The 71,405-nt window shown below is 41.2% G+C and overlaps 4 protein-coding genes across 4 annotated transcripts; 3 read left to right on the top strand and 1 right to left on the bottom strand.

The window, feature by feature from the left end:
• The first annotated feature begins 11,959 nt into the window (after positions 1-11,959).
• LOC121931332 (MIEF1 upstream open reading frame protein-like) lies at positions 11,960-14,196 on the top strand. The gene is made up of 2 exons (XM_042468977.1): positions 11,960-12,096; positions 13,959-14,196. Exon 2 carries the CDS (start codon positions 13,984-13,986, stop codon positions 14,194-14,196), a length of 213 nt encoding a protein of 70 aa, XP_042324911.1. The 5' UTR covers positions 11,960-12,096; positions 13,959-13,983.
• A 43-nt stretch (positions 14,197-14,239) lies between these two features.
• Positions 14,240-22,747, top strand: LOC121931331 (mitochondrial dynamics protein MID51). Its single transcript, XM_042468976.1, has 5 exons — positions 14,240-14,377; positions 15,738-15,886; positions 16,004-16,184; positions 17,457-17,719; positions 18,822-22,747. Exons 2-5 carry the CDS (start codon positions 15,743-15,745, stop codon positions 19,626-19,628), a joined length of 1,395 nt encoding a protein of 464 aa, XP_042324910.1. The 5' UTR covers positions 14,240-14,377; positions 15,738-15,742; the 3' UTR covers positions 19,629-22,747.
• Positions 22,748-39,231: 16,484 nt separating this feature from the next.
• On the top strand, positions 39,232-42,922 carry ATF4 (activating transcription factor 4). Its single transcript, XM_042470097.1, has 3 exons — positions 39,232-39,418; positions 41,408-41,722; positions 41,982-42,922. The coding sequence occupies exons 2-3, from the start codon at positions 41,506-41,508 to the stop codon at positions 42,827-42,829; spliced, it is 1,065 nt and encodes a 354-aa protein (XP_042326031.1). The 5' UTR covers positions 39,232-39,418; positions 41,408-41,505; the 3' UTR covers positions 42,830-42,922.
• Positions 42,923-45,656: 2,734 nt separating this feature from the next.
• RPS19BP1 (ribosomal protein S19 binding protein 1) lies at positions 45,657-50,832 on the bottom strand. The gene is made up of 4 exons (XM_042470807.1): positions 50,697-50,832; positions 50,157-50,300; positions 47,892-47,989; positions 45,657-46,565 (listed from the first exon to the last, which is right to left on the bottom strand). Exons 1-4 carry the CDS (start codon positions 50,746-50,748, stop codon positions 46,425-46,427), a joined length of 435 nt encoding a protein of 144 aa, XP_042326741.1. The 5' UTR covers positions 50,749-50,832; the 3' UTR covers positions 45,657-46,424.
• Between the last annotated feature and the right edge of the window lie 20,573 nt (positions 50,833-71,405).

Genomic DNA, 71,405 nt, shown 5'->3' on the forward strand with positions numbered 1-71,405 from the left:
CCAATAAGAAAGCATTGTATAGCTGATCCATATCCCCCTATTTAACAAATTATCATCTACACGTACTTTTAAAAAGTTGGAGATCAGTAGAGAACATTGAAAGGTTATGTATAGAGTATGATGGTTTCTGAACTGCCTGTAACATTCTGTTTTGTTCACTGGGATATGACTACAATTTTGCCAGTTTAGAATTCATTCTAGGGAGAGGGATTATGGAGAACATAAAATCCTGTGGGATCAGACCTGTTGGCCCAGCATTCTGTCTCATGAGTGGCCAACCAGTTGCTTATGAGAAGTCCACCAGCAAGATGTGAGTCCACCTGCAGCCTCCTTCTCACATGCTCTAGTAACTGATAGAAAAAGGATATGACTTCTGGTACAGGAGGGACTATGTATTCATAGTGACTAGAATTTATTGATTGCGTTGTCCTGCATGAAGTGGAGGAAACACCCAAAAGGTATGCAAAGAAAATAGCCTCTGATTATAAAAACTCTACTGAGCTCCACTATATCTAAGAAGCAGAAAGAAGAAACCACCTCACCCCTAAAGCCTCTTCCAGGAGGAGTGGCAGCACTGTGTCCTGCTGAGCTTCCCAATAGTCTATCATGTGTAACTCAAAGGGGAAAAGTACTCCTAGGCAAAAATAACCAACTGACATGGGCATCTAGAGCTACTGTCTGCTATTTTAGAGTAAACATTGATGTGCCCACCTGCATTAAACTTGCTGAACCAGCTAGTGCAACTAACTTGTTCCTCCACATTCGCTGGGGTTAGGGGCATAGGACTCCCGTGAATGTGGAAGAAACACATAACAAAAACACTATGTTTTAAACCTGAGAGAACAGCTCTCTAAGTCTTCCAGTGCAACTCTGTGGTCAACATCTGCCAGACAGCGACCGCAGAATTGTGCTGGAGGAGCTGCAAATGCCTAGTGGAGTGTTCTCTCTAGGTCTGTCAGTGCAACTTTTGGTTAAAGTTGACCACAGAGTTGTGCTGGAGAACCTAGATATTCCTAGAGAGAACATATTAATAAAATCTGTGTATAATCAAAGCCACAAAAGCCAAAGCTGCAAATGTGGAGGGACAAATGTATAGACATATAGTCTTATGATTTGCAGGCATCTGCTGTGCAGAGTTAATCCATCTGAGTCTCACAAATATCTACCAGGAGGTATTCGTACTGTTTAGTTAAAAAAATAAACCAGTAGGCATGTTTCGCCCATACAAAAATTAGAAAACCATGTTGAGATAGATCTTTTATACATCTAAAACCAAAAGGCACAAAAACCTGTCCCAGCTTTCAAAATCATTAGACTTTTTTTTTGGTCAGGCAGGATGTTTCAAGAATGAGGAAGGGTGAAAGGGAAATTAGAAGGGTGTGAAGACGTTAAGAGGTCATGTTGGCTCTGAATGGATCAAGAAAGAAAAGAATCTGACACTGGGCTCATTAGACAAGGTGTTGTTATTTAGTGTCTCTTAGAGTGGCGTTACTTAAAAGTGGTGGCCCTGAGCCATTGGCTGCCAGGCCCAAGCAAGTTTCTGGAGGGAAAGAAACAAATGTACCCAGTGGACACAAATGTAGTGCTGGCCCCTGGTAGACTAGGAAAAATTATCAGTGCTCCATAAAAGACAGCCTAAGAAGCGCTGCTCTAGAGCAGCCACTAAGCTTGATGAAGACAAGAAAACAGAGTCGTCCCCCCCTCACTCCAAAAAGAATTCTCCATTTTGAAAACATGAATTCCCTCTAAACTCTCTCTAATAAGTCTGAATTTAGATGATTATGACCTGTATCCCAGGCTTCTATTTATTCAAACCTTTTTGGAAATGAACAGTTTCAGATGTTTATCAGAAGGGTTCCACTTCCGCAGACAAAGCCTGCAGTCTGGAAGTACCATTAGTATGTGCACAAATTTCCAACACCATACACAAAAAGAAATTGGAGAGCCGATGAGAGAAAGAACTTGCTCCCTCCTTCTGGATTCCAAATAATCAGAGGGAGTCTGGTTTTCATCTGGCTGGTTACTAAAAGCTCTTACCATATCCCACCACATACATTCTGCCAAAAATTGGGCTAATATTATATGTGCTATTGATGAGATGTGTTCAGATAGAACTAAACACCATAAAAATAACCCAGCACTTTTGCTAAAAAATACTTTGTAATTCTGCAAGCCGAAAGAGAATCTTGTAAAGATACACAAAGCAGTATTAAGATTCACCTCTGAGCCAGTCAATAAAGTGCAAAATGAAAACAAACCCACACACTGGCATGCTTAAGGATTTTGTAGCCCAGTAATAGGATCACTCAAGTGCTTCAAGTTAAGCACATGCCCAAAAAGCTTTGCTGAATTTGGGCTGTACGCACTGTCGGGAACATTATGATCTACAGCACTAAATATAACTTTATGTAGGAATGTAGAGAGCTGGAAAGATTGTGTCAATAAGGAAAAGACCTCCACATTTATGGGATTTCCATGTTCTTAGTAAAATCCTGGGTCATGAAATTATGTTTAGGCGTTCCACCCATCCCCTTCCATTAACAGCAACAACTACTTAAAAATTTAAAACCCAGCAAAAGAATTCAAGATTGGACTACTGGTGAAAGCAATTTTCCAATTGTTTATTTTACTTAACCACTATATTTTTGTGTAAGCAATTCACTCTAAGAAATGAAACCACAGCTCATCAGTAACAGGTGGTTCTTGAACTAGTCTTAAGTGTTGATCCCAGATGGTTGAGACACAATCACAGATGAAATCATATGCACACATAGTAGGAATGAAATGTCATGAGACTGCCAAATAGGACAGCATGGTATGTGATATAATTAAGAGCACATATGTATTAGGGGCATTTTAGCTCTTTTGTCTTCCACTTCCCTCTTTTAGCCATGCAAGAAGGAGATAGTAATTTTGGCTAGTGAAGAAAAAGAAAGGTGGTCTGTCTGACTAGTGAAAGGAGACACAGCAGCAGCTCAGGGGAAAGATTGTTGGGGCAGGATAAAGGGATGAATTATATATGCTCGAATTGCTGGGGGATGGAACAGTAGTGGCAATACAGGGCCTTTTGCAGAAGTGAGGAGGAGAAAGCAGCCTGGAAATGAGTCTTGCCATTCTTAATTCTCAATGTTGCAAAGCATGTTGTCACCCCTTTCCATTCATCAATACACAAAGAGCAATGTGCAATCAGGAGTCAAACTGAACGTAAGCCAAGGATGAGAAACACTTCTGTTTTGCCTTGAGATAGAACAAAATCCTCTGAGTATTCCTGGCCTAAAAAAACCCTATGAAATTCATGGGATAACCATAAAGTCAGCAGGTGACTTAAAGTCACATACACACACAATGATATGGCTGCTGTAGAAAAAAAAAAGCGAAGAGGGGGAGAAGACACCCTTATTGGGGGGCATAGTGGATGGAGAATTCAGGGAGTCTTTTCAACGAGAGCACAATCCCACTCCTATGAAGGGAAAACAAAACTGAAGTTAAATTATAGGACATTTTGGTTATTGCCCTACTTATAGAAACTTTTATTGCTATTGTTCATATATTGCCATATTTGCTGGAGTTGAGTCAGAAGTGGTGCAAGCAACATTCCAAAGTAGTGCATGTTGGCCTATTCCATTCTCTAGAACAGAAAGTTTGTGCTTGGTACAGTTGTGTGCTTGTACATGGGAGCGAGTGCCTGCTGCTAGGATTTTCAAAACCAAAATATATGTGAGGAAATGATGATAAACATCCATCCATGCATGACTATACAGCCACACAAGGCTCGTAATGATGTTGACCTGGAAGCCAAACAAGAACAAAAGAGGTTATTTGATTCCATCTTGTGCCCCCCCCCCCAACATCCAAAAAAGCAGGCTTTATATTAGGAAAGGAAGTATTTTATTATAATTTTGCGTAACATCATAGAAAGAAAAAATAATATCCTGAGCAGATTCATACTATAACTACTGAAATCAGTGGGACATTTCTTCAGTTAAAGCTGCTTTGGATCACTTTGGAGATATGCTGTTTAAATGATGCATGCGCCCTAAGAGGCCAGAAGCCACGCCAAAGCCACACTCTAGTCCTAGACTGGGGCGCAGCTTTGGTGCAGCTTCTGGCCTCTTAAGATGTGTGTGTCATTTAAACAGCTTGCCTCCAAAGTGACCCGAAGCAGCTTTATTTTGGCCTGTCTGTTCAGGCCCTAAGTAACCCCTTTTAAAAATGTTATGTGCCTTAAAGTTGACTCCAACTTATGGCAATCTTATCATGGGTTTTTCTTGACAAAATTTATTCAGAGGTTTGCCATTGCCCTCCTCTAAGGCTGGGAGAGTGTAGCTCGCCCAAGGTCACCTAGCAGGTTTCCATGGCTGAGTGGAAATTCAAACCTGGATATCCAAGAGTCCAACACTCAAGCCACTATGCCATGCTTCCTCTCTCAAGTAGTATACATTCTCTTTAATTCTGTGTTTAACTTATTTCTATGTTCTGTAAAAATCTACAACTGAAAATCCATCTTCAGACTCAGAATTTATAATGATTCCTGAAAATGAATTCACAGACATAGCCATATTGGTCTGGATCAGTATGCAAAGGGATATTGTAGTGACTTTGAGACTAACTGAGATAAAGAAAGATGTTTATAGCATAAACTTTCATAGACTTAAGTTGACTTCCTCAGATCCCGAAAATGTAGTAAAACTTTTTGACTTTATTCATTCAGTTAGCAGTCCATGTTCAGTAACACAGGCTGCTTTTGAAGCTGCCTTATTCCCAAACTGGCCACTTGGCATAGGAGTTCTCTTTTGGGGGAGAAAGCATCAATCGACCTTGAATTCTCTCATCCCATTCAGTCTACTATTTCATCTTTATCTCATCTTTTCTATCTTCGCCAGTGGTCTCTCTGAATAGGCATAAAGGATGCTCCCAGACAAGGCTTTTATTATGCAACTTCTTCACTTTAGCCACACACCATGATGGGGAACCCAGATGACAGGGTAACCTTCAGCTTCCTTCATCTTTTTTTCTAAAGGACAGACTAGCTTCACAGTGCCTTTTGTTTGGGAGCAGTAGGATCTGTCTTTTCAGAAGCACTCATTCTGCAGCACTTTCCAGATTACTGAAAACTTGGAGGAAGTCAGTCTACTTTAACAATTGATGTGGCCCTTTCCATTCTCCCGAAGCAAGCTTGAGTGGCAACAATGAGTAGCTGCAATGCAATTAGCTGAAGGAAAGTTTCATATATATGTGTGTGTGTGTGTGTGTGTGTAAATTCCCAAACTGTATGCTCAGATCAGTAGGAGGCAGTAAACATGACACCTTGCCATTTGTCAGGTCATCTTTCAAACAGCAATTGAGCAGCCAAGGCATACAAATCAAAACAAATCTTCAATAGAAACCTTAAGCTCCCAGTACAGCAAGCAAATGTTATGAGCACATTAAAACCACTTCCAACAGAAGCTGAAAAACAGAGTTAGTACATTTTTGTCTCCTAATCAACATACCAAAAGAGAACTCAGGCACCCAAACCAAAGGAGCAAACACCCTTTTAACTTCATAGCTGCTAGAAGAACTGCTTCAGTCAAAAACCCTGGTTGGCACTAATCCACAGAACTAGTCTGTAAATCCAAATGTAAACATAACCCATCCCAGCATGTCATCGCACCCAAGGCTTTAATAACATTACTGCCAGCCAAAGGAGCAGACAGACAAACCAGCCCCAATGATACAAAAATACCATACTAAATTCTAAAAATGATCTATGACTCACAGGAACGTGTGATGAAGAAAATCCATCTTATTGCTGAGTATAGACCTTGGTATTGAGGTAACTCAGTGTCTTGTTTGTGCAAATACCTAAGGAAAAGAATGCCAAGAGCAAAATGTTGCTACTTTATGTAATTAAGAGGCATTTAATTCCCAAAGCTATGACAATGACAGGAAGTCATTTTTAAAATGTTTTAACGTTTAAGTTTTCAGTCTTTAGATTTTTTTTAAGATGGTCTGTTTTCAAGGGAGGTGTATACATGTGTGGATGTAAGCCTGTGTGTTATGAACAAGATAAATGCTGAGTCTCATACAACTATAAAAATGGAGGGGGGGGGAATGCTATCATGCAGTACTGTATATAAGTAAAAAGTCATTTATTGTGTAATACCTTTATTAGGAGTACTAAAAAAGTTTTAAAAGTGGCAGCTAGGTGACCTGGGCAAGTCACACTCTCAGCCTCAGAGGAAGGCAGTGACAAACCCACTTTGATAAAAAAAAATCTTGCCAAGAAAACCCTGTGATAGGTTTGCCTTCGCTGCTGTCTCACCTTCACTTAGCAGTATCTGGCTTGAACTACTAAATTACAGAAGTCAGTGGTGATCAGACACTACTTCTGATCCCCCCCTAAATTCTATAATTCAGTAGGTCAGGCCAGTTACTGATAATTGAAGGAGAGAGAGCAATCTGATGTGAAAAAAGTTTAAATCTACTATTTTCAGATCAAGCAACCAAATAACTTTGTTGTGTATTTGCATACCTTCAAATTCGCCTTGAATCCCCTTGTGGAGAAAGTTGGGATATAAATCCTGGAAATAAATAAATAAATAATAAAATAGGTAACGCTAATGTGTCAGGTTCTGCTGTTCCTTGGGACATCTGGCTTGGCCACAGTGACACATACCATCTGATGGTGATGCTTTGATTGTGTATTCCTGCATGGCAGGGGGTTGGTCTGGATGGCCCTTGTGGTCTCTTCCAATTCTATGACTCTACGCTTTAGTTACATCTCAACTTGATTACTGTAATGCATTATACTTGTGCTACCTTTAAAGAATGTTTGGAATCTTCAACAGGTCCAAAGAGGTGCAGCCAGATTGCTAACGGGTGCTGGTTACAGGGAGCATGCAACTCCCTTGTTTCCATTGCCCCAATGGCTACTGGTCTCTTTCTAGACACAACTCAAAGTGCTGGTCATGCCCTATTAAGACATATACAGCTCACGGCCTGGTTATCTGAAGGACTGTATCTTCCTATAAGGGCCTGCGTAAGTTTTAATATCTGTACTTCTTTTTATTCTACTAGCCCAATAGTCACAGCTGGTTGGAACACTGGAGAAGACTTTCTCTGTGGCTACTCTTAAACTTTGGAACTGCTTCCTTAGGAACTAGGGTGATTCCTTTGTTGGCCTTTCAGTGGCAGATCCTTTTCCATTAAGCCATTGAAAACTGATGTTTAACTGGAAAAGGGCTTTTTATGGTGCTGTACAGTTTTTAATCTTTGTTTTTAAAGGAAGGCTTTAAATGGTTTTAACTCTGTTGTTATTTAATACTGTTTTAACCTTAATTTTAATTTTAACTACATGTGTTTTATTATCATTTCTGCCTTTTGAACACTGTCTTCAGGAGAAAGGCAGGATGTAAATAAAGGGATGGATGAATGGGCGGCTGGGAGAACATGGGAAGTCAACACATTTCAGTCCCATTTCTAACAAAAGAGCAGTCTACTTTCCTATTTGTTTTCAAATGGTGTTTCATAGAACGCAAGTGTTTGGGAAACCATTATAAATTGTTTATTAAAAGATAAGCTTCTACCAACCGGCAAAAATGACTCTGCCATTGCCCTCTGTGGAGTTGAGTCGACCACAGAACACATGCCAGAATTCTTATAAGGCAGGCATTCCCAGTTGGGGATGATGGTATTTATAATCTAATTCATCTGGAGGGCACCCACTTGGGGAAGGCTGATACAAAGTTTTCCTTGCAAATGAATCCATATAGAAAAAGATTAGAAACATTGCAATTATCTTAGCAAATTCAGAAATAACGTTAAGGGTTTGATGCCTCAATCCTAAACAGACTAATTAGAAAAAACTCATAAAAAATGCTTCCCAGGTGGGCACGATATGAGGGTGGTATGTGTTTAAACAAACAGACAACATTGTTATTTTTGCAGAAGTGCATTCAGCAGTGTCTGTACACCCTCTGCATACAATAACACATTCCCTATTTTTCCCCCCAGTGATATTATGCTATCTCAGGTTCTCCTTGTGGAACTTACAGATGTGACAGGTGATTCCAGATATTTCCACAGGACTATTCTATAGAGAGAAAGTAATCATTCCCTCTAGTGCAGAAAATCATCCTGGACTGGGCCATGCACTGAAGAAATTCATAAGAACAAAGAAGAAGGAGAAGAAAAAGAAAAAGAAAGAAAGAATGTGGAATAGGATGGGAAATAAATTCCTCTTAACATAGTGAAATCCATGAATCTCGTTTTGTCTGCATTTTGGTCCCAATTAGAGCTTGCCAAGGAAGCCCCGTGATAGGTTCACTTTAGGGTCGACTTGAAGGCACACAACAACAACAACAACAACAACCCAAATGAAGTATAACAGATTAGAATCAAAGCATGCTAAAATTATTACAGAAGAGGTAGGAATTATGTGGCCCTTTAGAAGCTGTTGGACAGCAACTCCAAATGAAGTCCATCATTGGCTATATTCACTGGGACTGATGGGAGTTGCAGTCCAAGAAAATCTGAAGAGCCCCATAACTTCCCCCTGCTCTACAAACCCACTAACTGAGCAGTTGTCCTGTATGTCCAGGAATTGTTTGGTACTGAATTCCAGATTATCTCTAATAATCACCATCTCTTTAATCTGAAGCAACGTAACAGCCAATGAAAGCTGAAAGGGAGAAACTGGCATTTCAGAAGGTGAAGATTCCAGCTTTTGGCTCATTTTAATTACTCTGGTTGTGAATTTCTCCTCAGCATCTTCTGCTTTCCTGTAACAGGAAAGTTTCTGCTAAATCTAAATTCTCTAAATATTTATTAGGAAAGAGGTTATTGATGGGTACTTAAAAGTCCCCTCCATGTAGCTTATTCCCAGGTAAGTATGCATAGGATAAATCGCATGCAGCTGCTATTATTCCTGGGAAGGTTCAATGAAAATCGCTGTCTTAGTATTAGTCCTTGATTTGTACACATGTGATTGATATTTCTAGAGGAGGTTCAACTAATAGGAGACTTGGTGGCCCAATTTTGTGAGCGCCCCCAGCCTAGTCAGAAGGACTCAAGCCCCTCTGCCTTCCTCCCATTCTCGGATCTATGGGTAATTTTGCTAGCCTGTTGCAGGAAGCACAAGAAGTCATGAAGCACCTTCAAATACTGAAATTTAATATGCCCTATGTTTTTGTGGACTATAGCTTGCTTCCTCATATGCATGAAGTGTTATCCTGAGACAGAGGTCCAAAACAGACTGTAGAAATAATCCAGTTTGAGACCGCTTTAACTGCCCTGGCTCAATACTAAGGAATGTTGGGCCCTGTAATTTTGTGAGACATTTAGCCTTCTCTGTTAGAGAGGTTGGGTGCCACAATACAACTACAATTCCCAGGATTCCTCAGCACTGAGCTAGGGCAGTTAATAAAGTCCTGGATTATTTCTGCAGCAAGTTTTGGACCAGAGATATAGAGGAATTTTTTGGGAGGGGGTTAGGACTATTTATTGATCTCAGTTGTACCCTAGAGGCCCCAGATCCTGTCTGATCTTGAAAGCTAGTCCTGGCTAGTTCATGGAGAGGGAAACCACCAAATACCAAGTGCTGTAAGCTATATTTTAGAAGAAGGAACTTGAAAAACTACCTGCAAGTATCCCTTGCTTAAGAGAGGAAGGAACTTGCTAAACTACCTCCGAGTATTTCTTGACTAAGAAAAACCTATTACATTCATGAGGCTGCAGTAAGTCAACAGGTGACATTAAGGTGCACACTCCCAAACATTGTCCCTCTGCCTTTCCTACAATTTCAGTTCAGAAAGCTAATAATGTGGCAATTGTAAGCTTTCCATAAATTATCCACTAGAGGGTGCCCTTGATATAACTCAAAAGCAAGCATGATCAGTTATTGCTAAGGAGGGCATGAAGCTCCTTTGTACTGTGTACCAGAAGACCTCCCAGTGGCTTTTTAGCCTGTACTTTCCTATCTCTATGCTCACAGAGCTGTCCTCTAAAGATGATGGAGGTTCTCTACGTTGAAACAATGGTTTGCTTCACTTGCTGCTAGACAGTCCTCGAAATCTGGAGCACAACCAGTGAAAAGACATAAGGTATAAAAGAAAATTAGAGGCTCTCTTCCGTTGATGCTTCAAAATAATTATGCTTACAAAATAAACTATTTAAGAATGACTATTTTCCTTCAAAACATGTTGGGGTAACCGTGTTGGCCATTTAACAAATACAAACAAAAATCCATTAGTGATACCTTTATTGGCCAACCGAAGTGCACAATATACTTGTTACAAGGTTTCGAAACTCCATGGGCTTCTTCACCAGGCAAGGTGTTACAATCCAAACAGGAGGAAAATTTAAAGTCCATTTGCATCTCAACAGGGACCCCTATTTTGCAATCCCCCCCATCTCTCTCTCTCTCTCTCTCTCTCTCTCTATATATATATATATATATATTGGATTGCAAGATATCCTAGTGTGGCACTATTACTTCCCTTGAGCTCTAGACACTATACTTCTGTTGATGCAACCTAAAATCGCATTGGCCTTTTTAGCTGCCGAATCGCACTGTTGACTCATGTTCAACTTGTGGTCTACTTGGACTCCTAGATCCCTTTCACACGTAGTTTCGTTCAGCCAGGTGTCCCCCACCCTATAGCTGTGCATTTCATTTTTTCACCCTAAGAGGAGTGCCTTACATTTCTCCGTGTTGAAGTTCATTTTGTTAGCTTTGGCCCAGCTTTCTAATCTATCCAGGTCATTTTGAATTTTGATCCTGTCCTCTGGGGTATTAGCTGCTCCTCCTAATTTGGTGTCATCTGCAAATCTGCATGTCCTTAATCCTTCATTCAAGTCATTGATAAAGATGTTGAATAGCACTTGTCATATGTGTAGGTGAGGGAATTTTCACAGAATCACAGAATTCTACAGTTGAAAGAAATCTCAAGGGCCACCATTTAGAGTGTTACTATTCCTTCCCTCGATCTAGACGGGATGCACTAAAACAAATGACAGTACTTGCCCATAGGGAAAACCATACTTGCCCATAGGGAAACATAGGGGACTACAGTCGCCCCTTGGAACACGAGGGGGATCTGTTCTGGACCACCACCCCATGTGAGTTCCCACTCTTGTGCATATTCAAGCCCCATAGGTTTGAATGGGGCATGTAGATGCGGGGAGCATGCCATGGCTGTGTGCCCCATTAAGGTTAATGGCAGCCTGTTACCCCCGCCTTGGATTTGCAAATCTGCAGATTTCAAGTCCATGGACTGTACGTGCCTATGGGGAAATACTTGCTTATAAGGAAAGACTAGAGGATAATTGCCATAGGGAAACATAGGGGGATTATTGCCCACATGGAATCATTGGGGGACGCTTGTCCATAGGGAAACACAGGAGAATACTTTCTCATGGGGAAAGATTGGGGGACAATTGCCCAAAGGGAAACATAGAGGAATACTTGCCCATAGGGAAATATAGGGGACTACCTACCTATAGTGAAACATAGGAGAATACTTGCCCATAGGGAAACATACTGGAAAACTTGCCTATAGGGAAACATTGGGGAATGCCTGTCCATAGGCAAATATTCCCTATGTTTCCCTATTGGCAAGTGCTGTCATTTGTCTTAGTACGTCCAATCTAGACGCTATACCTCTATCGATGCAGCCTAGAATCGCCTTGGTCCTTTTAGCTGCAGCACCACACTATGGGCTCATGTTCCACTTGGGGTCTTCTAGGACTCCTGGGTCCCTTTCCCTTCTTAGACGAAGCCCCCGTCTCTTCTCTCCAGTCCTCCCTCCGACCGCGCAGCTCCTTCTTCGCCGGACAGAAGTAAGGACACAGCAAGTAAGAACTCCCGCTTAAAAACCAGGCAGGGAGGGAGGGAGGGAGGGGCTTCCAACCGGAGCGCTCCGTTAGCCCCGCCCCCTCTCCCCTCCCTCGGGGCTCGCGGGTGGGCGGGGCCGGAAGTGAGGCGGCGTTTCCATAGCGAGAGAAGTCATGCTCCGGAAGTGGAGCGGCCATGTTCCTGAGTGACCCCGGGCGGGAAGAGGCGGCTAGGAGCCCCTGAAGGCGACGGAGGCGCGGTTTCCTCCTCGTTCCTTGAAGGTAGGGAAGCGGCCGCCGGGCTTCCCTTCCGCCCTGGAGCCGCAGTCCTCCCCAGGGATCCCTCCTTCCTTGCCTTCTGTCCAGGAGGGATCCCCAAATGCCCTCCATGTCTCCAAGTCCGCCCCAAGACACAGCTGGTAACTAGACCAGATAGTTAAATGTCAACTGAGAGCAGTGTTTGCATCAGGATTCAGATCTCTTGACCAGCAGCAGCAGAGAGCCGGTGGGGAGATATGGTTGACCCTTGGACTGCGACTCTGGAGACCAGGGTTTGATTCCCCTTTTAGCCATGAAACCCACTGGCTGCCTTTGGGCAAGAAGTCACACTCTCTCAGCCTCAGGGGAAGGCAATGGCAAACCTCCTCTGAGCAGATCTTGCCACGAAATTCCCAGGATAGGGTTGAATGACTTGAAGACACACAGCAACAACAACAATGTCAGTTTCTCCCCTCTGTAGTTCCAATAGGTAGACTTTTTGAGCCCATAGCTGTGAGTTGGTTCTACATGGTGTTGTGGGCATTGTAACAAAATAGCTACCTTGAGTTGGGAGGTGAGGTGGAAAAGAAAGAGCCTGGAGAGGTACGGGGGCAACCCCAGCATGTGCCGCTGTATCAGCACACGCATTGGGCAGAAAAGCAGGCTGGTGGTTGGAGAAGAGGAGTACGAAGGGCCTGGAAACCGTGCCTTATGGGGAAAGACTTAGGGAGCTGGGGATGTTTAGCCTGGTGAAGAGAAGGTTAAGAGGTGATATGATAGCCTTGTTTAAATATTTGAAGGGATGTCATATTGAGGAGGGAAGAAGCTTGTTTTCTGCTACTCCAGAGAACAGGACCCAGAACAATGGATTTAAGCTCCAGGAAAAGAGATTCCACCTCAACATTAGGAAGACCTTCCTGACAGTTAGGGCTGTCCGACAGTGGAACACACTTCCTAGGAGTGTCATGGAGTCTCCTTCCTTGTAGGTCTTCAAACGGAGGCTGGATAGCCATCTGTCAGGGAAGCTTTGATTGTGATTTCCTACATGGCAGAATGGGGTTGGAGTGAATGGCCCTTGTGGTCTTTTCCAGCTCTGTGAGTCTGTGCTGCATTGAACCCCAGTGTTATACTCCAAAAACACCCCTTTCACAGAAATGCAAGCCAGTTTCTCCAGATTAATTTTAAATTTGTTGTTGTTGTTGTTGTAAAGTCCATTCAGCCATGCTTCCTTCTCTAGGTTGCTAAAATGGATACCCAGCTTGTTGAGGGCAATTAGCTTACACATTGTAAACCACTTAGGGATTGCTTAAGTGCACTGATAAGCAGTATAGAAATGTACTTGGTATTGCTGTTGTTGTGTGCCTTCAAGTTGTTTCCAATTTATGGCAACCCTAAATGAATGTATCGTGGGGTTTTCTTTGCAAGATTTGTTCACAGAAGATTTGCCATTGCCTTCCTTTGGGGCTGAGAGAGTGTGACATGGCTGGCAAGGGATTTGAAACCTGGTCTCCAGAGTCCTAGTCCAACACTCAAACCACTCTATGTATGTCCATCTTTTTTAAAAAAATCTCAAAATGCCTCTCCTCCAGTTAGTAAGACCGCTACCTCCCCCAAGGCACTCGTCATCTCCACTGTCCGCACATCTGTGCATAACTATACAGTGCCAGCATGCACATGTAGACATACACACCACAGACACATGCACCTGGTTCATTCACTGTACAAAGTATGCACATAAACTCTTGTCCCACCAACTCACTCGTCTAGTAATTTGCTAATTTCTACTCATTCTTCCTCCATCAATCCTTATTAGTGGTAAGCCAGAATCTGGCTAAGAAAATCAATTCTTTATCTGGAAATTGTTTGATGTTTCTGTGTACCTTCAGACTACCACCCAGTTATTCGTCCTCCATGGCAAAGTGGACCCGCGAAGCAGTGTTGGCCCTTTATCGTGCTCTGCTGCGTCAGGGACGTGGCCTGCGTTACACCGACCGCGATTTTTACTTCAACTCAATCCGACAAGAGTTCCGCAAGAACCAGAAGCTTGACCGTCTTGAAGATAAGGAGAGACAACTGGAGAAAGGCCAGGCTTTCTTGCAAAGCAAACTTGGGGGGTTGGTGTAGAGACCTCTTTCTTTTCCCCTTTCAGTTTTCTGACTTTTTCTTTTCCTCAAACCTTCTGGCCATCTGAACTAGATGGTTAATTTTGCCAGACTGATACAAACCTGAAAACAATCCTGAAAGTGTCTTACCTAGATCCTTGGGAGTATTCCCCTTCCTTCTTCACAGATGCATTAAGTAGCAGGTAGGTTATTTACAATTGTGTGTTATTCTTTTTACTATTCAGTTGTTCTTATGACTCCTTGGAAATCATCTCACCTACATGAATTTGTGCCAATAAAAATGTCAGTTATTTTTGCCTTTAGTGTTTTTAAATATGTATATATTAATAGTTTTCAGAATACATACATATACTGTACTATGACATAAATGTAAACAAAGAAGAAAACTGTTAACCCCAATGTCATATACTACATCTACATCTCCTCCCCCATGTAAAAATGACTTAACTCTTTTGTCTAACTACCACTTAACCATATAGTTTAGTTTCTCCTTCCTTCATTATCTTGTCATTATCTACTCTACTAATTATCATATATCATTCCTAAATCTCATAATTTTAACTTTACTCCCTAAACACCAAATTTCACAATAGTAATGTCCCTCACCTTGTAAAAGTTTTCTGTCTTTCTAAAAAGACATCAGCAGTTTCTTCTTATATAATTACATAATTTATCCAGTTCTGCCAAATCCATTACCTTCTCTATCCATCCCATATAATTTGGTTTTTTCTTAACTTTCCAATATCTTGTATAGACTAATCTAGCTGCAGTAACCATATAACATATTAAATCTGTATGCGCACTCTTTTATCCTTTAAATTTATCATATTTAATAGATATAACTCTGGTCTCAGTGCTAATTTGCATCCCCAAATTTTAGTCATCTATTTACTTCTTTTAAGCCAATATCTCTTTGCCATTTTGCATTTCCAACATATATGATAGAAGGATCCAGTTGGTTTTTTACAATTCCAAAAGATATTCTTTACACCTTTATACATATTTGCTAATTTGTCTGGAGTCAGATACACTTAAACATCATTTTACAAAAGTTTTCTTTTAACTTGTATGAGCAAGTAAATTTTAACTCTTTAGTACAAATATCTTCCCATTGAGTCATTTGTATACTATTTGCCTTTTAAAGAGCAAATAGTTAGCTATTAATCTCATTAATCTATGTATGTATGTCTTGAGAATTTAGTTGAATTTTGTAGATATGGCAGTACAGCATAAAAGACATAACCTTGGCTATGGATGTTGAGAAATTATATTCAGACATTTCATTCGGCCATGGCATTCAGTGAACTGTCTTGGGGAAACGTCTGCTGAAGATATGCCAGTGTTCTTCTAACAAATGACATGAGGATTATAAAACATATCATGCTATGACGTGTAGAAGTACAGATAATTCGTGATACTAATAAATGTCTTAGTTATAGCCTCTGTGACTGAGTAAGGTTCAAACTCAGATCAGGAAGTACTGAGTGGCAGACTATCAAAATGAAAGGTATTAACAATTGATGGTTTTCTCTCTCTATGAAGGAACAATGGCAGGCGCTGGAGAGCGCAAAGGAAAGAAGGATGATAATGGCATTGGCACTGCCATTGATTTTGTATTATCCAATGCCCGACTCGTACTGGGTGTTGGAGGTGCTGCCATGCTGGGGATTGCCACCTTGGCTGTCAAACGGGTAAGAGTTAATACAGTGAGTGAAGGGGTGCCAAAATGTATGGGTGCTCCAAAGGTGCAGTGACAGGATGGAAATTTTTGAATTGATTACATATTTAGTTTTCTGGATACACTTTAGATGTATGACCGGGCAATCAGCGCTCCTGCCAGCCCCACTCGCTTGAGTCACTCAGGAAAGAGAAGCTGGGAGGAACCAAGTTGGCTTGGATCATCGTCGCGGTTACTAAACCAAGATATGAAGACTAATCTTAGTCGTTCTCTTCAGACTCTTCCCACTGATCCTTCAGCTTTTGAAACAGGTCAGGGTTGTCTGTAATTTCTGTTTAATTTTTGTGTGTGTGTGTGTGTGTACAGTTTGTTTACACAATCCAGGAGGGTTTTTTTGGTGTTGATGACTAAAAGCATTTAGTTGATAATAAGATTTTAACTTGGGAGAAGATTTTAATGATGGTGTAGTGCAGTACAGTTGCCTGCAGAAAAGCAGTACATCTGTCCAAACTATTTCTGACAAGTGCATTTCTCTTGCTTTTTCAGAAAATATTTCTAGTAAGGAACAGCATCTTGTTCTGAACTGACTGCAGAATTGTAAGATTTTTCCTACTGGCGATCTCAGTAGGCCTTTGATCAGACTTGCTTCATGGGGAGTTACATTTTTCTTTTTATGGTGAACTGGACCCTGAAGCTGCTTTTAGTCTTGGGAAGAAAATGCTTGAATACCTGTATTTTCATTCCAAAATAAGTTGCATTGGTGATGCATTTTTTATTAAGAAAATGAGATGAGAAAGAGGGTTAACCTCATATTGCTAATGAGAACAGTCATAAAGTTGATGCTGTTTTTAAAGAAAAACAGACAAACACAAATGCTATCAGAAAACTACCTTTGTATTTATAGTTTTTTGTGGGTTTTTCAGGCTATGTAGCCATGTTCTATCTTTGTATATAGTTTTTATCCTTAGTCTGATTTGAAAATGAGATTGCAGTTGGCCCTCCTTTTTCGCAGAGGATATATTCCAGACCCCCTCCCCCCAGTGAAAATGGAGGCGAGCACATATTCAAGCCTCATAGACTTGAATGGGGCACCTGCCCCATTAAAAATAGCGGAGGTTGCCCTCCGCAGATTTCTAAGGTCACAGATCTGAGATCCGCGAGTTAGGAGGGGCGACTGTAATTCCCAGGTGATACTTACTTTGCTTTTAGAGGACAAACAGTTTGTGTAATCAAAATGGGTTTTTGGAAGACTCTGAGATTATGCATTGCACAGCAGGTTCAAGAAAAACCAGGAAGACTTGCTTCTTAATCAGTATGTTCAGGACTAAGTGTTACCAGGCTGTTGGTTTCTAGACACTGGAAGTCAGATGGCCTGATTAAATTGTTGTTTTTGAGGCTTAGAACATTTTTCATTACTTGTATAGTTGATAAAGTCTAGTGCTCACATAGTGTAGCAAACATCCATCAAAATACACTACTAAAAACAAATGCAATTCAAAGCTGATGATTTATAACTTTCATTTGCAATGAAATATTGGGGCCAGTTGCTTTCTCTTTATCTGTCATTCACTGTACCTTGGCAGACTCGATGAAACCAATGAGGCATAAGTCACCTGCTAAGAAAAGCCAGGTGGAGCTGAAGAAGTCCCGGCTAAGAATGTCCTTGCAAGAGAAGTTGCTTGCCTATTATCGGAGAAAAGTGGCCATTCCAGCAGAAGAGCAGGCCAAAGCCAAGCAGGCTGCTGTGGATATCTGTGCTGAACTGCGTGGATTTCTCCGTGCCAAGCTCCCGGACATGCCTCTGCGTGAAATGTATTTGAGTGGTAGTCTGTGTGACGATTTGCAGGTAACATGGATGGAAGAGGAAATGTTTAACACCTGTAAAAATAATGGGGACACTCAGCTTTTCCAGCATTTGTATCATCATGTTCTGTCTAAAAATCACCTTTTTGCTTGCTTGCCTTTTTGCAAATTTTGTCATGCTTTTGCTTTCTGACTAACATCCATAGTTTAATTTCCTGCATCTTATCACTTCAACATTGTTCCATAGTCCAAACCAATAGTTAGTCTTTTCTGCTCTTTTCATTATAGTATGGAAATGGAAGCTTCCCTGCATGTTAATTTGATGAATGCACTGCACTTAACTGAACAGTTCAGAATGGGTGCATTACTCTTGTGTTGCCAGCATATCACCCCCCCCCTCTCTCTCTCTCTCTCTCTCTCTCTATATATATATATATATATATATATATATATATATATATATATAAATTTTGTCTTGGGTAAAATTTATATTTCAGATAATCTTTGAATACTAGTGTAGTTTTTAATTGTGATGATGATTTCCTCAGAAAAATGGAGTAATAACTTCTACCAAATTCTCTCTTGAATTAATTTCAGTGGCCTTTGTCGCTAGGCAAAATTTGAGGAAGGACCATAGCTGAATGATAGATCTCAGCCTTGTGTGTAGAAGGTTGCAGTTTCAGTTCCTGCTGTCCTGAGGTACAACAGGAAAAGTACTGTATGTTAAGCTATGCAGAGGTGCTCTTTCCAGCTAGTCCCCAATCAAGCAACTAACATAAACTTCCCATTGAGTGCTTTAATTCTGAGGTATTTTTGACCCTGATCAGAATTCCAGTGTATTGCAGGGTAGAAACATGTCTACAGGAGTGCTTATGAATGCAGAGTAAAGGAATGGATAGAACAGTGAAGATGCTCTTGGGCTTTTAAAGCATAAACACTACTTTTATTTCTTTTTATTTCTTCATTAATTCATGGAGAACTGTTTTAGTATACTCTCTAATATATCAGCATGTACTAATGGGGCACTAATCATCATGGAAATCACATCTGATTCTTTGTATCTAGACTTCTCTCTAGCCAGATGATTGGTGTGACCTTTAGAGGTCTTGGATGTTTAAGCTCTTCCATTTTCCCCCTCATGGCAGGTTGTGACAGCTGATCATATCCAGCTCATAGTTCCTTTGGTGCTGGAACAGAACTTGTGGTCATGCATTCCAGGTGAAGACACCATCATGAATGTCCCTGGCTTCTGCTTGGTACGTCGGGAAAACCCAGAATACTTTCCTCGTGGTAGTAGTTATTGGGACCGCTGTGTGGTGGGGGGTTACCTCTCACCCAGGGCTGTGTCTGACACCTTTGAGAAAGTAGTTTCAGGCTCCATCAACTGGCCAGCGATTGGGACCCTTCTGGACTATGTGATCCGTCCAGCACCACCTTTGGAATCTCTAATGTTGGAGGTCCAATATGAAAGAGACCGCCGCCTTATAATAGACTTCTTGCCATCTGTGACAATAGGTGACACTTTCTTGGTGGCCAAACCACATCGACTGGCCCAATATGATAATCTATGGCGACTCAGCCTTCGTCCAGCAGAGACAGCTCGCCTACGGGCTTTAGACCAGGCTGATTCTGGCTGCCGTTCCTTGTGCCTCAAGATCCTTAAGGCCATATGCAAGCTGAACCCAGCATTGGGTCATCTTTCTGCTAGCCAGCTTACCAATGTCATACTACACCAGACCCAAGAGGAGACTGACTGGTCACAAGATGTGCTAGCTGACCGTTTTCTTCAGGCACTGAGAGAACTGATTGGTTATTTGGAAGCAGGCATTCTTCTCAGTGCTTTGAATCCCAAGGTGAACTTGTTTTCAGAGCTTACTCCAGAAGAAGTGGATGAGTTGGGCTACACCCTGTATTCCTCCCTTTCAGAACCAGAAGTGCTGCTTCAAACATAACAGTTGCCTTATGTGTGAGAAGATTGTTAGAGCGACCACCCACTACAGGTTCTCTGATACCTCCTGAATGAAATATGCACACCTTGCCCCATTGTTTTGGCAAGTCCTCCTGTTTTTCTTTTGTATTATGCAGAGGAGTGGGATTAGATTTCTTGGTGCTATTGGTCCAGTTCCACTACATTCATAGTTGCTGTCTGATAGGGAAATAGGTGTCATGGAACTACTGCCATTCTGTCATATAGTCCTTGCTGGTTTCTCATGTCCCGGCTGCCTATGCCAATGCTATGCACTTCCTTTTCAATCTTCTATACCTTGCTACAGTGTGATCTCTTTAATTCTCACCTTGGAAAGTGTGGAATTGAGCCACTGGCAATTTTTAAAAGGACCTAATTGAGGTGATGTGGTTTTCAAGGGGTTTGTCCCTTGCTGTTTTTGTGTTCTGTTTGTGTGTGCGTGTTACTTTTTGTCCCCTTCACACATGATAGCCTAAAATAAGTATTTGAATTGAAGTATTTATAAGAGGGAATGTATTTGTGGGAGCTCTGTGCTTTGATTGTATTTATAACATATGAGAGAAGAGATTTCTAGAAAGAGAGTTTGCACATTGCATAGTTTTTCACCATTATGGACTTAACTTAATTTCAATTTGGGGAGTTTAGTGTATATTATCCAAGGTACATTATTTTGCCATCCTGGCATAATTTATCAAACTTACACACATGTAACACATATGGCTCTCATTACAACCTATATTTCACAAAGAGGTAATAAGTCCTTATATGGTGGAGATAGGGAAAGTAATTTCCTGTTTGTTGCTACTGAGATCTGTTTTCCATGGGTAATTGCCTGAAGAAGTAGAACCTGCTAGTCCTTCCACTAATCAATATTGTGAAGCAGAGCAAGGATGTCTGAAACTAAGGCGCTGTCTCTTTGAATAATTCATGTGTGATTTCTCCAACTCTTGATGAAAATACATTGGGTTAGTGAATCTGACAGAGTGATAGAATATCAGGACTTGATCTTCAGTATATTGGTAAACAGGATTGATGGGTACTATTATGTGCCTTCTGAAAGTTAGCTAAAATTACTAGCTATAGGAAGATAAAGTTATGGGAGAAGGCAATTTCAAAAAAATGCATGTTATACTTAAATCAGGAGAAATCACTTCCTGTTCTTTCTGTCGTTAGCTCATGCAATCTCTCTTTATATATTGTCCCACTCTGAAGATGTTGATACTGCTCTTGGGAGGTGTTCACTTTGATTTCCTGTTTTAAAAGCAAGAAATTAGCATTGACTATAAATGTGTTATCTCTCAGGAGTAAATTTGGTTCTATTACCACAACTATCACCAAAAGAGTAAGAGAGTGTACTATAAGTGATGACACTGTTTAGTAAGCATGACAAGAACTGCTCTGGCAACAAATTTAATTCTGCAGATATTGTTCCTCTGTTTTTATATCTTAAATATCCACCCTTCCCATTCAAAGCTAACATATATAATGAGATAATTTGTTAGTATAGGGAGTCAATAACAAGCACCCTTTCCTGTTTCCTTTGAAGGTTGTACTTTGTTATAGTTTAATTTGTATACTCCAGTCATGCAGGGTATCCCTCCTCCCCATTTGTCTGTTCAAATCAGTTTATCTGCTAGGAGATGGTATTTACACAATTTACACATTACTGTTAGACAGCAATGGAACAGTGTTTCAGTTATTTAAGCCTCATCAGACTTCTCGCCAAAGACTTGGGAAAACTGTGTGTGGGCGTCTGGCAGTAGCCTGGAAAAACACCAGATTTTTTAAAAATGCAATACTGGAGCTGTTTTTCCCCAGTACTTTTGAATCCCTCTCTCTCCCTTCTTAGGCTTCCTTCAAGTATGAGTCTTCCTGTCATCTGTGCTGATGAACAAGTATGCAGATTTGGGGAAGACGGAAACATTGCTATGAATATATAATTAAGGAGTTACATAAAATCGCGCATTCACTTCACATACTTCATTTTTCCTGTCATTATACTGCTTGCTTCAGAGTTTCACCATGGTCAAGAGATCCTAAAATTATGTTGGGGTGAAGGGAAGAAATCTAATGTCTCCTGCCTTCTAGCTTGTCAGATACATATCATTATATGTTCATTTTTTAAAAAGTCTTTCATTTATTAGAACCATAATAAACATTTCAGCCATTTCTTGTTGCCATGAATCTGCATGTGTAATGAATGTAGGATTAGGCCATGTAGGATAAGGCCAGACACTTTTGTTTTCGTCACTTCCATTGCCTTAGCTGTTCCTGCCCAAAAAGTAAGCATTCTTTTCTTGAAGTACCTAAAAAGAAGACATATTTGTATCTACATGTAATGAGGCAGGTGCATTATAATTCCGGAAGCAGCAACTTAGAGGTCTTGCCTTTGGGACTCCTTACAATGTCTGGTGATGTAGTGAATGAGAAGAATGCCTTAGGTTATTCCTCATTTCTGTGGAGGGTGATGCATCTTACATAGTCTTTAGGATGATGCATTGTGCACTGTGTTGCACTAATGCTACTTGTGACTAGAAAACTCACTCTGAAAAACTGTTAAAGCTGAAACCTGTCAGTATTCACACACACAAAAAAATGCATGTGAGTATGTTTAGTAGTTATTGTTAGGAAAGCTCAGTCTTAAACGTTTGTGAACCCCTCCATCAAACATCAGAAAGTACGTAGTGTGAAGTGCAGCTCATAACTGCTTTCCCAAATTGTGAGGGAAGAGGAGCCCTTGGCATCAAATGTCTATCAAAAGCCCAAGTCTCCTCTTGTCCACTTGAGCCTTGAGAAAGCTTTGGGCTATGCTAACCAATGTGACGTTCCCCCTGAACTACAGAATGGGGACCAGGTAGCTCAACAGCATATTTTTGTTACTGTCAAACTTGACGATTGATCTTCCAAGTCCAATGAAATTCTTCACTTGAGAATTATGTAAATGATAATAGACCTCTTCCAATGTTTGTATGTCCATGATATTGAAGGAAAAAGGAATGTGATACCAGAGACTCTTAAGCTCTATGTTGTGTAAAGAGGTTGAAAGAAGGTGTGCATGGCTTGTAACAGTGTGTGGAAATTGTGAAATAAAGTAATTTTCCACAACTGTGTGGCAATTTTTAAATGTTTGCAAAATATGCTACATGTTTTTCTACATCCTCTGTGCTGGGTGAAGGGGCAATTGCCTTGTGAGCCGGTTAAATTAACATCTTGTAATTTCTGTGCCTTATCGGCTTGTTCTTGGAAATTAGATAGTGCTGTGGTCCATGTGCAATGGTGTACAACTCTAAAATAGCACTGGCTACTTTGTGAATAACAATTCTCATCTTGTGAGAGGGAATTGGTACCCTTCACTCAACATGCTGCCTTGTATGGTTATTTGCTTGAAAGCTATACTGTAGCTGTATGTCAGCATTTCATCCTGTGCCTGATCAAAGTTAACCCCCCCCCCCCATGGCACTTGTCCTTTGTAGAGCTTCCATGTTACTTTAGACTGTAGTTTTAAGTTTCTGCAGAATCTGGCACAGAAAATACTTCTTGTGGGTTGCATTGCTTAATTTGAAAGGTATTATAACTGCTGATTCCCAGGTGTTTTAGGAGGAAGGCTTGGCATGGTACCCTCAGTTAGCCTGCCCCTCACTGCCACTATCATCATCATCTGTATAGCTGACAAGCAGGCAGTGGCAACTTACTACATACCAGTGCTGTTTGCTAATTTCCTCTGGTCAAGGGCCAGAGGTAGAGAAACAAACAATCTATGGTGAACAAGAAGAGCAAGTTTTAGGGAGCTTTTGTCAATGACCTCTTGATATCACAGGGCCTCTCATCAGGTGCCTAACCCCGGTGACTTTCGATACCCGAAGCCTAATAGTTGTATTTGCACAGCTGATTGGGTGTGTGGTTGATGGAACAAGAGATTTCAGGACTCTTTTATGCTTACCATGGATTCCTGTGTTCCTGCCCTTCTGGTTCATACATATCTCTTCCTACCTCCTTATTCTGTGCTTTCTTCCTGTTCTACTTACCAAATGTTGTTACAAGAATGATGCATAATGAATTCCTGAGTACTGAATTTGAATTTTCCTAGAAATCTAATCTCAATTTTTTTGCAAATGGACTTCATTTTTAGGCTGTGGGGAGCAAGCAACTGAAAATTATCCTGATGAGTAATGAGAAGAGGGGCCTAACCAAGTAACACTACTGCCTCAAGCAGATAGTCTATTGTGCCTTGTTAGAACATAGCATCTATCCCCACCCCCAACGTGAGCCCACCCTCTTTCAGATATATACGAAGTGTGTTTTCACAGATATCAAGGATTTCTCTCTGCATGTTTTCTGGTTAGCCTGAGGGTTTTTCATGTCTGTTGTATATACTATATCTCTGCTTTCCTTCCTTTCCTGGTTACAGCTTGTGGCATACTCAACTCATTGAAACCTGTTCATGCTCTGGTTAAAAGATCTCAGGCTAAAAGGCCCTGGAGAAATGTTAGGTGCTGTAGTAGGGGGGAAAATAATAATTTAAAAAATCAGCTTCACAATATAAGGTGCAAGATTTGCAAATACCTTTTAGCACCTCTAAGAGAGGAGCCAACTGCCGATGAACCTAATGAATAAGAAAAAAGGGGGGACATGGCATGGTAATACAAAGATATCAAAGCAGAGTGTTCCTGCTGTAACTTGCTAGAATGTAGACACCTGTCTCTACTCCCAGGAATGATAGGTGGATGTCTTCAATTGCTAAGGCTCATCAAAAAGTAAACAGCTCCATCATGCCTGCTGTGGACAACAGTGGATGGCCACGGATTTCCACACAGATTTTTTAACTAGACCAGGAGTAGGCAACATCAGTGGGTTTGGAGGTAAACTTTCCCCTGGGCTAAAAATGTAAGGGTGGTGAATTCTTTTGGAACACGTTCAAGTTGCTCTTTACCATATGTTGAGAGCTATGTGAATTTCGTGCCAACTCTTACAAATTTGCAGCTAGCTGACCACAACCCATGTCCCCTGCATTTTTAGGTAAAGGAATACGAAAGACAACTGTTTGCACAGATACTTCAGCGAGGAAAGGGTGGTAAAAAAAACTTGGCTAATAAAGCCATGGAGTCTGCATTTAGAAAGAATATGAGTTGAAATAGTAGTGACATGTTTTTCCAGGTGATGCACAAGTTTGAGATAGTACCTAGGACTTCTGGGATGAAAAAATGTTGGTCTAGCTACGGGTCATGCTATTTGTGAAATTCTGGGAATTTTAGTCATAAAAAGTAAAGAGAACTTTATTATTTTATTTGTATCCTGCCCTTTCCCCAATCCTTGGACTCAGTGGCTTACACAAATTAAAAATAAAACTATCACTACAAACATTTTGTTTTTAAATTAAACTATCAGTACAGCTAAAAGCTTAACAAGGCTTCAGAGCAGTGGTTCCCAACTGTAGGTCACCAGTTGTTGAACTACTATTCCAGAGTACCTCACCATTGGCCATACTTGATGGGCCTTCTAGCAATTAGAGTAAAAAAAGCAAACCCAAACTCTGGGTACCCAAGACTGGGAACCATTACTCTAGAGCTCTCCTTAATTATGCTGTTCATGAAGGATGCGACTGATCACTTCAAGGGATTGTATGTTTGTAAAACCCACTGTAGTCCTCACTAAAAGATGATGAGTTGGCCACCTAGCAATATACTAATTTCAGTCTAATAATGGATACCCATGTGTTTGGTGCCTGTATGTCCACTAAGTTCACATGAGGAAGCACCAGACTGTGCCTACCACTATAATTATGGTACTTACATGGTGATTCACATAAAAAACGAAGCACAAACAAGTGGGAAGTGAAATGTTGTACAATATTTTAGGAACCCTGCTTTGTCATGTAGAATTCTTACTCAATCTTTATCTGTCGAAGGAGTAGAAAGGTTCCATCGCAACCCATCAGAATTATTCCTAGCCATACCATCTTTGCCTGAAATTTTTTTCTTGGCATCTTTATGTATTGATCTAGTAGCTATTCTTTTGTTGCCTCTTGCACTCACTTTTGCTTTATAGTTGTTATGCCGTGACAAGAGGAAATAAACATAAGAAGCAGAAAAGATTGTGACAACCAGATGCAACCAGGATTTGTATAGTTCCCTTATTTAGATCAAGGGGGAAGAACACTAAATGTTGGTATAATTCCCCAGATGTAGTAATACTTCCTTTCTGCCCTAGAGCCCAAGTTAACCTCCAGTTGATAGGTGAGGGTAGATGATAGCTACAGGCAGCCCTAAGGCAAACCTATCATGCGGTTTTCTTGTCAAGATTTGTTCAGAGGATCATAGAATCATAGAGTTGGAAGAGACCACAAGGGCCATCCAGTCCAACCCCCTGCCATGCAGGAAATCACAATCAAAGCATCCCTGACAGATGGCCATCCAGCCTCTGTTTGAAGACCTCTAAGGAAGGAGACTCCACTACACTTCGAGGGATTTTGTTCCACTGTCGAACAGCCCTTACTGTCAGGAAGTTCCTCCTAATGTTAAGGTGGAATCTCTTTTCCTGTAGCTTGCATCCATTGCTCTGGGTCCTAGTCTCTGGAGCAGCAGAAAACAAGCTTGCTCCCTCCTCAATATGACATCCCTTCAAATATTTAAACAGGGCTATCATATCACCTCTTAACCTTCTCTTCTCCAGGCTAAACATCCCCAGCTCCCTAAGTCGTTCCTCATAGGGCATGGTTTCCAGACCTTTCACCATTTTAGTCGCTCTCCTTTGGACACGCTCCAGTTTCTCAATGTCCTTTTTTAATTGTCGTGCCCAGAACTGGACACAATATTCCAGGTGGGGCCTGACCAAGGCAGAATAGAGTGGCACTATTACTTCCCTTAATACTTCTATTGATGCAGCCTAAAATCGCATTGGCCTTGTTAGCTGCCACATCACACAGTTGACTCATGTTCAACTTGTGATCTACTTGGACTCCTAGATCCCTTTCACACGTAGTTTCATTCAGCCAGGTGTCCCCCATCCTATATCTGTGCTTTTCATTTTTCTGCCCTAAGTGCAGTGTTGAATTTCATTTTGTTAGCTTTGGCCCAGTTTTCTAGTCTGTTCAGGTCATTTTGAATCTTGATCCTGTCCTCTGGAGTATTAGCTACTCCTCCTAATTTGGTGTCATCTGCAAATTTGATAAGTATTTCCCCAATTTTGTCCTCCAAGTCATTGATAAAGATGTTGAATAGAACTGGCCCGAGGACAGAGCCTTGTGGGACCCCACTGGTCACTTCTCTCCAGGATGAAAAGGAGCCATTGTTGAGCACCCTTTGCGTTCGGTCGGCTTGCCATTGCCTTCCCCAGAGGCTGAGAGCAAGTGACTTGCCCAAGATCACACCCAGTGGGTTTCATGGCTGAGCAGGGAATTGAACCCTGGTCTCCAGAGTCATAGCCCAGCACTCAAACCACTACACCACACTGGCTATAAGTATTGGCATATTATTCTTTATTTTGTTCTTTGCCTCCTGCAGGGGCTGATATACCCCAGTTACGTTTGGGGACAGAACTAAGAAGAACTGGATTCTATATTGCTATGTTTCCTATTAGATTCCAGTTAGCAGGACTATCAGGGTAGATTGCCCTAGAACAACACTTAAGAGAATCAAGAGCCTCATTGAACTTAAGAGAAGCAATATAGCAATGGCAAGTACATTTCTATACTGTTTATCAGTACACTTCAGCACTCCCTAAGTGGTTTACAATGTGTAAGCTAATTGCCCCGAACAAGCTGGGTACTACTTTTAGTGACCTATGGAAGGATGCAAGGCTGAGTAGACCTTGGAGTCCCTGGGATTGAACTCACAACTTTGTGGCTGTGGCTGTGAATGGCTGCAGTACCTGCATTTAACCATGGCACCACAAGTGCTCCCTGGTGCCTTACAACTGTTTTCAAAGGAAGCAATATTAACTCTTCTAAAAATGCTTGGGCAAATGCTGGTGAAACATCAGGAAGAAACTCTTCTAGAATATGGCCACATAGCCTGAAAAACCCACAAAAAAACTATGGATGCCGGCCATGAAAGCCTTCAATTTCATAATTAAAATTAATTAAAAAGCTATTTTTCATTTCTCTAACATCCTTGGTAAATATTACATTTAATGAGCCCTGGTGGCGCAGTAGTTAAATGCCAGTACTGCAGCCACAAGGTTGTGAGTTTGAGGGGCTCCAAGCTTTCCATCCTTTGGTAAAATGAATAACTAACTTATTGGGGGCAATTGGCTTACAGATTGTAAACCACTTAGAGAGTGCTGAATTCACTGATAAGTGATATAGAAATGTAAAGCCTACTGCTATTGCTATTGCTATTTATGGGAGAACATAACACCCAAGGAAAAAAAATCTCCATTATTTGAAGAGGGCTGCACTGAAGTCCAGCCAATAGATAATGCAAACAATTTGGCTTCAACTGTTAAAAAAAAAACCAAAAAAACCTAGTGTGTCATCCAGAACTTAAGCTCCAGTTTTGTTTACACATGTTCCTATGTACTTTTGCTTTGTGCCAACGCAGTTACGTGTTTCACCCAAGGTGAGAGAGGGATCTCTGAGTAACAGACAGATCACTAGGATTTTGCTATTGGAAACTGAGATATGTCCCTGCTTCTGCATTAAAAACATGCTTTATTAGGTATAACCCACCACTTGAACACCTAATGGCGATTAAGTCAACCAGCAGTCCTTGAGACTGGGTCCAAGTACAACACTAGGCCTTAATTTCTTGGTACCACTTAGACTAATGAGGAGTTCTGAAGAACTCAGAAACTTGTACACGTTTATGGTTAGACCAAAGAAAGGTTATTACCCAATAAAGGTTTTCCTCTCTCCTCTCTCTATATACAGTATTTTCTTTTAAGCTGTCTGACTGGATGGATGGGTAGAAAAACCAGTCAGAGGAAGAAGCTGCTCTTTCTCCTAGCCAAAATTTATGTTGGGGTGAGCAGAATGTAGTTTTGAATTTTTGGATAGGTCTCTGGATGATTTACAGTAGATTGACAGAAATTCTGATTTCTAATTGTTTGACAGTAGGAGCAAGAAAACTTTCCTCTTGAGCCAACTTATACTGCTCAAATAAAGTGGCTATGAATCTTTCATAACTTGAAAAGCTGTTTGAAGATTGAAGGAAGGGGTTTTTTTTTTTGGCAGAGTGAAGAATAAATGTGTTCTTTTGTTGAAATAAGAGTCTTGTAAAATAACACCTGTTAGAATTGTCAATGTTATTTTTTTTAAAAAAAAAACTTATATGATACCTAGGAGCATCTTTTAAGGCTGCAGTGAATGTTTCCTGGAGTGGAGTTAAATATATAACTTAGTAGCATCATGATTTGAGCATTGGACTATGACTCTGGAGACCGGGGTTTGAGCATTGGACTATGACTCTGGATTCCCAGCTCAGCCATCAAACTCACAGGGAGACCTTGGGCAAGTCACATGCTCTCAGCCCCAGGCAAAGGCAATGGCAAAACTCCCCTGAACAACTCTTGCCAAGAAAAACCCATAATAGGATCACCATAATTCAGAAATCACTTGAAGGCACACAACAACAAAGTGAATTTAGTGGCAACCTTTGAGGTGCAGGTACTTATTATGACAATCACCATATCCATGACTCCAAAGACAGTCCACAAATGTAGGCAGTTGTGTTGATCCATATCAGCAAACTAGTTGTGGCATTTCTCATTGTCATTTGCAGCAGGCATTTTGCATGGCTAATATAGATCTTACTTGCTCATTCAAGACCAAGACACCATAAAATACTTCTGGTTACGGTAGTATTATCTCATACCAACATACTGTTGTTGAAACATCCACCATTTCCCCATTGATGTGAGGATTACAGCTGAACTGAAAGGGACCAGGGAACAGGAGGTGGTGAGAGCAGATGATGTTATCACCCCTGCAAATCACAAGATCTTCATATTTTGACCCTGCAACTCGACTAGAGCACCGAGTATACTAGCCAAGGGTTGATTTGGCAAGATAACCTGTGTCATTTAACCTCCGCTGTGCTCTTGTAATCTCTGTATTTGACTGCTCTTTATCTCTGTGCCACTGTTGGACTGCTTCTCTCTTCTCATGTCACAATGGCTTTGCCACTTACTGCTTGGTTGCCAGTGGGTTTCCATTATGTCAGCTTTGGCCTGGAGCAATGTGGTGCTTGGTTTGTGACATTAGAACAGCCTTCAGCATCCTGCTGGTTTCTCCCCAGCTGTGTCAGACTACAATTCCCAACATCCCTGGCCAGCGTGCTCATTAGGTATGATAGTTGCAGTGGTAAGAACAGTTGTATACAACAACTCTGGAAGGCAGCAGGTTGGGGACAACTGATGAATTCTGAGGTTGTTGCACAGCATTTGTGAGAGTGAACCATGCATCTATGCTATTGTTCTTTGCCTTTCAAATAAAATAGATCTGCTAACATTCTGCACTGATTTGCTGGGCTGGTCTTGTGTTCAAATTCCTCATTTGCCTGAGAGAAGCCACTGTCTTCTATCTATAGAACTGCAGTAAATCTAAACCCAGAGGGGTTTTGTGATGATGAATAGGTTGGAAAAATATTGTTACCTAGACTGATTAAGAAGGACAGTAGTTTCCTTTGCAGGAGAACAGTGAAAATAATGTCATTGCACACCTATTAAAACAGAAGATAACTAAGGTATAACACTAAAAAGATAGCTAAGGTATAATAATTTTAGCACAGAGATTGGATTTTCTGGCAGAAATCTTTCACCAGACAAGTGCCTTATAACAAAGAACAGGCCAGTTCATATTATCTCACTTATGTCTTTTGTTCAAGTTAACAATGAGCTCTTTCATGAAGATTTATTATCTTTTGCAGGCAGAATGTAAGAGCTACATCTGATTTCTATTGGTTAAGCTTTTACAGTCAATTCTGTATTTTTACTTAAAGAAAGGCCAGCGTCATTGGCTTCTTCATCAGGCAAAGGCATTAAAAATCATAAAAGAGAAAGAAAAAAATGACAATGTTAATCATAGGCCTGTATTTTATCAAGATGTTGTGGGTCTTGTCCTTAGTTCAGATGGTATTTATTAATGCAGGCAAGCCCCTTCTCCTTTTGGCCATATGGTTATTTGGAGATTTTTAAAGTCCAGGAAATAAACTTTAAATTCTATTAGTGAGACAAAAAGCTACTGTCTTTGGTTTGGTTTGAATCCATTGTGAGGCTACAAGCCCCTTTGTTAGACAGAGGACATTGAGTTTCTTAGGAAGCCTCCATACTTGCATCAGGAAAACTTTTCGGTGTTGTTAAGGTAAAACATGCCAATGCAGTCCCAATTTTTCTTTTAAAAAAATGTTTTACCTTTGTTGGAAATAGAATCCTCAAACAGTAAAGTCCCAGTCCATTAGCTCTCTCTTTAGGATTTCCTGTAGCAGCTGAAATGCAGCATCTTCACATCCAGAAAACATATCCATGGGTAGCCATGTTGGCCATATAGGAAAATAGAATAACATCCAAAATCCACAGAACAGCAATACCTTTATTCGACCAAACAAAATACACGATATATATATTTTAATTTCAGTTTAGTCATCCTGGCTTCCAAGGGGGGTTTGGGCTTGACCAGTTGTAGAAACCATTTGTTTGTTTTCTTGGCCATTCATGGTACCCTCAGCACTCTTCTCCAGCAACACATCTCAAATGAATTGATTTTCTTTCTGTTGGCTTTTTTCACTGTCCCACAGCTCTCACATTTGTACACGGTGATGGGGAATGCAGTATCTTTGACAATACTAACTTTAGTGTTTGTAGTTATGTCTTCACATTTAAGGATATTGTCTAGTTCTTTCACGGCTGCCCTTCTCATTCCTAATCTTCTTCTGATTTCTTGACTGCATTCTCCATTCTGCTCAGTGTTTGATCCAAGGTAGAGGGTCTCCTTGACTATTTTTTGTAGATTCTCCATGGTCATTATTTTTGTTTCCTTGCTGTTCAAGTGCCTATCTTGGCACTTTCCTCCTTGACCCTCTTCAGTAATTGCTCCAAGTCTTTGCTGGTTTCTGCTAGTAGTATTATGTCGTCTGCATATCTTCGGCTGGTAATGTTCCTTCCTTCGATCTTCACTCCTCCTGCCTCTGAGTCTAAGCCTGCTTTGCATACAATGTTTTTTGCATATAGGTTAAATAAATATGGTGATAGTATGCATCCTTGTCTGACCCTTTTGCCAATTGGAAATCATTCTGTTTCTCTGTACTCCGTTCTGATGGCAGTCTTTTGTCTTGTGTATAGATTATGCATCCGGACGATCAAATGTAGTAGAACTATCAAATCTCTTTGTGTACTCAGATTTGTAGAAATGACAATAGGAAAGAATGTATTTCTCGGCAAAATGCATTAATTTGATGTTCTGGTAAGCCATATGACCTGTTACATAATTGTAACACAATTGTATTCTGCAGAGTGTGTTTCAAAATTATTAACTGGTATCAGTCATTGCAATCTGGTTTGACCTTTTAAGCGAAAGGAATTGCTAGTCTGTCAACGAAAAGCACAGGTGCTGCTGACGTGTCCACCCAGTGCTTATTTTCCCCCTCACTGAAAGTTCCTCTTTCTACATCCTCTCGAAGTTGCTCTTTCTCTACTCTAGTAAAACTTTATCTTGTTCATTTGAAACAGAAGCTGAGCAGGAATTACTGGAAAGGAAACATAGGCTCCTTATAAATTGGTTTAATATTTCTACCTAGTAATGCACCTGCATGGGCTGCACTCCAGGCAATAGCTCAGTTTGTTAGAGCAGGATAGGAAAGGATTTTGAAGATTTATGAGCTTGTGAATTTTGAAACATTAAAGCTTTTAGGACTTACACGTCTCTAACTCAAGCTATTAATAGCATGACAAGATTAGAAAGCTTGAAAGCAGGTGTGGTGTACACCTTGGGGAAAGCATGACTCTGCCTTCTCAAATAATTGCATAAACAATATTACAGCTGCCAGCATGAAACAGGTGATGAAATTGCTGTTGAGTAATGATAACTAGCCCATTCAAGGAGGCTTCGCCCAAATATCCATAAAGAGATTCTGAGTGAGAAGTGAATTATTATTAAGTGATCATATCTGGCAGTAACTGTCACAGGTACTATATGGCCTTGACATTCTCTGACTTGCTAAATGTATCTATCATAGCTACAATTCCAAAGCAAGCATGATAAGGTTTGCCAGAAGCAGTATTCTTTTATTCTTAAAGAGACAGATGGGATATTGTAAAAGACAGCAATGATGTGGAAATGTATTGCACTGGGAAAATTAGGCCCTGTTTCCTATAGCAGGGAAGGCAAAAGGTAGATTCTCATCTAGAATATCTCTGGCCAACTTGCAATAGGCCAGGAAGGGCTTTATCAATTCAGGAGCTTATCACATTTTTAAATAAGCCGACTTACCCTTGCCACATTGAAGTCTATTTCAGGATGCAGGCAAGTATTATCACAGGGAAAATGCCATCGATGCCACTGCCAGACTGCATCCCACCTCAAACCTGGCTAGAATCTGCCCTCAAGACGGCCGATTTCTGCCCTCAGCTGGCTGATTTGGAATGTCACAAAGCTCCTGCCTTTGCAAATCAGCCATCTGAGCATGGCTTGTAGCCGTGTTTTAGGCGGATGCAGTTGGGTGGTGGTATTGGCAGCATTTTACCTACGATAATACCCAACTGCATCCTGAAATAGACTTCAATGCAGTAAGGGTAAGTCGGCTTATTTAAAAATGTGATAAGCACCTCATGCTGCATCCACACTGCAGAATAATCCAGTTTAATACCACTTTAACTGCCATGTCTCAGTGCTATGGAATTCTGGGAACTGTAGTTTTGTGAGACATTTAGCCTTCTCTGTCAGAGAGCTCTGGAGCCACAACAACCTACAAATCCCAGGATTCCATAGCATTGAGCCATGGCAGTTAAAGTGGTATCAAATTAATGTAGTGTGGATGCAACCTCAGTACTGTTGTTTTAAAAAAGGAGTGACTAGAAGATTTCTTGTGAGCCAGCATGGTGTAGTGGTTTGAGCACTGGAGTATGACTCTGGAGAACAGGGTTCAAATTGTGGCTTGGCCATGATAATCCACTTCTATCTTAACCATGAGCAAGTCACACTCTCTCAGCCTCAGAGGACTTAGCATTGCCATAAGTCAGAAATGACTTGAAGGCACACAACAACAACAACAGATTTCTTCACCTGCATTAGGTTGCTGAAAAGAATGCTTTGGGAAAATCAAGGAATACAGTAGTTTATTATGTGAAATAATATATAAATTTCATTCTAGTTCTGATAACAAATTCCTGCACAGGAATGTCAACAGAGGATCTTATTCCTTAATTCTTAGCATACAGGTACCTATTTCCAGCAGTATTTTGCATCTAGGCTTGGTTACAGTAAAAAGTAAGTTGATTGTGCAAACCTAAAATGTGCCCACTTTTGTTCTATATAACCTTGAGCTTTACTGGATGATCCTGAAGCTAGTTTATTTCACAGGATTATTTTGAAAATGAAATGGATTAATTCCATAGTCATTGCCTTAAGCTTCTTAGGGTATGGGGAAAGAGAAGCTAAAATATTATGAACAAGGAACAAGATAGTAGACAATTGGACTGCAAAAAATGATGGGGCAATGTTCCTGTGACTGGAAAAAGAGGAGGCTTGAATTGCAATCAAGATCTCTGTAGTCTGTCAGTGACAAAAGTACAAGTGGAAAGATAAGAGTCAAAATTATTTTTTTAGATTTTAAATTTTTTTAACACACATATACCTAGCAATACAAATAAACATAACACAAACTACTCACTACACATCAAAAACAAAAATAATTCAATAAATCTACATGCAAAACATATAAAAGGAAAAAGTACCTACTATAAAATCTGTTTTCCTCCCTCCAATCTCTACCATCTTCCCTATTCTTTCATTCTTTCTCCTTACTTTTCCTTATTTCTTTCCTTCCTTCTTTCTCTCTCTTTCTATCATTGTATTAATTTCTCTTCTCTTCCTCCTCTTCTTCTTTTTCTCCTCTTCTTTACTTTTTTCACTTACTCTAACCTCTTTCACTTACTAGATTCTCACTTCTATTTCTCCCACTCTACATTTGAATCCAAAGGTAGTAGTTGTTTTATTCCCTTTCTTTATCTACCCTTTACTTAATCCTATCTAATTTCATCCCCTTTTAACATTCATTTATTCTTCTCATCTATATACAAAAATCCTTCCTATCTCACAGGTGAGCTTTTCTTTTTCTTTTGTAACCCTTTATTTTCATCTTTTCCTTATGTTAATCATATCTCATTTAACTATCTTATAAGTATCCTTTCTCTCTTAAAATTACTGTGTTCTTTTGCATAAATTACTATTATACATTTTAAATTTCATCAATCAATAGTAATCAAATTCCTGATCAACATAGATTCTTGCATCCTGAACACCTTTGCACACGGATGAGTTAAAGGTAATTGCATAGTGGAATCCAAAAACAACAAATTAAAAAAAATTAGGACTTTCTTTTTCTTTTCTCTTGTTGTTACAAACAACTGTGGATTCATATGTATTTGTAGTCAGAACAACAAAAGGATTCATGTTGATTTCCCAGCAGAAGGGATGTCTACTAAAAGGCATCTCATCATGGTGGAAAATACATCCACAAACTCTCCCAGAGGCACTGCCAGGAGGGAGATGGATTAAAGGGAGCAATGTTAACCATGTTCTTAATTGTGCTTAACAAATAAACACTTCTGAGAAGTAGTAATAACAACAATGCCACTTTCATCTGAACTGAAAGCAGCAGCTTCTGCTATAAGCAGATGTAATAAAATAGTAAAAGCAATCTGCTTCAGCCTTGTATCAGCATTGGAAGGAGGGTATAGGAATAAGGAGGCAGATATTCAGATCAGTGTACAAAATACTCCCAGATGGTTACAGTCCCCAAATTGTTGGGCAGAGGGAGGAAGACATCAGCAGCTGCCTCTGTATAACAATAATGCCATTCTTTCTCTTGGAAGCAAGATCAGGATGACCAGTCATCCTCCTTTTCCAGGACATGTCCTACATTTCAACCTTCTGTCCAGGAGGAATTTCAAAATGTCCTCCATTTTGAGCATGGCTAAGAAGCATGACTTTATACTTATATTAATGTTTTTATTTTTTATTTTGGAATACCCTACATTTGTCTCGAATGTCCTGCATTTTATGGTGCCTTGTCCTCTTTTCTGGTTATGACATCTGGTCACCTTGGGGCAAAATATATGGTTTTTCCTCTCCCTCTGGAAGAAGTATGGACAAATTCCTAAGACCTGAGCATGTCAACTGCAGCCCCCTCCCTGCCAGAGCCTTATCTCTCCAGACTCCTCCCGTTTTATGTTTTTAGTTGGGAAGCTCCTTTTCATCTAATAAGGGCCCATTCACACTAGGAAATAACCAAGTGTGGAAACTGGGTTATTTTCATGGTATTCAGTTTTTTGGGGGGCTGCCAGAAAACTCACTTGACCTGGTGCATTTTGCACTGAGTCACCTACTGCATCTTTTTTCATGGTGCTGCAATGATCCAGATCTTTGGTAATGAGAACTCACTACCAGACAGATCCGGATCGTGAAGGAAATCATTTTGAAAATGGAGGCACCTCCACTTTCAAAACGATCATGTGCCCCAGAAAAGTCTTCCACCTCTTCTCTTCGTCCCCCACCGCGATTGAATCTCTCCATGGCATTTTATCTCTATTCCCCAATTGTGAAAGGGAATGTGGACAAAATGCCAGAGAGAGATTCGACTGTGGTAAATATACAGAAATAACTGGTTTCCACACCCAGTTATTTCTTAGTGTGAGTGTAAGTTCGTCTTTGTTTAATTTTCCCCAAACGGTTTAGGGAGGGGGCTTAGCAAAATTGTCCCCATCTTCTACAGCAATACTATTCAAAGTGGTACCCAGTTCCTGACAAGTTTCCAGGAAAGAAAGAAACCATTGTATCCAATGGGCAACAATTTTAAGAATTTCAGAAGAAAACCAGCTTGTGTTTTAAAGATCATAGCAAAGCCTTTGATTGTTAGATTACAAAAAACTATTGATTGCTCTTAAAGACATGGGTGTGCCACCAGATTTGATTATCCTAATGTGTGTAACCTGTACTCAGGACAAGAGGCCACTGTTGGGAAAGACTATGGAGAAACAGGGTGGTTTGCAACTGGCAAGGGGGTCAATCAAAGCTGCATTTTATCACCCTATCTGTTTAACTTGTGTGCTAAATGTATAATATACAAAGCCGGATTAGACTCTGAAGAAAGAGATTTGAAAAGGAAAGGAAGGAATATCAACAGTTTAAGATATGCAGATGACACCATATCTCTAGCAGAAAATAGCGAAGACTTGAAATGACTACTGAAGAAATTCAAGGAAGAAAGTGCAAAGACAGGTTTACAGATGAACATAAGGTAAAACAAAAATAATGACGGCAAATGATTTAAATAACATTAAAGTAGGCAACGAAGACACTGAGACAGTGAAAGATTTCCTGTATTTTGATTCAGTCATTAGTCAAAATGAGGTTCGCAGTCAAGACTAGGGCCTTGTCTGCATGGAAGGTTGAAATGGAGGGCATGTCCTGGAAAAGGAGGACCTTTGGTTAGCCTGCCCAAACATGCTGGTGGTATCACAGCTTGGGAGCTTTTATACTCCCAACCCCCCAATTCCCCAGAGAAGCACAATTTCTAAGGCTTCGTCTGCATTGCAAATATAATCTAGCTTGACACTTCTTTAACTGCCAAGGCTCAGTGCTAAGGGATTCTGGGATTTGCAGTTTATTGTGGCACCAGAGCACTCTGACAGAGAAGGCCAAATGTCTCACAAAACTACAGTTCCCAGAATTCCATAGCATTGAGCCAAGGCAATTAAAAGAGGTGTCAATCTGCGTTATTTCTGCAGAGCAGATGAGGCCTAAAGTGTAGTGTTTACATGGCTTCTTGCTCCTGTGGAAAAATATTGGGAAGGAAAGGCCTGACAAAGATAGAGTTGGTTCTTTTTTTAAAAAAATATAATGTATTTTAATATGTGAAACTCAATAAAAATAGTTTTAAAAAATATCTTTATTAAGGAAATTTCGACGTCGTACATAATATTAATATTGACAACAACAAAAACAACATAAACAGTGACATTTAACATAATCAAAAACAGACTCGTTATTAATAGTCTTTCAAATTCATTATATTGTGTAAGGTGGCCTTTTACCAGGACCGTTGCTAGGCCTTGAGGGGCCCTGGGGCAGAAAGGACATTTGGGGCCCCTATATTTTTTAATGTCCCAAGTCCTGTCGTGAGCGCCATCTTGGCACACTGCCATGTACATGGGACCCATATCAATGATGTGGCTCATGCGCTGTGTCCAAACGGTGCGGCGCACGAGTGACGCCACAGTGCCACTCCAGGGTGCTTATGGCACCTCTGTTGCGGTGGACAAAGGAGCCACATTTCATGGCTCCTTTGGGGAAGGGTTGTCATAATTCTCTACCACCAAACCAAACCAAAAATGTAGAAAAAATGTAGCACCGCCCCTTCCTAACCCTAGTACGCGCTCTGCACATACTATATGGCCTGTCTGTAATGGGCCTCTCTGAACAAACCAGGACATTTTGAAACTCCTCCTGGGCAGAAATGTAGGATGTGTCCTGGATAAAGGAGGACAGGTGGTCACCCTGGTAAAATGGAGGACGTTTTGGCATTGCTCCTGGCCAGAAGGTTGAAATAGGACACGTCCTAGAAAAAGAAGACATCTGGCCATCTTACAAAAAAAAGTAACTCCCAGAATTCCATAGCCTTGAGCCAGAAAAAGAGTCAAGCCTTGAGTTCTGGGCCCCACAACAAACTCCAACTCCCAGAATTCCATAGCCTTGAGTAAAAGCGCTGCCAAACTGGGTTATTTCTTCAGTGTGGATGTAGGCAGCCCTGGCAAACTGGCGCCACTCCCTTCCCTCCCTCTCCACTAGCTAGGAAAAAAAGAGAAAAGATCAGGAGACATTGAAGGCACGCCCTCTCGCTGAATTATTAATGAGCATGGGCAACTCGTAGGAAAGAAAAGCCCCTCCTTCTTCAACTGCTTACGCAGATACTGACGCATTGCCCCTTCTAAGCCAATGGCTGCTTACCGTCCACGTGGACGCGGCGCTGCCAGCCAATCCTATTCCGTCTGGCCGCGTGCTACCCTCGCTTGCCTCCCCAACCGCCCGCTTGCCGACTGAACCCGCGTTAGCCAATAGGAAGCCACCCTCTCCGTTTAAAAGTCACGTGGTCTGGCTCTAATTGAGCGGCCAGACAGAGACTGGTATTAAAAGTCAAAGTGCTCAGCATAGTCCCGGTGATCCTTCCGCGGACTTTTTAACCAGGAAAGCAGCCTCACTCCGGATGGCAAAGTCCAGAGGGCGATTCCTTGGCTCTTGAAAAAGCTGTCTCAGGAGAGGAAAGAAATGAGGCTCCTCGTGTGCGGCTGTTTTAAACCACCGGGAGACCTTCGGCGGAAGGATCCTATGAGGTTGAAGAAGACTGCCCTGCCGGATCTCGTTGTGTTATATAAGGAGGCAGCGCGGGCGCCATCGCTCTCATTGTCTGGCCGCAGGAAGAGCGAGAGGGTGCTTGCGTTGCGTTGCAACATCAGCAGCCGCCGCCATGGCATGGTAGGGGCGGCAGTGCGAGCGGCAGCAACGGCCATTGCAGAGGCGCAGCAACAGCGGCCGCGGCCTCGGCACCTCCAGGCGTCTGCAGCCATGGCGTGAGTATGGGAAAGAGCCAAAGGGAGTCCCTGGTTCCTCTTTGTGGACTGTATATGTAGATAAGGGGAGGGGGTCAAAAAGGTCATCTTCTGGGAAAGATAGTTCGCCTTCGCACTGGAGGGGGCTTTTGGGGAGAGGGAGTGGCGCAGTCAATAGGGATTTCCCAAAGGAAGAAAGGGGGCGATCGTTTAAGGAGACTGTAATTAGGAGGAGGATTATCTCCCTTGACACCTAAAATAACTCTTCCAGAACTAAGATATTGATCGATATGCATTGGTCAACACAAGTAAGGCTTGGATGTCGGGTTAAAAATAATAATAAGCCATTAATTAGATTGGAGGGCAGATTTATCTCCCTTGACACCTAAAATAATCCCTCCAGAGCTAAGATATTGGTCGATAAGCATTGCTCAATATAAATAAGGCTAGGATGTCAGGGAGCAGTAATAATAATAATAATGATGATGATGATAATATACCATTAATGAGATCAATTGGAGGGCAGATTTATCTCCCTTGACACCTAAAGTAATTCCTGAAGACCTAAGGTATCCATCTACCTGCGTTTGTGAACACAAGTAGTAAGGCTAGTAATAATAGTAATTAATAATAATAATAATAAAAGACCATTAATTAGAGGATAGATTTATCTCCCTTGACACCTAAAATAATCCCCCGAGAGCTAAAGCATTTGATAGATCTACGTTTGTGAACACAAATAAAGCTAGGATGTCAGGGACTAGGAAGAATGATGATAGGCCATTAATGACACTAATTAGAAGACAAATTTATTTCCCATGACACCTAAAATAATCCCTGGAGAACTAAAGCATTGATCTATGCTTGTGAACATCAGTAAGGCTAGGATGTCATAACAGGAGACCAGATTTTTCCCAGTAAAAATGAAGGGCCATTTTGGGTGGTATTCATAAGTGTATTAATTTTTAGGTGATATTCATAGTCTCCATAAATAGGCACAAAGCACACATACATTCAGCTCCTCGACACAAGAAATCTCTTGGGGAAGAAACCCAGTTTGATCTGTTTTATTTTTAGTACGTTTTGGCTCAGAAGCCTTTTTTGAGCTATTTAGGGAAGAGTGGAGTTTAAGCTCCCTGTCACCTTGAAGCAGACATATTTGTGTATAGCCATATTTCCCTCCCAATCCCTGAATTGTCTATGCAAACCATTTGGAATCTCTTAATGATGGGTCTTTTGCTCATCCTGGGGGTGGTTTTAAGATTCTGGAATCCGACAATCTACTTAAAATGCCTGAAATAGGCAGTATAATACCAAAGGCTAATGGGACTGGCCTAAGTAAAAAACGTGGCAGGAGACAAAATGGCGGCCTGCTTGAAGGGTGGGGACGCGTTCAGCAGCCAGATCATGAAATGGCTGCAGCTGTTGGGAGGGAGCGACTGCCTGAGCCAGAGAAAGGGAGTGCTGCTGGGTGGAGCAGGAGCCCAGCCGGGTCTGACCATGTATGGCTATGCAAGGAAACCAAGACTGAATGAAGGCTGGCGGAAGCGAGAATATTTGACAAACCCTAGTTGGCGCTGTTGTATAGGGGAGCATGCTGGCATCCATAAGAATGAGCCACTGAAGCACGTTCCAGATGGTAGCTCAAAAAAGTAAAAGCTGCAATAGCACCACAGTCATCCCTCCATATCCACGAATTTTTTTATTCACAGATTCACGCATCCACAGCTTGAAATACTTTAAATATATATAAATTTATAAACTACATAAATTCCAAAAAGCAAACCTTGACTTTTGCCATGATGCATATCAGACACAATTTTATTATGTCATTGTATTTAATGGGACTTGAGCACCCACAGAGTCTGGGATCCACAGAGGGTACTGGAACCAAACCCCAGCAGATACCAAAGGCCCACTCAGTGCTTTATCCTATAGTAGGAGTTGCCTAAGTTCAAATTCTGGTGAATTATTATCTTAGTACTAAAAACCATTTTCTCTGTTTTCCAGGTTTTTCAAGGCATTGCACAGCAGCTTTGCTGTTTTTGACAAAAACACCACCTATTTGTCTACACTCTTCGACGACAAAGTATTAAAACTTGGCCAGAATGAGCTTCTCAAACACAGAGATGTTGTTGGGGGATTTTCTCTCCCCCTTCAACCAGCCGTGTTTGGTGGCTGAAGAAAGTCTGGGACTCTTAGATGACTACCTGGAGGTGGCCAAGAACCTCAGTTCGCATGGGTTCTCCAGCGACAAGGCTAAAGTGGGCTCCTCCAATTGGCTGGCTGTGGATAGTTTGAATAATGGTGCAGATAACAGCCAGGGTAAGACCAGGGACACAAAAAAAGTGTTCTGGAAATGTTGAGGGTGGCTTTGGTTTCTAGTTTGTTGAATATAAACAAGTAGCATCCTTAGTCATGAGAATATTTTGTAAAATGTGCTAGAATAATTGCTGGAAACATAGGCTATGTATTTCTTTGTTGAGTATATAGAACGGGAGGGAGTAAAGGCACAAGAATAACTTTACTTGCTTTTTTGGATAACACTTAGTTTTCTGAATAAAATTTTTCTTTCATTTGACAGAGGATGCCTTCTCTGGCATGGATTGGATGGTGGAAAAGATGGATCTGAAGGAGTTTGACTTTGACGCGCTGTTAGGTATTGATGATCTGGAATCCACCATCTCACCAGATGAGCTCACGGCCACGTTGGAAGACACGTGTGATCTACTTGACCCTCCCATTCAAGAAATTCCCATTGAAGAAACTCTACTGATACCAGAGCAAATTATCCATTCTCCCATATCTCCCACTGGAGCAGATGAAATGGCCCCATTGACCTCCTTGTTTGCATTTCCCCTCTCCCCAGAGTCACTTATCACAACAGCAGACCATTCTTTCAGCTTAGAACTAGGTGATGAAGTAGATGTTCTTGAAGGAGAAAGGAAAGCTGAAGCCCATATCCTAGTGGTAGTGATTCCCAAGTGTGAGGGGGAAGATGAAGTACATTCTGATAATGATAGTGGAATATGCATGAGCCCGGAGTCTTACTTGGGGTCACCCCAACAGAGTCCTACCACCTCTGTTAGTTCTGTGAGTGATGTCCAGTCTGTTAAGCCCCTGCTTGTTTCTGTGCATCCCAAGCCATATGATTCCCCTGCAGAAAAGGTAGCATCATTTAAAATAAAGTCTGAAAAGAGAATAGACAAGAAACTGAAGAAGATGGAGCAAAATAAGACGGCAGCTACCCGGTATCGGCAGAAGAAAAGGGCAGAGCAAGAGGCCTTATCAGGAGAGTGTAGAGAACTAGAGCAGAAAAATGAGGCCCTGAGAGAGAAGGCAGATTCATTGAGCAAAGAAATCCAGTATTTAAAAGATCTAATTGAAGAGGTCCGTAAAGCCAAGAGTAAAAAAGTTAAAGTTCCAGAATAGGGTAGTCAAGAGTAGATGTTACATGCATGTATATAAAAGCTTAGTGCAAACTGCTGTGTATTGTTGCTAAATAAATTATTTTCTAGTATATAATTCTGTATGTACAGTGGAGTCTTTGAACTGTTCTGTGTGATTTCTTGAATTTAATGAAATGGTAAAAAAAATTAAAGTGAAAAGGACAGCTGCTTTGAGAAGTTACAATCAGGCAGTTTCCTTGTACAGGAGCTAGATTGAAACAACATAAAGTGAGGAGGACACTTTTCCATCCATGCTATGCTTTCCTCGGTGGTGGGACCTTGTTAGTAAAAGGGCTATTTTTTGTTTAAGAAAGCGGGAAGACATCTTCAGGATGCATTAACTTCATGTTACAGGAGCAGCTGGATTGGTGCCTATTGGGATGTGTAAAATAGTTGCAAGAAGTTGTCTTTCAAAGTATGCTGCCTTATTCTATGCATCATTTGAGTGTATAGGGGAAATGAGCATTGGGTTGTATATGACGATGTGCTGCAGGGTGCAGCTGCTAGTTAAAACGATTTTGATTTCTACTTTGTGCAACTTAATTCTGATTTCTTCACTTTGCCTCTTTTAGGCTACATATTTACTGTATTTATACCCTGCTCTTCAGCCAGAAAGGCTCTTGAGTGGCTTACTAATAGTTAAGACATTTCCCTCCCCTCAGGCTTACAAAAGACATGACAAAAGGAGAAAGGAATGGCAGCAGCTTTCTCAGAGGCTTGCATCATGGCAGATGGACTGGGGGGGGGGTGGTTCTCCTTATTTTAGGCCAGGCCTGATTAAACTGGCTGGCCTTTGTCCTTCCAGGCCAGATGCATATTGAATGGTCAATTCAGACACTGCCATATTAATCTAGATCAGTACAACTTAGCACCTTGGTAGCATAAACTTTCAGGCTTATAAAGCTATTTCCTCAGATGCAACTACCATTTCCTCTTACGTATTAACTACTGCCATATACAGCTTATGCAGCTGTTGAGAATTTGAGTAGTGGTTGACAGTTCTGAAAAATATAGGGCAGGTGGGAAAGATGCAGCCAGCTGCTTTAACCAGCATAGCCTAAAATGCAGGGGTACTTTTCACCCCTGCTCCAGGATAAATGTCCCAGTTTTTAATGTGCCTATTCCATGGATTCATTTCTAAAAGCAGTGGCAGCAAGTTGTCAAATGTAGACAGACAAATCTTATCTCCACACTGCCCCTTTGGTTGTGCAATGTGTTAGTATTGTGAGATTATGTTGAATCAAGCTCATGGAGCAGTTTGACAGCATTCTAGGGGGAGAAAGATTGTCAATGGGGTATCTTCTCTCACCCCACTAATTGCAACTTCATTGGCTGATTAAGGTTAGTTTAAGTAAAATAGTTTTTACACCAGAAGTGTTTGTCATGCCAGAATGAGGAGCTTTCATTTCACTGGCAGATGTGAATGATTATTTCACTGCTCTATTTTCAAGGTGACCAGTTGACTAGCATGGTGATTAGTACATGCTAACTACTCCAAAGCCTCTAAAAAGACAAGACCCTGCAAGAGAGCCAGTTTTGTATGAGTGATGTGCTAGCACTTGGAGAGGAGGGTTCAAATTCCCTCTCAGCCAAGGAAACCCAGTGTGTGATCATGAAGAAGTAAACCACTTGTGGTCAATGGTAATGCTATCGCTGATTGGACTGCAATGGGTCACCATAAATCGGAATAACTTGAAGGCACACATGAGACCGCCAAATTAGGATTATCAGTCACTTACAAGTGCAGGTTAATAAGATCCAGGCCTGAAGGGTTTCATTATGTATACTTGCACCTATATGGGCTTTTTACATTCAGTCTTAAAAACTACCAAGGAAGATTGAATCTGATATGCATGTCAACATAGTTGAGGTAGATTAGCCTTTGTTATGCATTTTCCCAGCTGCTGATTGAGTTCCTATGGTTGATCCCCTTTTAAAAGTTAGGGACAAGAATATGGATCCTACAAGGGTGTGACAACAGTTGGGACAAACCAATCTCTTATTTTCCTGAAGAGCAGCTTTAAGAACACTGCTCATTTAACTTCCATTTCTTCTACAGTTCAGGATGTTAAAACAGAACAGAAATAAATCACTAAATGCAGGTTTACAGAACCAAAAGGATTAATACACAAAGGATAAATTTCTGTTTCTGCCACCTTTTGGCCAAATTATTTATTGCAGTATTCAGTGGGTTTAGCTTTGCAGCACCTAAGAGAAATATGCATTCAGAGAGATGAGACAGAATGTTTTTGGCTATGGTGTTCATTACAAGCACTATTTTCCATAATTATATAAATGTACTGTCTAGACTTGTGTCCTGAGAAGTATCTTGGCTCTTTTTATAAGACATGCTACCGTTCACATGACCACTTTACTGCTTACAAAAGAGCCAAAAGATAAAAACATTCATATTCTAATAAATTTCACTAGGGGAAGGGGAGCAACTGAGCAGTGATAGGGAGACCCCAGTACAAAATGGCACTGCTCAGTGGAGCAAGTCTACAAAGGTATTAATACTCTGTTCAATTAAATATGTTTAAAGACCTACAAAGAATGAGTGTCCCTACTATACCGAGTTATGATATCAGAGCAGTCCCTTGAGTCCTACTGTGGGAGAAAGGCAGGATATAAATCTTGGAAAATAAATAAAATAGTGTATGTGGGGCTCCACTCCTCTTCTTTTTTTGGAAACACGGTCCTTGTCTCCTTCCCACGACTATGCTCTCCAACACTGCGATGCCTGCACCTGCTTACCTTGTTGCAGCGTCAGGTACACCTGAATGGTAAATTATTTCCCAGTACTTTTAAAATGGACATTTTAAAAAAAAGACTAACCTTTCTTTAATCTCAAAAGTGATTGCAGAATTAGTTCACGAGAGCCTTCTCATTTACTAATACAGGTATTAATTGAGCCTGATTTACAACATATGACAGAATTCAAGGTACATGACTGTATGACAGTCTATAGGAACTATAAATACATCAGCCTCTTTGGAGAGTGTAGAAGTATAACAAAAAACAGATTATGGAGTTATGCCAGTAGTACTCTTATGAAATAATTAAAATTCCCACTTTTTTTTTTGGCTAGTGGCATAGTACTTATTACATATAAAAGATGGCTGAGGCAGATACTTGGTTACAAATTAAACCTAGATGTCCATATTCTTTTTCAGTGATGTGTTTGTCTACTGGAGCAAATCGGATTGCTGTGTTTATGCCTTAGAAGACTATCACCCTCTCCCAAATTGTGCAATTAGTTTCTCTCTCTGGTGTGTACAGAAGGCTGTAGTTAAAGTCACTGTAGAAGATGGTGGAAGGGATGATTCAATCTAGTTGTTCTCACACACACCAGCAAAAATACATGTGGCAAGGCCAAATGCCTGTAGGGAATAGTCAGCATCCTGGTGATAGAGATCTGGATTCTTTGCCTTACAGATCAGACTGTGACATCCCATATCAGATGAGTGAACTTATTAGATGTAAGGGTTCTGCACCCTCCCAGAGTAAACGTGACTCCTAAAGAAAGGATGCGTTCTCACTTACATTTACTCATAAATAATGAGAAACACTCTCTTTAGTCAGACTGCTCCAGCTCCCCCAAAATATTCCCTCTCAAATTGTTGGAAGTCTTCCTCAGTGAACACGGTGCCTTCAGGCTTTTTCTTTGCTTCTTCCCGGGGGCGGTCTCTAGCTTTCCTCCCTCTGTTTTGGGCTAAAACCTTCAAATCCAATTGCAAAGAAATTAATAAACACACACACACATTTAACATTTATTAATAGCACAACCAGTTATGGTCTTTAAGCCCAAAGATTTGAACACAGTTTGCAGACAGAAACAGTGAAAAACAAAAGCCCGCAGAGGAGGTTTTGCATACCATATATACTCGTCTATAAGTCAAAAAATTTATGCCAAAAACCTAACCCCAGAATCCTGGGTCGGCTTATATAAGGGTCAATACGGTAATAGTGCTGAGAACGAAGTTTTGCCAAACACACCATTCCGCAGCTGCTGCTCAGCCAAGAAGAGTTTGTGAGTGTTAACTTCCTCCTCTCCCAGTGAAGAGGGAAAGAGCCCTGATTGCTTTTTGCAAGGAGAGAGTGCATCTGTATGTCTTCCTCTTTAACTCCTTTCCGAGGGAGCAGGGAAAGAGCCCCATTGCTTTTTGCAAGGAGTGTGTGTGCGCACAGCACCCTATTTCCCGTGGAGCAGGGAAAGAGTCCCGATTGCTTTTTCCTCCTCCTCCCTGGAAAATGAGAGAAAGAGGGAGACACATCCGCCTTGCAAAAAGGAATCAGGGTTCTTTCCCTGCTCCCTGGTAAAGAGGAAGGCATATCTCTCTCTCCTTGCAAAAAGCATTCAGAGTTCTTTCCCTGCTCCGCAGGAAAAAGGAAGACATACACACATGCACATGCCTCACAAAAAGCAATTGGGGCTATTTCCCTGCTCCCTAGGAAAGGAGGGAAAGAGCCCTGATTGCCTTTTTCCCCCAAGGAGAGTGTGTGTATGTTTCTCAGGGAGGAGAGAAACTGCCCTGATAGCATTTTGCATGCATGTGGGGGCCTTTATCATTTACATCCTTTGTTACATGCCCCAAAGTTGTACCCTCGACTTATCCACGGGTCATATCAAAATCCAAAATTCTGTACCCTAAACCTGCCCTCGACTTATACATGGGGGTGACTTGTACATGAGTATATACGGTAGTCATCTGAATTCAGCCCAGGAAGGCAAAACTTTTGCATATGTTTAAATACTTTGATATGAAAATTGGTATTGATTGTTAGAGATCTGAAACATTTTGGCTAAAATGTCAGATGAAAGGTAGCAGGAACTCAGTCATGTGGAAATGTAATGAACTATACTGTTAAGTCCCCTCTCAACATTGGGATGTGTGCCCTAACCTGTCAATTGAGGCTTTTAATTCAACTGATATCTTGTGAATAAAGACACACAACATTGCTTGTTTTTCTATCATGTCAACAGTGCTCTTATAAAGCTACATTTTTCTCCACTGGTTATGAATGAAAAAAAGTAGGCAACTTACCTTTTGAGTAACAGTGTTGTCTGTAACGAACTGACTGCTCATCATGTACTGCAAGTTTTCCTGAAAATGGTCAACAGCTTGACATTTCCTGTATTCCTCTGGAAAAAATGAGAAACAATTGTACATTTGTTCAATGTTATAAGCATAGGACATAGGCTATACATCTAGAAGTAGCAAGGTGACCTTACTAGTTGTTGGAGTAAGGATAAGTGTTTATGGAGGCAGAACACAAAACACTTTTCAGCAAAATACCATTTCTTATGTCTGAAATACAATTGTCACCGGATTTTCTGCATTTAATCCCTCTTGACCTCATGGCCTTCAATACACTGGCTCATATATACTGTACCTGTAAATCTGAGTAACATTCCATGCAAAAGAGCAGACAGGCTTGTGCTGCAAGATATTATGCTGTAATATATTAATTAGTCTTTAAGGTGTGAAAGGACACTGTTGTTTACTCCAACAGACAAAAACAAGTACCCATTTGGAATCTGGAAAAAGTCACAAAGATTAACAACATAGCAAGATACTTCAAAGTGATTCAGTTGCTGGTTCTCTCACTTAGTAATTTTAAATGCTTAGGTCCAAAACACACTGCAGAAATTATCCAGTTTGAGACCACTTTAACTGCCCTTGCTCAATGCTAGGGAATTCTGGGAACTGTAGTTTTGTGAGACATTTAGCCTTCTCTGCCAGAAAGAGCTCTGGTGACACAAACTACAATTCCCAGGATTCCCTAGCACTGAGCCAGGGCAATTAAAGCGGTCTCAAACTGGAATATTTCTGCAGTGTGTTTTGGACCACTGCCTTAAATGCTGAATTTCTTTGCTATTTGGATACCACCTATTTTAAATTCACAAACAGAAAACCAGAACATCACTGTTTCATAGAAAGCTAGTTACATCATGTTGTAACTATCATAATTTTAAAGCCAAAATTCATTACATCAGATCAAAGTTAGAAATAATATTGCAATATCTTAGACATAATCAGCTCTTTATTCTCAAGGAAGTGTGCACAGGATTGCAGTCCAAATGTGGCTTGAGTTTTCTTAGTCAACAACCTATTTGTTCAGGCCCTCTATATATTAATCACATCAGGTCCTCTGTATATTAAGTAATTACACCAGAGCAAAAAAAACGGTTCTTTTGCTTATTAGAAACAGTGAAGGAAAACATTTTGCCTGCTTTGCTATGAGTTAAGCACATACCAGGGATGAATACAGGAAAAAAAATGCAATTTAAAACAAGACCAAACAACAAAAGAGGCTTGTAATATCTTAAAGGACCACCAGATTTTATTTGGCATAAGCTTCATGGACTGCAAGCTGTTTTGTCAGATGCCTACAGTCCACAAAATCTTATGCCAAAGTCTTTAAAATGACAAAACCTCTTTGCTGTTTTTCCTGCATCTGATGAGTAGAGCTTCTCCTCTGAAATTTACCAAGCAAATAGCTTTGGGTTCAGTGAAAAAAGGAAGCACAGAACACCTTTAAGATTAATACATTTATTTTAATTTAAGCTTTTGCACCTAACCACCTACACTATTTTTACCCAATTCATGTATAAAATCTGAGCCCCAGATATATGTGCTCAGTTACATGATTGTGGGGGTAGGATCAGAGTGAAAGGGGATACAGAAAGATCCCAGAAGATAACATCTGTATCTGCACTACAGAAATAATCTGGTAAGAGCTGTTTGACAGTGGAAGACACTGCCTTGGAGAAAGGTGGAATTTCCTTCTTTGGAGGTCTTTAAACAGAGGCTGGTTGGCCATGTGTCGGGGGTGCTTTGATTGTGTATTCCTGCATGGCAGAATGGGGTTGGACTGGATGGCCCTTGGGGTCTCTTCCAATTCTATGATTCTATGAATCCAGTTTGACACCACTTTAACTGCCATGGCTCAATGCTATGGAATTCTGGAATTCTCTGTCAGAGAGCTCTAGTGCCACAACCAACTTTGTTGTTCTTGTTGTGCTTTCAAGCCGACTTATGGCAACCCTATTATGAGTTTTCTTGGCAAGATTTGTTCAGAGGAGGTTTGCCATTGCCTTCCCCTGAGAGTAAGAGAGTATGATTTGCCCAAAGTCACCCAATGGGTTTCATGGCTGAGCTGGGAACTGAACCCTGTCTCCAGAGTTGTAGTCCGACCCTGAAGCCACTATGCTACAATACCCAGGATTCCAAAGCAGTTAAAGTGGGGTCAAACTGGGTTATTTCTGCAGTGCAGATGCAGCCATCCTTTCCCTTGTTTTTCCTCACCTACTGCAGATTTGATCACTTTGCCTTTGACGGTGGCCTGGTTTCTTCCAGACCCCAACCACTTCTTCCTCCTCATTGACTTCTTCAATGACTGTTTGTTGGGTTGGGAGGCTGATGCCGCTTTCTTGGCCCTGGGAGTGGACTCTATTCAATGCAGACACAGAAAGACAGAAGAGAGGCATTAAACCTGAGAAGGAGCAGCTCCAGTCCAAGGGTGACCAGATGTCCTCACCTCAAAATGTAGGACATTCGAGAAAGAATTAGGGTGTTATCAACCAAAAAGCTAAAAACACTAATATAAATATACATTCATGCTTCTTAGTCCTGCTCAAAATGGAGGACATTTTGGAAAAGTTGGGATGTAGGACACATCCTGGAAAAGGAGGACGTGCTCGGTCACCCTGGCTCAAAATGGAGGGCATTTGAGAATTCCTCCTGCACAAAAGGTGAAATGGAGGACATGTCCTGGAAAGGGAGGACGCGTCTGGTCGCCCTGTCCAGTCCCTACTTCCTAACCGCCTCCCCGCTGCTCCCCGTTACCTCCTGCTGTCTCTAGTAGCTCCAGACCCTTCCTCAGCAACGAAACCGACATTTTGCCTCTTGAGTTGTGCTTCTCCCGCCGCTCTTTCAGCTCTATGGTGTATGCTTAGGCTGACTTCCGGTGTCCCGTCCTGACACACTTCCGGTTGTGCTTTGCGACTCTGACTTCTGCCACACTTCTGGCAGCTGGGTTAGGCCTTGCTGCGCATGCGCAGAAAGGGGAGGGAGGGTGTTCGTGGGGTGAAATTGGCTGGTTGCTTTTCATTATTCAGGCTGTCTAATGTGAGAGGGCTTTTGGTGGTAGGAGGCAGCGTGGTGTAGTGGTCTGAGTGCTGGACGGTGGCTCTGGGAGACCAGGGTTCGAATCCAGCCTCAGCCATGGAAACAGGGTGACTAGACGTCATCCTTTCCCAGGACATGTCCTCCATTTCAGCTTTATGTCCAAGAGGGATTCCAAAATGCCCTCCATTTTGAGCCAGGGTGACAAAAGGCCCTCCTTTTCCAGGACATGACCTCCATTTCAGCCTTTCTGTCTGGGAGGAATTCTCAAATATCCTTCATTTTAAGCCAGGCTGACCAGACGTCCTCCTTTTCCAGGACATGTCCTCCATTTCAGTCTTTCTGTCTGGAAGGAATTCCCAAATGTCTTCCATTTTGAGCCAGGGTGACCAAAGGTCCTCCTTTTCCAGAACATGTCCTCCATTTCAGCTTTTCTGTCTAGGAGGAGTTCCCAAATGTCATCCATTTCGAGCCAGGATAAGTAGACATCCTCCTTTTCCAGGCCATGCTCTCCATTTCAACCTTCACATTCCAAAATGGCCTCCATTTTGAGCAGAAGCATGAGTTTATATTTGTGTGAGCTTTTTATTTGGTCATGCCCTACATTTTTCATTGCCTGTCCTACATTTCACAGCGCCTTGTCTTCCTTTGTGGTTATGATATCTGGTCATTGAAACCCACTAAGGTGACCTTAGGCAAGTCACACACTCTCAGCCTCAGGGGAAGGCAATAGTAAACCATTGAAGAAACTTGCCTAGAAAACCTCACAGTATCTTACCAGGATGGCCCCTTCCCAGAATTCCATAGCCTGTAGCCATGGTGGTTAAAGCAGCATCAACCTGGATTATTTCTCCAGTGTGGATGCAGTCTTAGTCTCAAAAGTGCTCCAGGATCCCTTTACATATTGTAAAAGGAAACACTGTGCAAAACCTAACATCACCGTTAAATATTAATGTAGAAGTCACCGTTTTTACAACAAAAAATGTCAGGTAGGCTACATCAGCATTGCAGAAATAATGCTGTTTTGATGCTGCTTTAACTGCCATGCTGTTGTGGAATTCTGGGATTGGTAACTATGTATGATATTGAGCCTTCTCTTGTCAGAGGCTGAGAAGGCCCATGTGGGCCCACAACAAACTCCAACTCCCAGAATTCCATGGCCTTGAGCCACGGCAGTTAAAAGCAGTGTTAAACTGGGTTATTTCTCTAGTGTGGATGCAACCTACAAATCCCAGGATTCCATAGAATGGAGGCATGGTAATTAAAGTGTCAAACTGCATTATTTCTGCAGTGTGGCAGCAGCCATAGCCTACTTAATACAGTTGGACCTCTGTTTTGGCAGGGATTTGGTTCAAGATCCCCCTCCCGTGGAAACTAAAAACTGTGGGACCTCAAGTCTCATTACCATCAATGGATGCCAATTTGTGTGGCTGTGTGCACATGCCTCCATTGACAATAATGGGACACGGCCATCTGCAGATAGCTAGCCCACTGATATGGGGGCTCAACTGTACTTAAGTGTCCTCCTAAAATAAAAGTATTCTGTTTTCAGCGCATTCCTCTGTATATCTATTCAAATTAAACTGCACTGAGTTTAATGGGTTGTAATCTCCTGGGTCAATTAAATGAAGCAGGCAGATTGTAAACTACTTCACCATTTGAGGCATAGCCACATCCCTTAAAATAGAAGACAAGAATATCGCTATCAGTAGTTAACCACTAATAAATTTCTATTTTTTAATTTGCAATGAAAAACATTATCCAGTAACACAACCCATAAAATGACTTCCTCTCCTCTAATTCAGTAATATCTTAAAGAAAATTCATCTTTCTCTCTGTCACTTTTATTTTTTACTTTATATGTAGCAAAATAAAAAAATACAAGTCTCTCTCTCTCACACACACACATCTTATTACAAATTATATATACATACATATACATATATATACATACATATACATATACATATATTTTATCTCACTATGGAAAAATTATATACAGTGGGCCCTTGTAATCCGCTGGGGTTTGGTTCCAGGATCCCTGGTGGATAACAAAATCTGTGGATAGAATCATAGGGCCCATTCACATTACCTTTTAACCTGGTTTTGAAATCGATTCTTCACGTGAAGTTCATATTGGGCCCGATTCTGTCACAATCCATGTCGAGGCTTGCACAAGGAAATGCCCCTTAGTGTGGGCTAACAAGATTTGGGCTAAAATCCGTCTTTTCTTAAAAGACCCGGGTTCTGCGAAATATGAACTTGCCCCTGATCATGATCGGGGCAAATTCAGGCAGGGATTAAGGTCAGAGAGCGGGAAGAGGTCAGAGCATTCCCTACCCTCATCGGAGGGGAGGAGGAGGAGGAGGAGGAGGAGGAGGAGGAGGAGGAGGAAAGAGCCAAAGGAAAAAGGGGAATCTGGAGGCAAAGGGTGACAGGAGGCTAAATGGGGAAATCAGGGTGACTGACGGGGGCTGCAAAGGGCTGTCAGAGGGAGGGTGGGGAGGGGAGTGGAGAAAGTGATGGAGGAGGAGGAGGAGGAGAAGGAGGAGGAGGAAAGAGCCGTGGGAAGAAGGGAGCCATGGAGGGCATTCTATAACAGAGCAGGAGGTGGATGATGAAAGAGCCAGGGCAGCTCAGAGAGAGTGGAGGGTCGGAAGGAAGGAGGAGGTGGAGGATTGCCAAGGGAAATTGGGCTGCAGGGCCAAGCCAGGGATGTAGGGAAATTTTGACAATTTATGCACATGATTTTTTTGGGTGACATGTCTCTGTGTTTGCTTGTGCTATTTCTTTTCCTCTTGCTCCTGGATTATTATTATTATTAGTGTTATATGTGGATGCTACAGTCAGAATGCCTGCGCTGCATTTCCCTTTTATTCCCAATTGATTCCATGGGTCTACTTTAGTTGGAACTGACAGGTCACTCTCTCTCAGCCTCAGTGGAAGGCAATGGCAAACCTCCTCTGAAGAGAATGTCAGCAGGAGGAAAAGGGTCAGTTCAGTTCAGGTCAAAGGCAGGGCACAAACAGAGCTCCCATCGGGCACCTTCCCTCCCCCCTTTTTTAGTTTTTAAAATTATTTTTGACAAAATATGGTCATGTTTTTTTCCTTGAGGCAGATATATAGACGGATAGAACATGGCTAGCTGCTTATTCACTTTCCCTTTCATTTGCTGGCTTCCAGCAAAGGGGAAATGTTGCAAAGGGCAAGACTTTTTTTCCTTTGCAAATGAATGCTACAATCCTGAATGTTACAAAAGTTGCTCTTGTCAATTAGGCAAATTGGCAAAATGATACATGCTTTTGTTACTATCTCTAAGGAATTCAGGGGTAGCCCTGAATTGCTTTTAAAAGCAAAAAAGAATGCATGGCAATCACATCCTTTTCTGGCATTTCCGAGGTGAGGAATTTATTATTATTATTATTATTATTATTATTATTATTATTATTATTACATGTGTAAGAGGCATTCTGGTGTGGCAAGGAGTGGGGGATACAGGATGCATTAGCTTGCATTTTGGGGTTGAAAATGGGGCCAAGGGCAGATCATAACCTGCACTGACCCAAATGCCCACAACACACACACATACACACAAAAAAGGTTTTTAAATTTGACAAAATGTGCACATTTTGGTGCATTTTGTGCCTGGCTCTTTAAAAAAAAAGGAGGGGGAGAAGCACACTTCCGATGCCCCAATGAGTGCTGCAAACGTCACCTATGATGATCGCTTGATTGACAACAGGCGCCTTCATGTTAAACCCGATTTCTGAAGAAGGCATTTGGGTTAAAATGCCCCTCATTTTGTAGAGGGCACTTGCTTACGGAGAGATTCGGGAGGGGGCTCCCCGAATTTGCCCAGTTCCTTCAGGAGCAAAACCGCCAGTGGGAATGGGGCCATAGAATAGAATCATAGAATCATAGAGTTGGAAGAGACCGCAAGAGCCATTCCAGTCCAACCCCCTGCCATGCTCAAGTCCACTAAATGCAGTGGGATTTGGTTCTATTAAACATGCATATGACTGTACTGTTTAAAATATGGATGTGTCCTAAGAGGTCAGAAGCTGTGCCAAAGCTACACTCCAGTCCACACTCCATCTCTGAACAAATCTTGCTAAGAAAACCCATAAACTGGGTTTTCCATAAAATGGAAAAAAAAACCATGATGGCAGCTAACAACACAAACTCCTCAGTAGTGTATTTCAGGTTACTGTTTTAAGACTATATATTGTGCCTATCACCTGTATTAAAATATATGTTTGTAGTAAACACTTTCAGGATGCAATTCCTTAATTGACTGGGACCAAGGTAGATCACATCTCCTTCACTTCACAATTATAAATCAGATTAGGCTTTTAGACTCAAGAAGGAAAATGTGCCTCAGTTACATCCTAATGTTTACTTGGAAATATGTGCCACTGAATGGGTATTATTTTAAATAAGTAATCTTAGGTTTGCAGCCTGAACGAAGTGAGCTAGCCTAGAAGAGGTCTAATTCAGCTGGCAGAAGCATTTTAATTCTTTTCCCTTGCTCCTCAGTAGGAGCTGAACGCAGAACAGGAAGATAAAAGGCTGTACGGCTGCCTACCCCTGTGATCTGAGATTTAAAATATTGCATTCTGGTTTCTTTTTTGTCACTATTATGATTTCATTATTGATTGCATCACTATTATGATTTCACAAATGTGGTTCTTCAGTGCCTGGAAAAGTTGTTGTTGTTGTTGTTGTTATTATTATTTTACTATAACTCTAAGGATCACTCAGCTCTGGGCATGTTGCTTGCAGGATTCTGGGAGCTTCTTTTTTTTAAAAGTAAAATTTCCAATATAGCGATTAGTTTCACTTTGCCAAAGTGGACCAAAATCTTTCCAGATTTATAATTTCACTGTGAGTATGGGCATATGGGCACACATGTACACCACACATTACACAGAAGCAAAGTCACCCCTGGGTTATATATAGTAAATAAATATTCAGTATTTCTGTGGCATGTATAGCCCCAGGAGTTTGTCTACCAGCTTCACCACAGACAAGGTTTTAAACCAATTTCAGTCCCTGCTCTTCATTTTCACAGGAGCTGCAAAAAAGTTCATCCTGCCCTACAAAAGTACGTATCTTAAAATTTTAGTAGAAATAACTTGGCAGAGAAGGCAGTTAACGGATCTTGCAAATATTTTTCCCAATGCAATTTAGACTGATTCATGATAGTTTATTTCACTCAAGTTATAATCAGGCAGATTTTTGAGAGCCAAGAACACCCCCTCATTTTAGCTTGTTATATTCCTCCTTCTATTCTGATTTCAGCCTACTTGGCGCACATGTGAAACGTACCATTTGCAATAAATTGGTGACTTTGGTAGCCCTTGTCCTTGGCATGCTAATGCTGGCACTAATAGGAGCTTTTCTCATTACATTTTCTGTTCCTCAAGGAATCAAATTTATCTCAGCCTTTCACATGCCAGACAGAAACTTTCTGTGCCAATTCTGTTAAGAGTTTATTGACCAAAAGCTTTGAATTAATTTTGTTAGATAGTTTATTATTCTCTTAAGTGCAAGCAAGCTGGTATTTTTAAAAAATAACAGGCAGGGTCCTTTTTGGCTGTCATGTTGTTTTATCTGACTCAGCATTTAAACAAAATACCACTAGTCAAATTATGTTCAATACTTGGAGCTCTATTTTTATCTTGCATCAGTTTTCCTAGTAATTTTCTGCAAAATTTACTTGAAGATTCATGATAACCTTTTGCAGCACAATTCTATACATGCTTATGAAGAAGTGAAGCTTGATCCCACATAAGTGGGTATGGGGCCGCAGTCTTATTTTTATTCCGATTCAGACCATAGCAGATAGATTTGTCTTTCCCTTCTCTAATAGGGTGATGACAACAAAGGCAAATCCCTTCTGAACAAATCTGGTGTAGAAACCCCTTAATGTTGACATAGGTAAGAAATGACTTGAAGGCACACAGCAACAAAAAGAAACATTGGTGGGTTCCACACCATCAAAAAGTACGTGCTCAGCACGTACTAGGATTAGGAAGGGGTGTCCTTTCCTGATGCCCCTAACCCTAGTACGTGCCGAGCACATACAAAATGGCAGCGCCCATTCTACATAATAGCGCCGCAAAAAGAAGGTTTGTCTGCTGCGGCTCCTTCATGCAGCAAACACCGGCGCTGGCAGACCACCCTTTTGGGCAGTCTGTAAAGTGCCATCATCATACTATTTTGGTCTGCCTGGGTGCACACTGAGACAGCGAGGCTTGTCCCATCTAGACATTGTTGTAGTTGGCTTTATACCTGGGAAAATGTGGCTCAGATTCCACATAATTAAGATGAATTGACTGGATTTCTTCATTGTATTTTATTGATATGGATTGTAAAGAATCATACATAGAAAATGTAATAGCAATCATGAAAGTGAGATCCGAGTGAAGGGTATAAAAGCCAGAGAAAACTCAATAGCACAAGTGATCTGAAATTACAGTCTTGTGGGTGGGACGTAAGTGGACCCTTTTATATACTGGGGTTTGGTTCCAAGATCCCCCGTGGATAACAAAATCCAGGGATGATACCCAAATATATTTCTCCATGTCCCGGTCATCAGCGACAACAACAGACAGCATCTCTCCCTCAACCAGTGTCTTCAGGCAGTAATGGATTGGATGAGGGAAAACAAGCTCAAGTTGAATCCAGACAAAACGGAGGTACTTACAGTAGGAGCCCCCAAACCAGGTATTGGGCTGCAACCTCCAGTCCTAGAGGGGCTCACACACTCCTTGAAGGACTGTGTTTGCAGCCTGGGGGTGCTTCTTGACTCGTCGCTTCAGATGAGGAATCAGGTGAATGCGACGGTCAAAAGAGCCTGTTATCAGCTTTGGCTGATATTCCAGCTGCGCCCTTTCCTGGAACGGGGTGACCTCGAAACTGTAGCATATGCGCTGGTAACCTTAAGACTTGATTTTTGCAATGCGCTCTACATGGGGCTACCCTTGTGCCTAGTCTGGAAACTCCAATTGGTGCAGAATATGGCAGCCAGGTTGGTCACAGGAACAACAAGGAGTGACCATATAACACCAATACTGAAGTCATTCCACTGGCTGCCTATTAGTTTCTGGGCACAGTACAAGGTGTTGGTTATCACCTTTAAAGCCTTACATGGCTTGGGCCCAACCTATCTAAGAGATAGAGAGAACCCAGATGGAGGCATTCATGAACAGTTTGCAATGCTATGCCCTCCAGAAGTACTGGAATGCAACTTCCATATTTCTCAGCCAGCATACCCATGGGGCTGCCAAGAGGATCCCAATGCACCCAATAAAAGAACACAACCCCCTGTCAGATATCTCTGAAATTACTGGAAACTGTGTAGGCTTTGTTTTGCTACAGTTCCCATCAGTCCTAGCCAGCATGGCCATTGGACTTATAAGAAGACCCCCATGATATCGCAAAAGAGCACAATTTTCTCAGAAGTGCCTCTGCTACAATCCCATTGAAATGAATGGGAGCTGTACTAAGCCCAGAGTTGATAACTTTTCTCTTAGGCCTAATATGTTTTCCTTTGATGCTGTAGACTGTTTTTGTTTTGTTTTAAAACTCCATCATATCAGTCCTTTTTTCACAATATCTTTTTATCCCTTAAAAAGAAATGTTTATGATGAGACAGATTTTAAAATCAATTGGATTTATCTGCTTAAAATCAAATCAAACTACTGTAGTTGGTTCCTTTGTTCCTCTTGTGTGGTTGCTAGGTTGTCTGAATGCAAAACATGATTTACTCTGGAACCTTTACGGTTCCATTAGTTACACTATTATACGTTTGTACTGGAATAACATTGCATTATGTGTCAACATCCAGCTCCGTCGTTATTCATATTTATCTGTATTTGCCGACCTGAGGCAATTTGCTCTACAGTCATTCTACCTACAAAGAGATATGGATCACTGCCTTGCTGTTCTGCAGGCATGTGGCGTAGACACTTTTGGCTTTTAACTGGTGACATCGCTTTGAAAAATGATGTTTCCCTCCCTTGTGTTTATGGCTGACTGCATGAAAGCAAATGGGAGGCAATTCCTTGGCTTTTGCTCTTGAACGTATCTAGCATGTAGTTATTTCTGGCTGTCACAGGGGAAAAACCCATCTCCCTTTTATTCCATCATCAGTTGTTTAGTCCCTATGTTGTTTTTAATTTTATTTCTTCTCCTTTCTTTAGAGAAGTTTATAAATAATGGAAAGCCCATCAAGATGTATGCCAAACATGCCATAAGTTCTTAAAAGTGTTTAATATATTTTTCTGTATCCTTGGGAGGGACTAACGTATTTTGTAACTTTGTTTATCTTGAAGTTTTGTACCTGTTCTTTTTCATACTTTCCAGGATACACTCTACTGGGAAATGGTCCTCTACATGCCTCATGAAAATGAATGAGGTCATGAGTAGGAGAACTATTGTGCTGCATTTTCCCAGTCTTGCTTGTTCAAATCTTACCTTTTTGGCTCCTTCAAGGTGTAATCTTACAGCCCAGCTGTGACCATTGGGTGGCCTTAGGACATAGCAGAAGTACAAACATAAGTTAGAAGGCAGCAAGATGTCTGTGTAGAAGAACTACCTGGTTCTGCATTTGAAATTACTCCACTGTCCATAATGCAAAGGCTGTGGGGAAGAAATTGGGATAGGTTGAGGGTCAATCTCACACAAACACATACATTATATACATATTTGCTGCTGCTGTTGTTATGTGCCATCAAGTTGTTTTCAACTTATGAGATGATCCTAAGGCAAATCTATCAAAAGGTTTTCTTAGCAAGATTTGTTCAGAGGGGGTTTGCCTTTGCCTCCGTCTAAGGCTGAGAGAGTGTGTCACCCGGGGGTTTCCATGGCTGAGTGGGGATGCCTGCTCCATCATGGTGCCATGCAATTAGTATTTGGTCCTAGTGAATGAAAGAGGGCAGAAGGGTTAATTTTTATTTAATTTGTTTTATTTATATACCGCTATTCCAAAGATCATAGCGGTGAACAGCAAGTAAGCTAATTAGCAAGTAAGCTAATTTGCCCCCAACAGTCTGGGTACTCATTTTAGCGACCTCGGAAGGATGCAAGCCTGAGTCGAGCTTGGTCCCTTTGCTGGTCTTGAACTCGCAACCTTGTGGTTTTGAGTGAATGGCTGCAGTACAGGCATTTAACCACTGCGCCACCAGGGCTCCTTAATGGGGTCAGCGTGGCATAGTAGTTGGACAATAATAATAATAATAATAATAATAATAATAATAATTTATATTCTGCTTTTTCCCGAAGGAATCAAAGTGGATTCCAACAGTATAAATCAAACAATGACTGGGAGACAAGGTTCAATTCCCTGCTTAGTCATGAAATTCACTTGGTGACTTTGGGCAAGTGACACTCTCTCAGTCTTAGGGGAGGCCAATGGCAAACCTCCTCTGAACAAATCTTGCCAAGAAAACCCCATGATAGGCTTGCCTTAGGGTCAACATAAGTTAGAAACGACTTGAAGGCACACAACAACAACTACTCCATAGCCATAGTCCAACACTCAAACCATCACACCTCTGGCTCTAAATCTCCTTTAGCAGCATGGGACTTTTCAGCATAAATACATAAGAGATTGTTGTAAATCACAAGCTCACATTCACCTCCAGTTTAAGGACAGTGGAAATTAGGATGGCTAAATGGCAAAGAATACAGGGCTCATGTATCTTTAATAGTTGCATTAAAGAAAGGTTTTCAGTAGGTGTAGCTTCCAAGACAAGCCACACCTGCTGGCATTTTCTGTTCTATACAGCTGTCAGCAATATAAAACTCCTCTTTTCTTTTGTGTCAGGCTACCCCAAACAGAAAGGAAGCACTAGATTCAACGATCATCTGGCAGTTTGTCTTTGAAAAGTATCTGGTAGGCTGGGGCACTATAGCAGTTGCTAGAAAAACTGCTTAGTAAAATAAAAATTTTGGAAGCCTATTGAAGAATGCCAAAATCTTCCAATTGCTTAGTTATAATGTGTATGTTTTCTTCCTAACAGTACTCTCCTCCCTCATGCTGGGTTTTATTGTGAAAGTAATTATGTATAATTAATAACAGTGAAAGACCTTGCATTTAAGAAAGAAAACTGTAATTAAATCAATGTATATGTTTGGAGGCTGCTGAAGCAAGTCTTTAACAGGGCTGTTCATTTTCAAATGCTGGAAGAAACTGGTTATCACTTCCAGGTTTTGCTATTTCTGCTGTCTCTTCTTTACTAAAATTCACATATGTGTTTCATTTAAAGATGAAATACAAATATTGGACTGTTTAAGTAGCAGGAGCTGTACCTCCAGTGAGTTGATTTTGCCATTGCTTTCTTTTATCACAAGATGTCACTATACCATGCCAGACCAAAATGTTTTGCGGCTAGTCTTTCGAAAGGCAATGGAAGAGAAGAAAACGGCACTTAACACTGATATAAGGTGAGTTTTGTGTATCATATGCATATCCTACACTGTGAGCTGATGGCATGACCTTCTCTTTGGATTATTGATGATGATGATAATTATTACTATCATCATGAATGCTATTCCATTATATAAAGTGCTTTATAGGAATTATCCCATTTGGCCTGCAACAACACTGTAAATTTGGTTTCTAATATTTCTAAAATATCAAGCAAGACCCTGTAGCTGAAAGAGTGCAGTTTGTCCATGGTGAAACAGAAAGTACTTGGAAGATAGATTTTAATCCAGATCTGGCTGATTCAAATTTAGTACTGTGTATTTGCCTTGTGACAATACTTTAGGGGAATTGGATGATGTGAAGAGGGCTCCTTGTTCTTTAGGACTTCTGTGAGTGAGTGAGACTTTCACAGGCTTCATCTGCACTGCAGAAACAATGCAGTTTGACACCACTTTAACTGATTTGTAGTTTGTTGTAGCATCAGCACTCTCTGACATAGAAGGCTAAATATCTCTCAGAACTGCAAATCTCAAAATTCTATAATATTCACCCATGGCAGTTAAAGCAGTGTCAATCTGCATTATTTTTGCAGTACAGACTCAGCCACAATGGGCAGCTTTTCACGTGTGGGGGAGAAAAACTGCACCTGCTAAAGATCCCTTAAGTCTTTAAGGTACACAAGCGCTGTTCTTCTGCAAAGTTCTCAAACCTTATGATCCTTACAGTCCCCCTACTCTCAAAAACATTTTTTACAGATGTTCCAGATGTTGTTTCAGTTTGCAACCCTCCTGTGTTTTCCAATCACTTCTTTTTCCTTAACAGTAAGAAAAAAAAATCTCTTTTAGGAAGGAAGGAAGGAAGGAAGGAAGGAAAGGTGCATAATGCTTTTTGACAGGAAGCACTATAGAAGCCTTGTGTCTGGGAGCAACCCATACCAGCCTGTACATTTTTGATCAATAGCATCTTTGTAAGTGACAATTACTGACTGTCAGTCCCCCTATATCTTTTGAAATTTTGCTCTGCCCAAGTTTGTAAGACACCCAAAGCAATATCTGCCTTGTACATATACCAACAATTCTTCAGCAATAATCTTTCTGTCAATTTTAGATGGTTATTTTTCTTATGTGCCTTCTAATTGACTTTGACATATGGGTACCCCATCATGGTGTTACTTTGGCAGGATCTATTAAGAGGAGATTTGCAATTGTCTTCCTGTTAGGCTGAGAGTGTGGTTTACCCAAAGTAGCTAGTGAGTTTCCATGGTTGAGTGAGGATTTGATCAACCCACACACATCAGTACACCACACCGGCTGCTCCCTGGGGCTTTAGGTGACTGTTCCAGATTGTTCTCCTCTATTATCACTGATCTGGCTCAACTTGACATAGGGTTGCATGCTTTTTGCAGTTTCTTTTGCACAATAAGGTTTCTCTCTCCATATGACCCCCCTGAATCAGATGTTATGGTGCCCTTTCCAACATGCCATTATAACAAGGATGGGCAAAGAGCACATCTGGGACAGTGTGTAGCCCAGAAAAGCTAAGCATAGTCCCTAGACCACGCGTCTCTTTCAAAAAGCATGTGTATGTGAACAAAAAAGTACAATTCTCTTTTTAAATGGGACTCTTCATACTTTTTAAGATCAAATGTTGTTGTTTGCCTCTAAGTCGTATCTGACTTATGCCAACCCTAAGGTGAACCTATCTTAGGGTTTTCTTGGCAAGATGTATTCAGAAGGAGATTGTCTTGGCTGAGAAAGTGTGATTTGACCAAGGTCAGCCAGTGGATTTCCATGGCTGAGTGGAGGTTCAAACCTTGGTATTCAGACTTGTAGTCCAATGCTCAAACCACAACACTATGCTCTCTCTGTCATTTCCCAACAATCCTGCTTCTTGATGGGCTAGGTATTATCAAATGGTCCTTATCTCAGATCCATCAATATCAAAATAAGAGCCAGGTATTATCAAAGGGTGAGCCCACATGGTGTAGTGATTTGAATGTTGTACTATGACTCTGGAGACCAGGGTCCGAATCCCCATTCAGCCTTGGAAACCCAGTGGATGAAGTTGGGCAAATCACACTCCTTCAGCCTCAGAGGAGGGTCTGAACTCTCCCTAGAAACCAAGGAGAAACCAAGATGACTAAATTGAGGCTATCATACTTCAGCCACATAATGAGAAGGCATGATTCACTGGGTAAGACAATAACGCTTTATAAGGTAGAAGTTAGTAGGAAAACAGGAAGATGGCATTACAGGTGGATAGATTCAATCAAGAAGGCCATAGTCCTAGGTCTGCAGGCCGTGAACACAGCTGCTGAGGATAGGGTGTCTTGGAGATGTCTCATTCAGAGGGTTGCCATGGGTCATGGTCAACTTAAAGACAGCTAACAGCAACAGCAACAGTCCAGAAACAACAGAAATCTGAAGAAGCCATTGGTCTCCAAGTGCTGGTCTTCATGTGGCAAAAGGGTAGCATTCATGTAAGAGAGGGACATATCAGGCTTGGATGCAGAGGATAGCTCAGACTTCAAAATTCGGAGGAGTACAAAAAAAAGTTAAAAGTTAAAAATTATACTTGGAAGAGGAACCTGGCAACCCTCCATAGCATAAAGAACAGGTTTGCTGTTTGACTAGCTGTAGATATGACCTCTGCTTTTCCCGTGTGCTGTTTTCTTTTTCTATTTGCTAGAGTTTAAAATGGCATTCAGTGTTGATTTTATAACTATACTCTGAATGTGTGGTGCCAATAGCCCTGTCAGCATTTATCCAACAATGTAGAACACTGCGAAAGCTTTCTTTGGCAGGTGTACAAGTGGCACACCTTGTAACGCTATGATGCTCTGGAAAATTGGATATGTCTGATTTGATCAAATGTCTAGATAAATAAATAGCCCTGTACCAAAGAATGAAATTACATGTGGAGTGGTGTCAGCCAGTACAAGAGGAGCCCAGAAGTCTTGAAACTCATCCCTTCCCCCTAACATTTTTGGAAGAGCTGTGATGTAGCTGTCCTTTTTCTGTGTCCAAGCTTCTGGTCAAATTGACAAGGACTGGTAAAAGGGAGTGAAGTATCCACCAGGATAAGAAGTGCTCTGTGGCCATGATTGTCCTGCCTGCTGCATTGCTGTAATGAGATCCAGGCAGTGGGCATGACCTTCTGTCTCTATTAGTAAATATAAACCTTGTGCGATTAAAGGGATCAAACACAGAGACCCAAATACAGATTTGTATTCCATCTCACACACAAGTGCAGAAAGGTGGCTGTCCAATTAGATGGACAAAAATGCCTGTTATGGGTCCAGCTGCTCAGGGGCAGTTGATATACACTTCCTTCGTCCATAACTGCTTTTTCCTAATGCAGCTGGCAGTTCAGCAGCATCTTTCCCTGCTAGTTTATTATTCTTTTTACTTCTCTCTGTCTATGTTTCTTTTCATTCCCCCACATCATGTCAGTCTCCTGGTATTTTTTCTCTGCCCTTCTCTCTTCCTTCTACACTTTGTTTTTCCCTGAAGATTCATCCATGAATAAAAACAGTGAACGGTCCTGAGGCTGAAGTTTTTGAAGATCTAGAAGGGGATGGTGAAAAGTTCTCCTCCTGACCAAGAAGAAAATGAGTTAGAGCCTTGAGACTTAAATTCTATTCCACATATTTACCATGATGTTTGATGGATTTAGCACGTTTCTCAAGTTTCTTTAACACTCCCCCCACAAAAATTCTGATATTTGGTCACTGAGATACTGCTCTGCTTCTGCTATCACCTCTGAAAATGTCCTTCTGCCCAAATTCTTTTGAAGGTCTGGATACAAGAAATAGTCAGATGGAGCAAGATTTGGGGAGTAGGGTAGCTAGTCTATGCACTCAAATGCCAGATTCTTCAAAACATCCATAGTCTTGCCAGCCCTGTGGGCAGGTGCATTGTCCTGCAAAAAGAGAATCACTGTTTACAGCCTCCTTCACCATTTTTCTTCAGTACCTCCTTTAATTGGTACAGAAAATTAGCATAGTATTCTGCATTAATTATTTGGCCATTCTGAAGATAGTCAGTAATCAAAATACCTTCCTTATCTCAAAAAACTGTGGCCATGACCTTTTCTGCTAACCTTTGATTTTTGAATTTATTCAGCCCTGGAGAACCTGAGTGTCACTACTGCAAGGACTGTTGTTTAGTCTCCATATCATAGTTATGTAACCATGTTTCATCGACATTGATGAGTTTTTTTTTAAAAAAAAGTACCATTAGATTGCTCAAAATGCTTCAAAATCAACTTGGAGGTATCCATTTGATTTTGTTTCTGGTGAGCATTTGAACATTTCAGCACCCACTTGGCTGACAGGGTCTGTATAGCGAATTGCTGATGAATTATAACCCCAATGCATTCCCAAGATATCTCTAGCATCTCAGCAATTGTTTTAGCTGAGAATCATTGATCTGCCAAAATCAAGTCATGAACATACCCTAACATTTCAGGAGCCGACACTGTTGAAGGCCTCTCAGACCTTGCATCATCTTTGGTATCAAAATCTCCCATTGAATAGAACACATTTGTATTGAATAGAACACATTTGCAATGTGTGCATAAAGCTACAATAAAAAAGATTTGGAAAAAAGGTCTCAACGCTGAAAGTTGTCTCACCACTTCTGCATGCTTGAGTATGATGGCCACTTGTCACTCAATGTTTGCATCATCCAATCATGGTTTTCCTTTGGAGTTTTCTTGTGCAGGAACAAACTTCATGATGGCCTAGAGTTCAGCACCTGAAAATTCCACATTTTTTTGTTAACATGGTTCTATCATTGGTCTGAAGAAAACAAATTAGAAATTACAGCTACGGCACTGCAGATTGGCAGTTTGCATTCATGCTACAGTGAGAAAACTGCACCCAGATTTTGGGAAGTGGGCATGTTTATGGTTTCATTCACATTGCAAAAATAATCCAGTTTGACACCACTTTAATTGCCATGGCTCAATGCTATGGAATTCTGGATTTGTACTGTTGTGAGCTATTTAGATACAAATGACAGTTCCCAGAATTCCACAGCTTTGAGCTATGGATGTTAAAGCAATGCAAACTACATTATTTCTGCAGTGCGGATACAGCCTATGGGTATGTGCCTTCGAATCAGCTGTGGATTTATGGTTATCCCATGAATTTCCTAGGGTTTTCTTAGTCAAGGAAACTCGGAGGTGGTTTTGCCCATTCCTTCCTCTGAAATATAGCCTCCTGCACCTGGTATTCATTGGTGTTCTTCCATCCAAGTGCTAACCAAGGCTGACTGCTTAACTTCCTAGATAGACATAATCAAGTGAATTTAGGATATTTAGTCCCATCACTAAGCCATAACTTCCAACATTACACAGATGAAAACTGGAACACATATGGCCAAGCCAGTGGAAGTTATTAAGGAGGGAAAATGCATAAGCTAGGATAAGCTGCTGCAGTTATTTGTACCTGAGCCTGCTGAGAAGGAAAGATTCACTCCCTTCCTCTCCTCTGCACTCTGGTCAAACTTTGCATGGTTTACAGGAATTTAGGGTTAGGAAAGTGCTAGTCACCATTTATGTTTTCCCCACACTTCTTTTGGAAGTATACAAAAGTCTACAAAGTTTCAGCTTGCTTGTGTTTCAAATGGTCTGGCCACCTCCTTTAAATCTTGTATCAGGATTCCCATTTATTCAGCAAAAGAACACTTTGGGTTCTGTCTCTTTTTCTTCTGTTTAATTATCCTTCACTTTTGCCATTTCCTCAAGTCTCCATTAAGAGAGGCAGATTCTATTCTAAATTTGAAGTATTCTATATGCAGTTTGGGAGATACTAACATGTTCTTTTACCCAGAATGGGGTAAGAGTTGCTTTTTGGGGGATTCCAGCTCCCAAGATCCCCAAGCCACCATGGCTAGTGATGCTGGTTGGGGGATTCTGGGAGATTTACTCCAACCCACTTCAACAAGCTCTGCTTTTAACACAAACCTCCTGGTCAAAAATGCATTGTTAATTCAATTCAGTATCTGATCCCTCTTTAGTTTTTTTTAAAACTATTTTTAATTAATTTGAATACACATTACAAAATATACAACACACATTGCAAACATCAATACACACTATACATCCATACCTCCTAGACACATTACAAAAGTATAACCCCCAACATTCTTATAACTCTAAACACGAAAGACTTGTTTTCCCACCCTTCAAATTGTTAAATATATTAACAATTTCTTCCTATTTTTTACATTCTTTCAAATTATGCATGAAGAGCAAACAGGATAGCAGGGCCTAGATCTGTGGAAGGGACAAGGAATGAAGCTTCTCTGGGGCCAGTCCCTTATGACTTTGCCGGTGTCCGCAACTGCCACCCATCACAAATGGAGAAGGCCTCCTTGAAGACATCTGCTCCCTCCAGATTTCAGGGCTGTGTGGCTGTCATTTCTGCTCAGCCTGGCAAGGGCCCTAAATGCCAGGGTGCATTAATGCCTGCTCCATCATGGTGCCATGCAATTAGTATTTGATTCTAGTGAATGAAAGAGGGCAGAAGGGTTAAATGGGGTCAGCTGTGTGGAATGGAAGGTGGGGGAAGCGCCTGTTCCTTAATTGGTAGCACAAGATCTTACCAAAGGAGAATGTCCCAGCTGCATGAGGCTCTTCTCCTCCCTCCCCCCCAAGTAATCACTGCTGCTATGGAAAAGCCCCTAAATGGTTCCTGTAGCTCTTTTTCTGATGGAAGACCAGTGCAGACTGGACAGCTGTGGGATTAAGCCACACCATGCCTTCTTGGGGCATCACCAGATGGTTTTCAGTCTTCAACACTTTAAAAAACTGGTCACTTGGAAATTAGGAGCAATCCCAAACTATGGCCCTGTAGCAAACTTTGCTAATTTCAGGTGATTTATTTAAATATATTTTGGAAAAATCTTCCCCTTTATACCATTTAAATGTCGCTCCTCTTTCTACACTCTGGAATTATTTAACATATTCCTCAGCAGTGGGGGAATTAACAAAAGGGCAAGGTGCGGAGGATGGCAGTGCCACTAGGGGAAGGGGGAGAGTATTCAGAGCTCATAGATCTTTCAGAGGTTACCTTTTGACTACTGCTCTCAAAATGTACTGATAGTTGAGAAGTTCTGAGAATATTCACCCCCCAAATTAATTTTCCTGAGCTCTGGTCATATACGGACCATACTCTGGCCATCCTGGCCATCTTCACATTACCATTTTAAATGCTGAGCTTTTAGCACTACTATCTGTTGTTAAGGTTCTCTTCAAAATGTAAAGCTGTCAAAAGCCCCTGTGTGATGAGAGTACTGAAAAATGTGATTGTGAACTGGTGATGCTGTCCAAGTTGTGGTGATCAGGGGTTCATAGAACTCAAACTCAGAATCGTTCACAGCAGGCATTGGCAGGCTGCCTGAGATAGAGCAGCATATGGTGTCCTTTTCTCCTCTAACATGACAGGACCCTTTCACGTCACACAATTACGTGCTCTCCAACGTTTCACAGATGAAATCCAGGAAACATGTGGCCAAGTGACAGCAGAGCGTGACCAAAATGGCAAAAGTTATTCATGGGGAAGCACACACAAGCTAGGAGAGGCTGCAGCAGTTTGCTTTTGCCTGAATTTACAGGGAAGAACAAGATTCCATCATCTCCTTTCCTCCTTTAGAATAATCAGTTAGAGATCTCTAGTTTCTCACCAAACTACAAGCCCCAGGATTCTGCAGGATGTAACCATAACATTTGCAGTAGAATTATAGTGTTATAAATGTTTAGCATGAAATAACCCCATGGTACATAGTATCGAAGGACACCAGCTGTTCGGGCACCTGAGCAAGAAATTCCCATGGCACTTTTCCTTCCCTTCAAAATCAAAGCAGGGTAACAGTTAATGACTAATGAAAAAGCACAGCTTTTTCATCAGATCAGAAATCTCGGGGCTAGCCCCAGCCTTGGGCACTGGATTCTGGTCTCAATGGGACTACAAAACAGAGCTTGGAAAAATTACTTTTTGAACTACAGCTCACAAAATCTGCTAGGTAGGATGATCAGAAGGCTCACAGGTTCTGCAGGTGATGCTAAAGAGTCTATTGTATGTCATTGTGTGTCTTCCTGTTGCCAGCTTTGCTATACTCCCTCAGTCTGTACGATAAATTGCTGAGGGAATAGTTCTGGCATTATGCATTAATATGAGTGGACTTGCATTGGAGCCTACTCATGAAATAGCTGAAATAGTTGAATTTATATTTTTAATTGGGGTGGGGTATCATGTTGGGATTTATTTTAGGTCAACCCAACCCTTGGATGGTCTCTGATATGTTTATTTGGGTTGTCTTGTCTTTTTTTAAGCCTGGCAAAGTTCCCCCCACCCTTCCTTTCCCCTTCCCTCCTCGCCCAGCTATCCTGCTTAGGCATCATGCCGCTTTCAGATTGAAAAGCCAAATGACATTTCCAAGCAGTTTGTAGCTGTTATGATTCACTTGTTTGCTTTTCTCCATCACATTCACAACCCCCTTCTCAGATTTATTTATTTATTTCGGTCCCTCTTTCTTTCTCTTCGCTCACTCTCTATTCATTCCTGCCAGCTGCTTGCTTTGAATTTAGTTAGTACTGAAGGCGTCAGAGGGATCATTTCCCCCTTTTTAATATTTCATACAGAACGGGGTGGGGTGGGGTGGGTGGGTAAGAGAAATAGATGATGTAGAAAACAGATGTTTTAGAAGTGTGTGTGTACATGTGTGTGTACGTGTGTGCACATGTATGAGAGAGAGAGAGAGAGAGAGAGAGAGAGAGACTTGTTTTGTCCTTTTTAAATATTTCTCTGCTTAAAGTACAAGATGGTTATTCCAGAATATTTTTTTCCATGTAAGGAATGGAAGGAGATAGAAAGGTTAGCCTTTGCTGTCGGTTAGACATTATGCCTAGGAAACAGACACTGTCTCCACTCACTGCTAGCATGTGGCCTCTGACAGATTATTCATGGAGGAACATGATGCTCAGAGAAAGAAAAGAAGCATGACATAGCACACCTTAAGAGAACATTGGCTATTGGTGGGAAACCTGTCTTTTAGGGATCATTGTCTTCTGTTACTAATCTTGGCACTGAAAGAGCAACCTACCACCAGTGAGTATCTGCAGCTGTTCCAGCAGGAGTGAAACGAGAAGAAGGCTTTTAAAAAAGCTGGCCTCTACTGGTCCTTCAGACAGAGGGGCTGATTCCTTTAGAGGTCCTGCTTCTCCACAGTTCTGGGGCCTGTGTTGGCTGCTGGAAGTCTATAACTGCATCTACACTGCAGAATTAGTACAGTTTGACATGACTTTAACTGCCATGCTATGGAACTTTGGGATTTGTAATTTTGTGAGATATTTAGCCTTCTCTTGCAAGAGGCTGCACCTGCACTGTGGAAATAATGCAGTTTGACACCACTTTAACTGTCATGACTGCATCCTATGAAATTCTGGCATTTGTAGCTTTGTGAAATATCAGAGTTTTGGTGCCACAACAAACTACAAATCCCAGGATTTCATAGGATGGGGCCATGACAGTTAAAGCAGTATCAAATGGCATTAATTCTGCAGTGTGGCAGCAGCCTAACACTGACAGTTAATCACAGCCAGCAATTTCCTTCCATCCTGTGACTATCACCTTTGTGGTTGGTAAGAGACAGTGCCTGGTACTAGCAGTGGGTTTGCTGGTTTGATTCTGAATGAGTGACAACAAAGGGAGTCACTCCATTGGGTCAGCCCTTTGGTGATATGTAGGGGAAGGGGCATTTCTCCTTAGGTTGGAGAGTAGACACAGACCTTGAATGACAGCCAAGGCTTAGTGAGACAGTAGAGTTTATCAAACGGGAGGAATTTCTCTTACTTTCGAATGAAAAGAAAGTGGAGCCAGAACGCATTCACTTGAAGTCACTAGTTTAGCGAAATTACGTGAATGAGCATTGTGTTCGAACTGGCTTCTTATTGCCTGAAATAGCATGCCATTGCCCGAATTTGCGTGT

This window comes from Sceloporus undulatus, chromosome 5 (assembly GCF_019175285.1).
Source record: "Sceloporus undulatus isolate JIND9_A2432 ecotype Alabama chromosome 5, SceUnd_v1.1, whole genome shotgun sequence".
NCBI lineage: Eukaryota > Metazoa > Chordata > Lepidosauria > Squamata > Phrynosomatidae > Sceloporus > Sceloporus undulatus.

Bases quoted from the DNA above. Each gene is read 5' to 3' on its own strand.
- ATF4 (XM_042470097.1), top strand. From the start codon at position 41,506: ATGAGCTTCTCAAACACAGAGATGTTGTTGGGGGATTTTCTCTCCCCC. The intron at 41,723-41,981 runs GTAAGACCAGGG...TTCATTTGACAG, and splicing joins TGGTGCAGATAACAGCCAGG to AGGATGCCTTCTCTGGCATG.
- LOC121931332 (XM_042468977.1), top strand. From the start codon at position 13,984: ATGGCAAAGTGGACCCGCGAAGCAGTGTTGGCCCTTTATCGTGCTCTG.
- RPS19BP1 (XM_042470807.1), bottom strand. From the start codon at position 50,748: ATGTCGGTTTCGTTGCTGAGGAAGGGTCTGGAGCTACTAGAGACAGCA. The intron at 50,301-50,696 runs GTAACGGGGAGC...TGCATTGAATAG, and splicing joins GCTACTAGAGACAGCAGGAG to AGTCCACTCCCAGGGCCAAG. The intron at 46,566-47,891 runs GTAAGTTGCCTA...TTGGATTTGAAG, and splicing joins ACAACACTGTTACTCAAAAG to GTTTTAGCCCAAAACAGAGG.
- LOC121931331 (XM_042468976.1), top strand. From the start codon at position 15,743: ATGGCAGGCGCTGGAGAGCGCAAAGGAAAGAAGGATGATAATGGCATT. The intron at 15,887-16,003 runs GTAAGAGTTAAT...GATACACTTTAG, and splicing joins CCACCTTGGCTGTCAAACGG to ATGTATGACCGGGCAATCAG. The intron at 16,185-17,456 runs GTCAGGGTTGTC...GTACCTTGGCAG, and splicing joins TCCTTCAGCTTTTGAAACAG to ACTCGATGAAACCAATGAGG.